This window comes from Cheilinus undulatus, linkage group 18 (genome assembly GCF_018320785.1).
Source record: "Cheilinus undulatus linkage group 18, ASM1832078v1, whole genome shotgun sequence".
NCBI lineage: Eukaryota > Metazoa > Chordata > Actinopteri > Labriformes > Labridae > Cheilinus > Cheilinus undulatus.
Window position 1 is genome coordinate 12896058 of NC_054882.1, and position 72089 is coordinate 12968146.

The 72089-nt window shown below is 39.9% G+C and overlaps 1 protein-coding gene across 1 annotated transcript; it reads left to right on the top strand.

The window, feature by feature from the left end:
• Positions 1–3818: 3818 nt before the first annotated feature.
• On the top strand, positions 3819–48841 carry crip2 (cysteine-rich protein 2). The gene is made up of 8 exons (XM_041813220.1): positions 3819–3973; positions 30578–30672; positions 40281–40338; positions 41981–42112; positions 44094–44162; positions 44269–44363; positions 47234–47291; positions 47569–48841. Exons 1-8 carry the CDS (start codon positions 3931–3933, stop codon positions 47634–47636), a joined length of 618 nt encoding a protein of 205 aa, XP_041669154.1. The 5' UTR covers positions 3819–3930; the 3' UTR covers positions 47637–48841.
• The last annotated feature ends 23248 nt before the right edge of the window (positions 48842–72089 follow it).

A 72089-nucleotide genomic window follows, 5' to 3' on the forward strand; every position in this document is an offset into this window, starting at 1 on the left:
CTTTATCCTCGTTTCCCACCCTTGGTTCGACTTATTCTAAGTGTATAAAGTTAAGTACTTACATGCTATTAAGCCCCAAGGACCACCTCAGCCTTCCCTCCAACCCTTCTCTGTCTATTCCTGTCTTTTCTCGTGGGGCTGGATGCTTGATCTGCTCTGGGGAAACAGTGAGGATGAGTTAGGAGGGAAACTACTGGCCTGGATGGATATGTCCTCTTCAGTATACCTTGGATTATCAGTTTCCTAAAAGAAATGGTAAATAACTCAGAAATAAAACTGTCACTTTTCATTCATATATCTCTAACCTTAAAGTCTACAAAGTGAACATTTTGCTGAGTCTACAGTCTCTTTTTCTAGTCTCAGGTAAATGTGTTCTGGTACAAAGAAAGGGATAATATACTTCTCTTTTCATCTTTATCTCATGTGTTCATTGAGCCGAGGCTTTCAGAGAACACTGGCCCTTCAGTATCAATTTCCTACCTCCTCTTTGTTCCTGCTCTGTTGTATATTTGACCTTCTCTCCTCTCCTCTTCTCTCCTCTCAGCAGGTTTGACTCTGATTGTGCTCCACAGCAGAACGAGCAGCAAACCTGCAACCACAGCAAACAACTGGAGGTGAAGGGACGATGAACTCATGCCCTTTCTACTTTAACTGTACTTTTGGTAGGGAACTCTGTTAAATATCTCCCTGCTGACAGTTTAAGAGGAGTTTCCATCTAACTGTTGGGCTGATATTTTTTTTTTTTTTTTTTTTTTACTTTTAAGAGATAAGGAGGAACCGGTGCTAATCAGCCACGACACAGATGTGGGAAATACCAGGGTGCTTGTTCCTGGACCGGGATCTGCAAAGTGTCACAAGGCAGACAGTTCAGACAGCACCAATGTGTGAAGGAGATGACCTCAGTCACTCTGACACGGCCTAGCTAGAAAGAGACAGACACACTGCTGGAAGAACTGATAATGTGATGTCAGTTAGCCTTTTAATTAGTCATCACAAGTGTATGCAGCAACGGCTTGTGAGAAATTTAGAAGCTGTGTGTCTGCTACGCCCGTCTCCCTCAGCAGGCTTAATTTGTCACGAAGCCACGAAGCCTCCTTCACTGGAAAGCTGATCCAACCCAGCCACGTTTCTTCTCCTTCCTCCGTTGCCTATAACAAATTCCTACGAGTCACTCACTCTGAATGAGGGCATTGTGATTCGACCAAACACTGCGCCTACTCCTCTTGTGGAAAAACGGAAAAAAAGGAAGTAGGAGTGCATGTGCCACAGTGGACTGCCCAGCCACACAAACCAAAAGCTTTCCCGCCTGGTCTGGGATGGTTATGACAGACTACAGGCTGGCCCATAAGGATAGACGCTGCCTTCAGGTGCTGCATGTAAAACATAACCCTCAAGGACAACTACAGAGATTCTTAAGGCTAGAGTATTCCTGGATGATTTTAGGGTATAAAATCCAACTTTTTCTAGAGAGGATGAGGCAATGAAAATGACAAAAAGTTTAACTGAAAGTAAAAGCAGGACAGGCACCCAAATCCTGCATATTTTCACATTTAAGTAACCAGTCCAGTCGCTGCTTGAGAAGTGAATTCTTTGTGAAAATAATTTTAAAAATATGATGTAGCCTTCCAAAACAAAATGTAAGTGGAGTTTAGGCTGATTTCATGCTTAAAAACTTTAATTTAATTTGGTGAAAACTTGCATCTTAAGGAAGCACAGCCATTACTCATCTTCATTTATGCTCAAGCCACATACTGTAAATAGGCACAGCCACTGTAAAATCAGTCTGTTTGATGCTTTTAATTTTAGGGCATTGCTGTTTGTTTCATTTGTTTATCACGCTAGATAGCAAAAGTGGCCATACTTAGAAAATAATAAAGACACCCATAAGGGTTTATCCAAAGCTCAGTGACTCAAATAAGCTAATGTGGTATGACGCAGACAGCTAGCAGGACCAATCATTCACTCAAATAACCAGGGGTGAGAGGTAACTACATTTACTCAAATTACTGTAAGTGAGTAGCTTTTTATGTACTTGGGGGAAGTATTGTACCAGATAGCCTAATATTTTAAAAAGTGTCAAACCCCCCCCCCCCAAAAAAAACAAAACAAAAACCAAAACAAAACAAAACAAACAAAAAACAACAACTCTTTCCTCTTTCACCTCTTTCCTGGCTTGGTTTTATTTGAGCAGGACAAATATAGGATCCCAGTCTTCATGGGGAATTACCCCGCCCCCTAATGCTACAACAATATAAAATCACAGAGCAGTTCATCTCAGCACAGTCTGTTGTTAACTGATGTCGCTACTTTCATTGAAAGTTAACAGTCAGCTACATGCAGTGTTTTGTTCACTGTGAGGTAAATTTCCCAAATTGATTACAGATCATTGAAAATATCATAACAGAGAGATTTGTGCCAGAAAACAGTAAATTTAATCCCCAACTCGTCGCTCTACTCTGACACAGAGCCAGGCAGCTGTGCTCTGAAGCAGAAGCATTTTTCAAATCTGAGAGGATCGTATTTTTTGTGAGTGAGCGTGGCTTCAGCTCATTCAACTGACACGCCCACACCATCCTAGAGGAGATTTAACTGCCTCATTTTCATTATTTTGAAGCTATATTTTATAAACTTGGAGATGTTTTTCATGACTGAAAGTTGGCCTAGTGGTTCATAAAATAGTAGTCTGTCATAGCACAAACCTAATATAAAGATCTTTTGTTGCTCACTTTAGAGGGACTTTAATGTCTCATTTCAGTTTAAAAAATCTCACAGACAGCTCAGTGGAGAAGTCAAAAGTCATCTAAAACTTGTCTTATCAACCATTCACAGTCTTACCGTTCTCTTATTTCCCTTTCAATCCATAGCAAGTTACTTTTTCCATGGTTAAGTTCATGCCGCAAACTTTGAACTACCTATAAAAGCAGGTCTGCATCTAAACAGGTAGTCAGTTACACATAGCTTAAAATGATAGAAAAGAAAAAAAGTTTAAAATGCAAAAGAGTGGTATTTTTGTATGCAAAAAAAAGAGATGTGATTGACAGAAATGCATCACAGAAAACCTGAGATTAACTGTTGTCAAAGTTTTGAACAGCTAGCTTTTTCAAGTTAAAGTTTAAAAAATAAAGAAAAAGTTTAAATTTAGCTTCTTAGGTTGAGTTTAAAGTCGCCACCTAAGGCATGTTTTTGACCGTTTGCCTCCTTTTTTCAGCCTTGTAGCTGGCTTAAAATACTCATATGTTCAACGTAACGGTAACAACTTCTATAAAAAATCTCTAGAAAAACAGAAATAAATTAAACACGTAATTGAAGTATTTTTTATAAGACAAACTACTTACTAGCTAGCAACTAGCTGAAGGTGTGCTCCTAACTTGAGAGCTTATGTTGCTCCTAGCCCTTGTTCCTGTTGTAGGCACAATAATGAACAATAACGCTACAAATTTAGTGTGGACAACATAAACTGTATCATTCAAATAAATGTATACATTTTAGCCAGTTTTGTACGGAAAAAAATAGAAAGAAACTGATTTAAACAGCAAGATAATCAATAAACACTACATAAGCATGGGTAAACTTTCAGTTTTAAATGCTACAAACTCATATATTTATTTTTAGCGTGTTGCCCATGTTTTTGAACCTCTTTAAACCCCAAATATCAGCAATTTATATAATATTTCAGTCCTTCTAGTGTCGTTTTTTAATCTCACCAACGGCCGTTGAGCGTCGACATTTCCCACAGTACTGAAGGAGGCACGCGGACGGGCATCGTGGCGGGGGGCGGGGCTATGCTAATGAGCAGCCGTTGACTGAATAGATGCTCCCAGCTCCGGGACACTTGCTGTGGAAAGAGGAGACAAGCAACAAGGACGTAGACGGAGAAAGTGCACGGACAAGAAACCAGATCACTTTCACTCGACCCACAACGTCGTAACGATGGCTTCAAAGTGCCCCAAGTGTGAAAAGACGGTGTATTTTGGTGAGTAGCTCCCGCTTTATTCGCTCCCACATTTTTAACACTACTTTTAGGACATGATGGATTTCTCCCGCGCTAGCGTAAAGATGCTACTGACAGGGTATTGATTAATTTGGGACAGCTTGTCCCACTTTTAAGAGGCTGAAGCTCATTAAAATTCAAATAACATGCATCGTTTGCCTGCTTGGTTACACAGGAGTTAATGCCCATTCATTGGGAAAGGCATACGTTTAACAGAACTGTGGTTTAGTCTCATCTATGACCATTGTTTACATCTTCTGAGAGCCTGCTTTTCAGAGGGTCTGCATCTGCACGCACGTATAATTTGTCTGTCTTTTGAATAACATCTAAAGCATATTGTAGACTATTTAAGCCTGTTTTTGACAGCTTGTCAGTAATACCGAATCCTTTAATGTCAATATTGCTTTAGTGCTTGGGTAAACCTGTCATACATTCCCTTCAGGAATTTCTCCCATAAGTACATTTCACAGAGTTACTAAGATTAGGCTTTTCTGTTTTTAAGGGGCAGAGGTGCTGGCTGTGTAAATGATTCACAGAGACGAACTTTGGGGGAACAAAATCTGCAGAGGCAATGCAAATAGAAGCAGATATTTCAACAGATGTTATTTTTAAATGGTTGTAAAGCATACCCCTTCTCTGAGATCCCCACAGAACTAGATGAATGATTTATCTGCTTTTGACACTGATCTGTGCCATTTTAATTTGTTGTGTTTGGTTGTATTCCAAGCTCTGCAGTTGGCTTTTGAGCATATCTGATTCAAGCCCTCGCCAAGAGTGCAGAAGTGCCATATGCTGAGATTGCCCACACGGCAACATCATGCTGCGTCAGTGGGATGAAAACCTGTAAACATGCATCTCTTGCATCCCTTGTAAACAAAGATGGGAGAACAAATCTCCCACTTGAGTCATACTCACCCTTTATATTTACTATGACTGATGTTTACAGTGAAAGATATGCACACAGTGGAGACCGAAGCAGAGGATTAAAGGAGCTCAAGTCCTGAAGATAAACAAAAATTAACATTGCTGCTTTGAATCCGGAGATAACACATGACATACATACAGACTGGTTTATATTTTGGGAACTTTTCCACAGCCCTGTACCCGTGTAATTTTGTGTTTATGTTTGGCTGCATGCTGGGAACAAAAAAAGTGTTCTTCCTCCCTGCACTTCACAGCACACATCAGAGCTGTCACGGGGGTCAGAATCAATTATGTGAGTGGATGGAAGTCCTCTTACGTAACAGGAGTGGCAGCAAACCTCACAGCTGCTGCTCATCCTATGTTTTCCCTCAGAGCCACTGGAATGGAATAATACCTACACAAATAACATTTATTTCCCTCCAACTCAGATTATTTATGCATCTCTGAGTATTCATTTGTGCAGTTGCCTTAATTCACTGCATGCAAGTGAGTCACAGCTCCTGTGTGATTAATGTTATTTTTATGTAACGTGCTGAGCATCATCCTGGCGGGGTTATTTTTGGTTGGGGTGTGTCTATGTAGGGTGGTTAGCGCCCAGGGCTGAGGCCACTTTAAGGATGATGTATAGTTAAAAGGAGCCAGGATGGGTGGATGCAGCTCAGAACAGGGAGGATGGAGAACATGAGGGGAGGCGGATGACAAAATTGAGGTTTCAGTTATTGCGTGTGAGGCTGGGAGTGTGTAACAACAAGACTTAGGAGAGGTAGCGCTGCAGGAATTCAGTGATTAATCTTTGGCCTAATAGAAGACAATAAAGAGCCAACTTTTTTGGTCTTTAGTTAAAATGTTGAGAAACATTTAAAACATTTTCTTGCTTTTGAGTGCTAAATGTGAGGATCAGAGATGTTCAGATACAATTTCCTCCATAATTAGACTTCAGTTGAAGCTGATACCAAATACTCTATTAGGATTTTTTTTCTGCATAAAGCAGGGGCGTCCAAACTTTTTCCACTGGGGGCCACACGCAGAAACATGTAAGGATGGTGGGGCCACTTTTATATACAGTGCTTAACAAATTTATTAGACCACCACCCAAAGTAAGGTTGATGCCACAGCTGCCCTCAATTAACAGCATTGGTAATTACCAAAAATCATTTTTTATGTTTCTGCAATGGTTAATACACCAATATGTAGAAGCTCTTTAACCCAAATGATATTTTTAATGCTAAAATATAATTGTTATCCATTGATTTTCAAATGTACTGAGTTACAAAAAACTGAAAAAATAGTAAAGCACATTATTATTTCTTTATTAATATTTCAAATTATAGTTATTTATTTGCATTCCTGAACAGAAAAATTAGTTTTAGTGGTTGAATGTTAAGCTTGATTCATTTCTGACTTCTCAGAGAAGCCCAGGGAGCCGGCTCAAATTTGGGTGAAAAAAGAAAAGGTGAATTCAGTTTGAAATTCCTCATTCTTGTTCAAAATGGTAAAAGGTCGAGAGCTCCCTGAAAATGAAAGAGTCCGCATTAAAGCACTTTATGATGCTGGATGGTCTCTGAGACAAATATGACAGGTGGTCTAATAAATTTGTTAAGCACTGTATCTCACCTTAATATTAAAGTAAGTAAAACAACCCAGTGTTGGTTCAGATATGCTCAGTGATTGGTATGCTTTAATGGCTAGTTGATGGCTGACAAGACAAATGGCCTATCATTTTAAGGATTTTGGGGAGGCCAGTCAGATTTCAGGGGGCCTTAGTCAGCTCTGGCTACCATTGGCCCCACCCCTGGAACATCATTGGTGCTGCTATTTGCTACTGTAATCCATTCAGGCATTTTAAATCAAGACACTATTCATAGTGTCATCTCAATTTAGTCCTGAAAAAACAGCCATGAATCATCATCAAATGTTTGTTTACATTTAGCATGGTAGCACTGCCTCATGCTGAAACTAAGAAGAATAATACAGTGTAGCACACACTTCATGCTGTATTGAAGGCTATATTTAATTTAATTTAAAGAATTGGGGGGGGGGGGGGGGGGGTAGAGAATACCATGATGGTGACCACCACCTTACTTACTACTTATCTTCCAAGTGCATCCCTGCATGACTTTGACATCCCTAACTGTAGAACAGCATACGTGTTGATGGCTCATTTGTTAATATCTTTAAAAAGAACTGTATTTTTTTCACTTAAACAATTATTAGAATTCCTTAATTTGCTATATAAAATAATTTTTGGTTGGGCCAGTATGCACACAATACATTCACATGTATATGTAATGTAAGAAAAGTTTTCCTACTGTCCAAATTACAGCCTATTCCTTATTCCTTTGCTCCGTCAATTTCACTTTCTTTTAGTATACAGTTTTACACTGAGCACTTTATTTTAAAGGTAGAGAAAATTGTAGTGTGGTGCTTTGCAATTCCAAGCCTTTGACAGCGGTGGGCCAAATCATCCTGTAAGACATACCAAGTACCTGTCAGTCATTTGCCAGTTCCTTGTCCATGTCTACTGGAGCAACAGAAAGGAAACGGAACTGGTAGTCGGGGAAAAAATGTCACATTTAGCTGCGCTGTGCAGAATCACTCGCTGGCTGTTAGGGCATGCTTTTACAGTACACTTTCTGTGAGCACTGAGCTGTTGTTGTTTGTGATTGTTCTGTGATAATTCAGCTGAAAACTGTTGATTTGTTGGAGGAAACCATGGTCATATCAGATTGATTTTATTACACATAACTTTCCGGACACAGATGTTTGAATGGAAAACAAGTCTTGTGAAAAGTGGTACTTTTCATTGAAATTTAAAACAGTAATGAAGAGTTTAGATTTTGGACTGTTGGTAGAGGAGAGCTATCTGAAAAAAACAAGTGTTTCCCATGTACTGTATAAGACATGGATGTTGTCTCAGTGAGGTAACTCTTTGGTTTCTGAAGTGCACTGTTGAAGTCCAGTGGTGGTCCCTATTTTGGAAATGCGGTCTCAGAACTAACTTTTCTTCAACTTAGCAATGGGCCAGAATGTGAAGCCATGGCGGACCCTTTGCCTCCTTCCAAACAGCTTCCTCTCAGTCAGATCAGCACTATTATTAGTTATCTGGAGAGTTTCCCCTATCATTATATTGGGGGGGCACCCTGCCCCCCTTGAAAGTTGAGTTGATTGTATTTAATTCTATTTTCTATACAGCGCCAGATCATGACAGAAGTCATTTAAGGATACCTTTCCTATAGAGCAGGTCTCTACCTTGTCCCTTCATTGAACTAAATAGCCATATGTTATTTATCTTGTTAACAGGAATGCATGTATTTCTGAGTCCTGGTTTTCTGCTTGCTCCTGCTGAATCTATGAGCAGAGGTGAGCTGACCCACATGCTGACTGATCAGAGAGCCCCGCCTCCTCCTCCCCGTGTCAGAGCTGAGGTCATGTGTGTGCTGGGATGCTTTGACTCAGTATCATGAGAGAGAGTTCTCCAATGCAACTAGTTTATCCACTAAACGAGCGCTGAATTATGGCACTAGATTTCAGCAATTGCACACAATTCATTACATTCTCGCAACAAATCTGGCACTTGCATTTCAGGAAAATCCTGCAATTCTCCATATATCATGCTGCAAACTGACAAACCGGTTTGAAATGTGGATAAAATTAGCAACAGTGGGGCTCATATCTGCACCAACTCCCTCTTGATCTTCTCACCACAGCAGGCAGAAATACACATGGCCCCTGACAGGTGTGTGGGGGAAGGTGTGCCTTGAATATTGGAGGGAATCAGTTCCTTTACTGACTAAGACTGAGCGGCCCCTCCGCGGGTCACCTGGCGATCATTATATCATTTTAACATTCATTCATCAGGGATCAATAAACTGGTGGACGACTGTTTTTGTCTTTTTATTCTGCGTGCATGTTTCTCATAGCGCCTGACGATATTGGTGATATCAATGATCATTAAATATGCTCTTAAATAAACCTTGTCCACATGCAGATTACAACAGAAACTCTTCAACCTTTATAAACATAAAAGTATCTTGGCAAAAGATCACACAGGCATAGAGACAACAGGAGGAGATGGAGACATGCAATGTGGGTGGATAATGATAGTGAAGAGAGAGAAAATGAGTAGATAAAGACAGTGGGGACAAACAAATTTCATCATAAATCACATTTACCAAAATACATAATCTTACTTATTATAAATAAACTATGTTACAATAAAATATGTCTTAAATTATTATAAGGTTATTTATTTGTTAAATCTTTCAGATGTCACTCATTTGCATATGCCTTTTTGACAGCATAGGTAAACTTTATACTTAATATTGGTATGATACAGTCCTAAAATTCCTCCTGATGTGACAGGCAGACAAGAAGTTAATTGCATAAATAAATGATTATAGGTAGATAGAATGAATAGTAGATTATTTCAGTTTTCTGTCTAGTATGATAGTATGAAAGCACAAACAGGCAGTTGTGAGAGGAGACCAGACACGGCCATTTATAGACTTGTTATTGGACAGCTGTCATTAAAAGAAACACATGAAGACCATGATTCCTTTACGTGTTTGTGTCAGTGTCCATCCGCCCCCCTAGGGGAAACACTGATCTGTAACTAGAAAGCCTGCTTTACACTTGAGCGTCCAGTCTTCTCTTTGGAGGCTTGCTCTGTTGTGAGCACCATAATTCTGCATGGGTGTGTCCATGTAGCTCTGCAATAATCAACCCAAACGCTTCTCAGCAGTATAGATTTTATGCCAGTTCCTGGTCCCACCTCCGCACATCCTGCTTGATTGTGTACAAGAAACCACAACAACTGAAATCGACAGTTTTCTGTTGGAGTTACTAGATACTGAGCATCAGTCTATTATATTAAAGAAAAAATAGAGAAGAGCTAAGAGGAGATGGAGAATACGGCAACTGAAAGAGACATCTGGATGAGGAAGTGCATGTTAGATGCAGGCAAGTAGATTTGGCTGTTTGCACCACCATCTTTAGCCATTTATCTCACTTCAGGACAGCAGACACTGGTGTGTCTTGAAGTGAGTCTAAGTGTGGTGTGGAAATTTGTACACCCACCATACATTATTACTTTAGCCATACACAAAAATAGATGCTGTAATAAGTATTAAATAGGCTCCTCTGCAGGGATATGAATACGGTGTGCCTTGAGGTTTTGGCTCAATGTTAGGTTTGCCTTAGGCTAGAATGTTTGAAAACCACTGCTCTAGGATACACACAATACGCCTGTTAGCAACTTAGCTCAGTGGACCAATCACAGAGCTTGCCGTTAGCGTCATTTTGACATTAGAGTATGTTGGTTACATGCAAAGGCCTTTGCTTAGAGTTCAGAGTAATGCAGACCTGTGACCTATGCTATGGTGTAGCTTCAACACTGAAGAACAAATCGGGTTTTACATTTCATATAATCAACATGGAAGTGGTTCAGATATTCTTGGAACTAGGCTGTAAACATGGTTCTTTCTTTGATAAGCATTTAAAACTTTCCCTTTTTTCACTTAGTTTTTTTACATTTGAAGTTGCCACTTGGTGTTTCCACCATTTTTTTTGACACATAAGGGCAAAGAAATTAATTAAGAAGTCTCTTGCTCTTACGCCCCTCCACAGGTGGAAGTCGGTGCTCTTAGAGAGGACTAGTAACATACTAGTACAAAATATGTTTTCATAGATACCTTTTCACTAGCAATTCCAAGAAAAAACTACAGTGCACGAGTCCCTTTGATGAAATTCAATCAGGTGTAGAGGACTGACATTTCAACATGCATTGCGTCTTCCTCCAGTAAAGAAATGACTGGGGGAAGACGCAGTATGATGTCAGTCCTCTGCACCTGATGAAATTGCATAAAAGTGACTTGTGTTTCTTCTCTGGTTTTGCTTGTGATTAAAACATCCTTCAAAGAAATCAATTGTTCAGCGATCTAACTGTTGGTGAATTAGCTGTGGAAAGGTCAGAGTGGGAGTACAGTGAGTCCTGTGCTGCTGCCTACATCCAGAAACTCTGGCATGATTTCATAGCAGAATGATCTCTGCAGCTCCACCTACATAAATCCACCTCTCAGCTTTAAGAAACCTTCTGCTGAGGTGGTTTTCAGGTCTGCAGAACAGATAAAATCTGTGGATTTTGGATGTAAAGTGAAAAAAATTCCCTTGCTTCTGATCTACACCAGGACATGTGTTATTGATAGAGAAAATAGTCTATTTCCCGTCCCATTTCGCTCCTGCTTCTGCTTCTTGTGGCGACAGTTGTTACTTGGCGGTGTGCTATTTGGAGCAGTGATTGGCCCACCCTGCATCTGCTGCTCCAGCTGGTGGTGCCCAATATTGGATTTAGCACGAAAGGCTTTTAAACACTTGACTTTGCTGCTCTCTACTTCTGTATGAAAAAAGAAGCATTTCCAAGGGCGACAGTGAGCCACAGTCTGGGAATGAGATTCTTTTGGGTAACGTTTTTTTGTTATTTTCCGTAAGTTTCTTTAATGGACAGCTGTTTTGTGGCGGTTATGGTTCAGTTTCACCACAAATGCGTACTGTAAGGCTGCTGTTTTCTTTGCTTGTGGCGTTTTTACAACCTGAGCTGTGGAAGGAAAGTGTAGCCGATATCAAAAGGAATGTGAACATGTTACTCTTTTAATAGTAGGTTAAGTTGAATTCAAACACCCAAAAGCACATTGCGGCCTTACATCTGTTACTTCCTGCTGTGTGGAGATGCTTAGAATACACCCGGGATGATCGGCTGACCTGAGCAGGCCTCAGTGGAAATCTAACGTTAGCATGTGCATGCAGAAAGCAACAACAGCACAGCTCAGCAAACCTTCCAGCTCCAACGCAGCTGACAGACCAGCCACAGCTCCTGCACAGCACGCCAAATTGCAGCGATGCATCTTTGTGCAGCAAAGTGAATAAGCAACAACTTAATGGGAACTAATGGTGCTCTGCAGTGAGTTTCTCCTTTCTTTCATTCAGCAGTTCCTCTCTTTCCTTCTCCTCAATCACTCGCTCTCTTCCCTCAGGCCACTCTTCTTCTGATTCCCGTGTTTTTTAACCACAAGGACTGGAGGGAAATGGGGTGAGATGGCTCGTCTTTTATTCCAGCAGGGACTCCCAAAGTGCCTCATGCATTATAATGAGAAACGACGTCTCTATTCAAACAAAAGCTCTTTCTGTCTCTGTGCACGTTTGTCCTTCCCTAGACAGAATAACTCCATCCTCTTAGCCCAGCGATGCGTTTCCCACACACCTCTCTCTTACCCCCCAAACATCCTCAACACAAAACCCGTATTTTCTTTACCCCACTCTTCTGTCAACGCTAGAGTACCCAGTTTTCCACTTGGCTGCCCGATGGGCTGTGTGAATGTGCCTTGTCAGTTATGTAACATCATTTCTTGAGTCGATGCCTCTGCTCGCTGCCATTGCATAACCTGCCAGCTACTGTGTGCCACTCAATGAGGGTCCTTTTTCTCTGCCTTTTTGAGGCACAAATATGATCCCTTAATGGAGATGGCATTAAGCTTGGTGCTGAAAGGAAGGCCGTCTCCCTTTTTTCCCAAAACACAGGTGAAACTAGTCTACCTTGCACAGAATGACCTGTTACATAATGCTAAGAGGTATGAAGGAACAAAGCTAATGGCCAATTTGAATGACTAACACTTTGAAGCTGTAATTTCTAATATTTTCAGCATTTTTCATTTATTTTGCAACATTTGCCTCATACAGGTGCACGGCTCTGCAGCAACCAAGTCACATTTCCAATAACATTTTCCTGGAATCATACTCCACAAGAGCAGCAGATTCAATGAGGAAACAGAAAAGCATGACATAAAATGATCTCAGAGGGTTTTGGAATGAAATAATTTAAAATCCCACGCACAAAAAAGGACAGGAAGCAACGCTTGGATGTACAGGATGTGATGTGGAAGACAAAATCCCAGACATGCACGCATTTCATGTGAAGAAGCACTAAACATCAGTCAAGTATTACCAAGCAGTCTTAACGTTCTTAACTCGGTTTTCTTTTTTATTGAAGCAGTATGACATGATGAATCCTCATGGCACATGCTTGTCTCTCTATTTCTTGTCTTTCAAGGGAAGTCATTCGAGGTTTGCCCTTTCAAAGTAAAGGTTACAATTACTGTAAGATCCAGTGTATAAGAAGCACTTTTTAATGCATTTTTCTTTTCATCTAAAAGGTTGAATACACTCTGCTTACTGGTGCACTCAATACCAGTATAAATGCTGAAACATGCACCCAGTGCAGCTGCCACATCACACATTGCACACTACCTGATGCTGTTGAAAACTAGCATTCATTCTATTGTAAGTGGCTGCTTTGTTATTGAAGGTGTGCTAGGATACATAGCAATGCAGACTGGGCAGGTGGTGCCAATTTTTAACAGCTTTTCCCCCTCATTTGGTCATAATCCTGCACCGAAAGAAAGACATGCTACTGCTTGGTAAATAAAACTTTAAAAGTGCTAGTCAGTTTAAAACGACTCATCATTTAAAGGTAATGACATTTCAGTGGAGACAGACACTTTAACTCCTGGGCCGTGGATCTGTACTTCACAACTATACATAGTTGTGGACTAAGTATAGTTGGCTTTCTTGAATGTGATGAAATTTGTCATGCAGGAAGGAAACTTAAACCTCTTTTCCCTCTGTGAGACCCCCTAAATTAGACCGCATCATATACAGGGGTGGCTTGTCTTCTTGATTTAACTGTAAAATTAATAAGCATCCTGTTTTAAAGGAAAATCTCATACCAAGAAAAGGGGTATAAAGTTGTCTAGAGTCTGCAGGTTTTACTCACATATAATGATATTCAGCAGAGTAACATGGACATTAACCTGCAAAGAGGATCCAAAGCTGGTGGTACTAATGCTGCTAGCACTAGCCACATTTTACAAACCAACTTTGCACTGTTACAGTATGAAGTAGGGATGCACAATAGGTACTGTGGTATTGGCATGATATCAATATCAGCAGGTATTAACATTTCTGCAGATATTTGCAGCTGATATTTTGGCTATAAAGTCTACCTATATCGGCCATAGAAACAAATAAGATAGTGTAGTTTAAGGCTGAACCAGCAGAGCTATGGCAGCTGAAGTCTTTTTCTTTATTCACCATTAGTCCTTACACTTTGAAGTGTTAGAAGGACTGAAGTTTTTTCATTTGTTCCTCCTCTAACTTTAAAATTTGTGTTTTAAGGACTGAAATTTAAGGTCTGAACTACATTTAAACATTGGCATTGCCTTAAATTTATTTGTAAATATCTGTGTTTTGGATATCGGCAAAATTCCAATATTGTGCATCCCTAGTATGAAGTTGGTCTGCAGAATGTTTCGACTTGTCTTAAGACTAGGCTGCTAAACACTGTTATAGTTTGTTGTAACTGGATGTGAAACTACTCGCTTCCCTAGTAATAATAATTCTGGAAATGGTGGGAGGTGGTTTTAATCCCTTTCCCTTTTTTTAAGGTGCACTTACATTGGATGTATGAAGTTCCCATGCCTCGTCTGTGTTTAGGTTAACACCATTCACACCTGATAAAGCCTGGCAGATATGGCTAACAGCAAATACAAGGACAAAACTTCCTGTTTGAACTTTCCCCCATGTTATTTTTGATGGATTTGGAAAGAAGATGGGTCAACAGACAAATACATCATTTGGGAACTGGGAAGATGTAAAATACTCAGGTAAAACGCAGTACACCTGCTGGGGAACCAAAAGGGAACAAGAGTAAGCGTTCCGCTATCATGATCCTTTTGAAGCTTTGACAAGTTTTTATCTTTAAGCTCCTGTGTCTTACTTCTGGCTTATGTTGATTTTGTCACCCCCTGCTCACTAAGCCATAACCTAATTTCTTTTTGCTGATCTAAAAAAAAATCTCTCTTCTGTCTTTTACCAGTCAAAAGTATCACCCACTGTGAATCTCTGCAGTGGAAACTGTTAACAAAAGGCTGTTTCAGCTGTAAGGCCGGTTTCACATAAGGGACCTGGGCCTGGATCCAAGTACGCTTGACCCCCAAAGTCTGGGTCATTTGATCAGTGTGAACACAAGCGTACTGTATTTGGGCACCGTGCCCTGGTCTGCTTGTAGAGGTGGTCTTGTGCATGTTTTATGTGGATGCAAAGATGTCAGTGCAACCATGTCCAAGCACAGGCTACTCTGAAAATCTCCTGTCTCTTCAAAAACCATTGCATTCACATATCGTGGACCCATTTTAATGCTCTGATCTGAACAGTAGATGTGGAGGGAACATGATCATTGCTGGTGTCTGCAAATTAGAAAGAATCCATGGCAGCCTGCAGGATGGACTCCACTGTCTGCACAGAGAAGACAGTCCGGTACCTCTACCTTTTTATTGATGGAATTGCAAACCAACTACATGCATGCAGACACCTAAAGTATGAGGCAGAATGCATGCACAAGTGTGCTCAAGCATGGAGTGATGTGAAAGCAGATCAGCAGGGGAGAGAGGAGGGTGAGCAATCATGCTCGGATATAGTACAAAACAGTTGTACCTTATGTGAAAGCTCCATAACACACTTATACGACGCTAGGTATCAGCTGCCTTTCATGATTCATTTGAAAGAACATTATAAGCCTTATAGTGCTTGTCGAGAATTAGGTTTTTCTGGATCTACTACATACTTTAGGTCCAACTGATGCAGTCTTATTGAGGAGAATCTGCAATGAAACTTGGAATCTGTACAACCAGGCTCAAGAGGAAGTGAAACTTGATTTAGTGAAGGCCGAATATGTCGTTTACATTACATGCAATGTACTTGATGTGCAAAAGAAGCTTTCAGAAGCACCTTTCAGGCATGAATACAGGACAATTTCTATGCACTTTCAGGACCTCAAGGTTCTGACATTGTCTGAGTAATCATGAGAAACTTTCATTTCAACTCTCACAACCTTAAATATGAAGTAGCACATGCCAAAGGAGGGAAAATGGTCTCCCTTAATCACAGCTTTCTTTGTTGGTATCATTCCAACATGTACATGGACCTCATTCACATGCAGGCTCATCTTCACTTCTTGCTGACTCCTCCCTACGCATCAGGCAGGAAAAAGTCCGCCTAAGTAGAGGTGGATGGATGTAGATGTTTGCAGTCAAACATAAAGCCCAGCTTGACAAGTCAGCACAGATTATGACTACATTTTTTTAATTTAGAAACTTCCAAGTTTTGCCTCTGAAAGGGAACTTCTTTACTTAACCATGATCTCATGTACACATGGTCAGTTTTGTTTTCCCCCCTGACGAGACTCAGATGATTTCACTTAGAGTTGTCTGTGCGTTTGTACATTTTATGCCTCTGTCATATGATGTCTACCCCTCCAGGTCTGATTATCCAATTACTACTGGCTTCTTCTGAAGGTGCTATGCTAGTGTTACAGTCCTTCTTCCTCTTTTGAAGACACGGTCCACTTCTCTGGAAGTAGTCATGCAGAATAGATCATTTTGAAGTCCCTCGTAGCCGGGACACGGTGTCCTGATCATTTAGGGATGAGGTGCATTGTGGGGTTCACAGAGGGCGAGCATGTCGCTGAGGCAAGGACTGTAGAGCAGCAGCGAGCACTCTGCCTGCGGCTCCTCTGACCAGCGTAGACAGGATGCGAGTTAACTGCAGCCCATTTACGTCAGCTGGGCAGATTCACGAGGCCGCGCTCTTTTATTCACAGAGGGAGAAACGGGGGGAGAGAGACAGAGAGCCCAGGGAGGAAACCTCGCCTTGGCTGAGGCGACAGACGACCTCCAGAGCAAAGTTTTGCCTCTGGGTTGCATCAGCCACAGCCAGAGAAGGATCCCAATTCATGTTTCCTAGTTCCTCTTCAGGCATTAGACTCCACCCTGCACAGTCACTGTAGCAGCAGAGAAACATGACAGTGAACCAATCAAATCTAATGCTTAACGCACCACTGCCAGGGTCAGATCACTTTTATTGTCCCTAAGAGCCAGCTGAGGATGACCTTTTTAAAAGTCTATTATCACTGATGATATGCCGTTCTTTAAAATCTGGGCCTATGAATCTCTGACAGTCATTTAAATATCAGAATACACAATAGATGACAAGATGTGGAATGGTTAGGCAGGAATGCTAAGGTTTGTCTGTTTCAAGTTTCCTAAAATCTCTTTTTGCTCCACTTTCCATTTTATGTTTTTATAAAAGAATCAAAACAGTTGCTCACACATAAAAGACATCAATTATAAAGTAAAATTGTGTTCTGCATTGAGGAAAGGAAAATGTTCCAACATTTAAAAGTGAAAGCCCAATGATAAATATATAAAAATAAGCTGCATGTTTAAAGTTAGCAATAGGAACTTGAAATTGCAGAGAGAACTGTCTGTCTGTAGTTAAACACCTCACACGCAATTTTTGGAAATAAGAGAATAAGAAAGGGTTGCATGGAAGTGCGGTGGTTAGCATTAATGCCCCACAGCATTACAGGTTCCTGTCTTTTTTTTTCCTGGTTGGATGGGGCTTTTCTGTCTTGATCTCTACCCCATGCATGTGTGGGTTTTCTCCACATATCCTTTTCATTTCACAGCCCACAAAATATGCTGGTGGCTCTAAATTGACCATCAATGTGAGTGTGCATGGTTGTTTATATGTCAGTGCGGTGAATGATTGTCGACCAGATCGCCCCCAGCCCCTGCATCCTTGAATAGGACAAGTCGTATAGATGGATGGATGGAAAAACAAAAAATTTCAAGAATGATTTGATTTTTGTTGCTGTGGTATTGTAACAGGCATCAGTGTTATTTTGTTTTAAAAAAAGAATCAATAATTTAAAAAAAAAATGTATTATGACAACCCTACTTTGGTACGACTCATAAAGCCTTGCTTTGCATTATACATTAAGGATGTACAATATATATATATATATGTTTTTTTTAAAGATTTATTTTTGGGCTTTTTAGTGCCTTTGTTTGACAGAGGAGGGTAGTGGATAGAGTCGTAATTGGGACAAGAGTGGGGAGAGACATGCGGCAAAGGACCACAGGCCGGATTCGAACCCGGGCTTCCTGCGTACATGGGTCACGCCTTAGACTGCTAGGCTACAGGCCATCTGTGCGTCCAGGGATGCACAATATTATCTGCGTGGTATCAGTATCAACAGATATTATCTTGAAAAGCTAACTGTCAGTATCGGCAGATATGAACATTTTCACTGCTATTTATAACTAATATATTGGCTGTGAATATGGGCCTAAATCCACTGTAAACTGCAATCCACTTTGCGGCAGTAAATTTTTTTTTATTAGTAGTTAATAATTGGCACTTATTGCTGTTATTTCTATTGATGGTGTGGCTGTGATGGGATCCCCCTCTCTTTCCACAAGCCTATGTGTAGAGTATTAAGCAGGAACAGCACATGTTCCTGCTCTTATTATGCTGATAAGGAAAGCATAAGGCAGAGACAGACAGCAAAAACCCCAGAGCTGAGCAGGCATCAGTGACAGCAGAATGACACTGATAAAATCAGAAGCAGAATAAAGGAGGAACTGGGGTGGAGGAGGGTTGCAAGAGCAGCTTGCAGAGCGCAGCCAGGCTAGAGCAGTTTAAATAAGGCAGCATCTAATACCGTGCTCAGAGTGAATCAGCTGGTCGTCAGCTGATGAGGGCTTGCATGGCAGAGCTTGACTCCGTGGCCCTAACGCTATACACTCGATTTTTTTTATACCATTGCAACAAAGCAGATGTCTGTGTACCCAGTGTTGGGTAATTTTTTTTCTTCTTTTAGGATCAAAAATCGCAGCGCAACTCCTTTACTCTGTCACATATACTTTGGCAAAGTTTGAATACTGTAAATGTCTGTACTTTCAGATGCTGTCTTTCACAACCATAAGAGAGAAAGTTTCATTGAAGAAGTGCAATTGAGAAAGTATCCAAGTATTGACGCCCTTAGTTTGTACAAAGAGCAATCGTTGCACATGAAAATAAAAGATCCATTATGTAATTTGGCGTAATGATGGGGATTTTTAATGAAGCTTTGTCTCTGCTGTCAGTAACACTTAATGCTGCACTTCCATTTGTGATCAGTGAGCGTTCTTAATGCTCGGCTTCCTCCTTAGCTCAGAGTTACTTCCCTGGGTGAGGCTGACTGCCCCTGTGTGCCCGGTTGAATGGCCATTGTCTGTGAGTGAAGTAAAAGGTCACAAGTCCTTGAGGGTGTTTGTACTCCTGAGATCCAAATCATTAGAGGATGCAGAGAAGGAAACACAGGCACCTTGTTTTTTCCTCTCTTACAGACTTTTTACGATTCTCTAGAGATTTGAGCCCGCTCTTTTTCTTTCTTTCTTTTCTCCTTCATTTCGTCCCCACCTCGCCTTTTGGGCCTTCAGTCAGTCAGGTGTTTGAAGATTATTAGGACGTGCTGTTATCTCTGCTGTGACTGAAAACACCCGCACAGACTCAGCTGTCAAAGCTAGACCGAGGGAACGAGAACAAGCACTGAGAGAGGGCAGTGTGTTTCTGAGCGTGTGTTTTGGACGGGTGTATCGTAGAAAGAGCTGAACAGATGGGTCCACATATTAGCAGAGGGTGTAACAGAGCAGAATGCAGCCAACTGTGATTTAGAGATATTTACAATAACATGGATTACATCAGAACATTATGAAGTTGTTTACGAGCTTTGGATTTGATCCACTTAACATCAGCGTCATCGCTGACAAACTGATTGAGAATGTAAGCGCAAATTGTGCATTTTTACAAAGATCAGGGTCTTTAAGGATAATTCCTCTCTTCTGCTTCATTAAAGCGTGCTACATTGATGCATACTCCTCTTTAAGGTGTTAAACAAGCACAAACTTCAGCCTTTACACTTGTTCCTAACTTTATCTCCTCTGCAGCACGCTGAACGCCATCCATGGCGTACTCCTCTTTGCACCCTGATTGAATTAGTGAGAGATAAGAGAGGCGATTTCACAGTCCTAACCATTGATGGGACATTCCTGCTGCTTTGCATCCTGGGAATTCAGCTGTATTTGTTGTTCATTGCTTGTTTATCTGCTCTGACTTCTGAGGCTTTAATTGAAACAGAGGAGATGGATTTCCTCCTGACTCGGCATGAGTCTCTGACCATCGCTGCTTCCCTGTGCTGGGCCACAGCTGCCCCGTCACTGCCGATAATGAAGCGGCCTCAATTAAGAGATTTGGAGAAACGGCCCGTTAGTGTTTTCCCTCTGGAGGCCCCTTGTTAGACCTCTGATTTTACAGAGTGTTCTTGGCCCGTTTGTTTTAGCCTGCTCCCATGCTGCTCCTCTTTCAGGAGCATGATTGGTTTCCCTCTTAATATGATCTGAAGTAATTGAATCAAGCTCCAATATAAACTAAATAAATCAAGTTAGAGCCTGCATGAAGTTCTCTGATGTATCTTCATCCTTTTGCAAGCAGAACTGATACTCTGAGCGACTGGAAAATCACGAGTCATCCCTTTTACCCATTGCATTAGATGTCTTATGATTCTTATTTCTTAGGAATAAAATTACATTTCTGACCATCAAAGACTGAAACCAAACATATTCAAAGGTTTTGTGTCATCTACTGATAGATTTGTACCTTATGTTGATCAAAATGTTCTTAGAAACAATCAGAAAAGAGGAATGAAAAAGCAAATTGAGGAAAAAAGGCGCTTTTTTTATCATCAGGGAAAACACAACACTAAACTGCATTTATGTGATGTTGCCTCTTGATTCCTAATGCTCTGATCTGTTTGTAATGCTTTGTTTTCGTTGGGCGTCAAATCAATTTAGCTGCATTAAAACCTGTTTGGTAAATGGCATTGGCTCCACCATGCTGATGTGGGTGTGGTGCAGCAGCTCAGGTTGTGTTTCTGCATGTCAGGTTGGTGGAGTGAACACTTTCTGTAGCCACATTTACATAAACCCATGCTTATGTTTCTTCATATCTTTGATTCATTAACAGCAGTTTTCCTGTGACTGACGTGCAGAAACAGACCTCTTCATAATCACAACAACACTCCAAAGCATGTTGAGCCTCGCCTCCCTCCCTCTGATTAATGTTCAGCAACATCAGTGAAAGCCAGCTCTGGTAAACACCGAGGCTAAATGAGTGAGAAGAGGAGTCAGCAGCAGTGATGTAAACCATATTGACAATGCAATCAGAGAACACGAGCAGACTGAAGAGCTTAGAGCTGGAATTTACAAATGAAGTTAAGCTGCTTACTCTGGTGCAGGTATCATATGGTTATGATCTTGACTTCTGACCTGGCTGGAGCTCAGTGTTAGAGCAGTTACACGGTCTGTCAGTCAGAAATTAAAATGAATAAGGGCTTTTATTTTGTCCTTTGCTTCCTGTACAGAAAATTGCATTTCACTTCTAAATGAAAAGTGTTAAATCCTTACGATCTTCTTCATCCCTGCAGCAGTGAAAAAGGCATTTATATTTAACATGAAAGAAAATCCAGTGGAAACTACATGGTTAAGGAAATGCTGACTTCTTTTCCTCCATTGGCTGACATCAGAGCATTTAAATGTGAAGCTTTTAAAGCTTCAATCCTACTTTCATCCCTTAGATATTCTCTAACCATTCCAACTACTGAGTGCCTGACTAATAATTTAACTGCTGACATTACTCAAAGTTAAAACTTAATTTTTAAATGCTTTACAGAGTAACAAGTGCATTTGTAATTGCTTTGAGCTATTACACTTTAACCGACACTTCAGACCTTTTGAGAGCGTCGAGCTTTCAAAAATATGAAAAATGCCCCAGTTTGCTCACCCCATTCAGTCAGTAGGATCGGGTGGAATCGTATCCCAGGGTATTTAGAAACAGTCACAGGACTGCTTTAATTTTGCCCATATTAATAATGAATGCCTTCAGAGTGTGTCTGTTTCCAGCAGCAGCACTAACAGTGTTTAAGGATGCTGGAAAAGTGATGAGAAAACTCCTGTAGGGCTATTCTGTCAAATCAATAAACTATCATAAAAGCATGCCCTATTTACATGGGCTCATAAATTATGTAATGACACCATCCTGTGATCCTAAAGTCGTACTGTAACGAGCACTGCCTGACATAATGTGATCTACTGTAATGCAGTATTTAAAAACGCCTCTTCTTTCTGGGAGGAAATCAGAAATTTAACCAAATGCTTTAAACTCAACTCCCAGCAGGACAGAGTTTACTGATGTGGCACATGCACTGAGCTGTCTCTAGGTTTAAATCAAATCACTAAACACATTTCATCACCCTGTCAGACTGAGCAGCATACCCAGCCTCTGACATAAAGCTCATGGATGTTAACACAACTAACAGAAGACATAAGTTACAGATGAAGTTTATGAACAGTTAAAATTACCTCTAGCAATCCTGTAATATCCTTGCACAGCAGATCGATTGACCAGACTCAATGTCTGTTCTCAGGTAAATCTTGCAAAGTTCCTGCCTGAAATAATTGTGCCAGGTCTGTGAAGGGACCTAGGAAAACAAGATGTCAGCTGTGAGGTTCACAAGGTTTAGTTGTACCAGAAGCCGGTTTATTCAATGGCTGCTGCCGATATAGCAGTAAGCTCTGATGTAGCTTAAATCTAGCTGTAGTTTTGTCAGAACTGGATAGTTCTTTATTAAAACAAAAGCAAAGAGAAAGATGAGAAAGTTGTTTTTTCACTTTTCTCGACTGGCTTTGGTATGAATTTTATCCACCAACAAGCTCTTAGTCGCCTGTTGAGCACAGGCTAGTACTGGAGCTGTGCAAGTCTACTACCCCATTTTGTCCTGTTGCTCTGACTGGCCCGTAATTATATGACAGACAAACGTTCGTCCAATCACCTTCAGAGATTTTTTTGAAAATCCTGCACTTTACAAACGCTTTCTATGGGAGGTTTCCTGGAGAAATATGAAATATATGTCATGCAATGGAGATTTGTAGAGTTGGTTAAAGATGCATTTTCTAAAATAATTGAATGAAACGTGCAGAGGCGTGCACTCTACTCACTGGGAATAACCTTCATGAATTGCTTCTTCACCAATCTGATTTTCAGTAACATTGTGGAAATACTATAAGTGATGCATGATATTGTTGGTATGATATTAATCTGCAGATATGAATATGAATATTCACCATTCCTGACACTTCTGTCTGTTTTAGAGACTGATTGTTAATGAAGTTCATCCTCCATCTTTAAATTGTGTCTTTTAATGAAATTGTTTGCTCTGCATCTAAATATTGGTGTTGATATTAGTAGCAGCAAAAATAATTTGTAAACATCAGCATATTGGCAGAAATCCAGTATCGTGCACTCTAATATACTAATACCCTAAATACTGTGTACCATGGGGTATAAATTCCAAATTTTGGAAGGTTTTAACACTATCAATAAATGGATGCAGCCCAGTCCTATCCACCAGAATGTTTTTTTTTTTTTTTTTTTTCCTAGAGATTCATTTTTGGGTCTTTATACCTTTTATTATATAGTTGGAAACAAGAGAGTGTTATAAATATTAATATTGTACAAATGAAGATTGAATATAGTCTTGAACAGTCAAACCTGTTTTGCTGTAACCCCGCTGTAAAAGGTTAAGCTCAGCCATAAAAATCTGTATTAAATTTAAAAACACTAAGTGCTTTTTGTTTTACTTTAGACCTATGGCAGTAATCTTGGGCATTACTAAGCTCATGATGGAGCAGAGGCATCTTAGTAAATTTGTGTATGGAGAGGCCGCCTTTTTGGTAAAACATTTTCAAATAGAGCCATAAGCCTTGGAATTAAAAAAGCTAAATCCCTGAAAAATATGGTCACATAAAAAAATATCAGAAGGTTTAGATTATGCTGTAGGTCTGAAGGATGGTGGACACAAGGCAAGGGTCATGTAGAGAACTAAATCTGCTTTTTTTCATAAAGGTTGATACTTTGAGGGTTGTTTAACATCCTTGTAGCATTTTTTAAAAACATGTTTAAACTCAGAAAGATCTGGGATAAAAGAGTGATGTGTAAAAGGACACTGATGGCAGCTGATTATATAAATGGAACCAGTTTACACATTTACCAAAATTAATTTAACTTTATCTCTAACTCTTAAAGTGACAGTGCACTTGATTTTTACTTTCAGATTCTATTGGTGCTTTCATTTTTCACAGTTAAAGGTACAGTGTGGAGAATTTTCACACTGTAATTTCTACATTAATCAAGGAAAAAACTAAAAATCTCTTTTCCCTGTCAGACAGTTTCATTGTAGAAACAGGTTATTGTTGGTTTGGAAATGCTGGATGTTGCATAAGGAAGCATGAATCAGACTGGAAGCTGCTGTTCTGTTGCTGTACCGTGCTCATGTTTTTTGCTTACTTGTGGCAGGCTGCAGTTACCCCCCTGACATAAGCTGCGGGTCTGATTCTCCAAGCTCCTCAAGTACTGAGTGACTCCTGCCCCTTCCCTGACCTCTGTCTCTTTGTCGCCCCCTGTAGGTGTGTCCAGGTAGAGTAGAAACCAGATGTGCTGCTCAGCTCCATCCACCTCTGCAGCTTACGTCTAGTTTGAATTGAGCGCTATATTCAATGAAAACTACTCCCTCCACATGGTATTTTCACTAAACATTGAACCACCTTTTTGGTTTCTTAGATGATTTTCACACAATGAAGAAAAGAAGCTGTTTAAAGTGGCCGTCCCCGGGAGTGGTCCCAGGATGCTTTGTGAGCAGCTTGCAGCCCAAACAAGAAAGTCTTTTTTTTTTTTTTAATCTTTTCATGCCTTATTGATAGAGAAGGACCGCAGACAGAGTTAGAAACAGGGATGAGAGATCTGGGGAGGGACATGCGGGAAAGTGCCACAGGCTGGATTTGAACTTGGGTGGACTGCATACACAGGATACGCCTTAAACCACTACGCCACCTGTGCCCTGGGAGGGCTGTTTTCAGCTTTTTTTCTTCATTATGGGAAATTCATCTATGAAGTAAAAACAGTGTTTTGGTTAAAAAAAAAAAAAAATGCATTTTTTAAAATTCAACAGATTCTTACATTCAAAATAAGAAGCAGTGGAGATGGGCAGAGCTGAGCAGTACGTCTCTATTCTTCTTTTTTTGTTACTGTTTTGATTGAGAGCCCCCTGGTGGTGAAATTTTACATACTTGCATTTAAGTCCTATAAACAGCTAAAGTTGAAAATACTCATTTTTGAGTTTTCATGGTAACAGATTTCCAAACTTTGACATGGTTCTATAGTAAAAATGTGAAGCTATCGACGCTTCTTTTAATATCAAGGCAGCAAAAATAAAAGTCCCTGGCGCCAAATGCTGGATAATCTCTTGTTTTCTAATTGGACTCACTCCTTTCCTATGCACCTGTCTGAGGAACCAGATGCTGGTTTTTTGCAAGTATTTGTACCTTTCAACACTATTAATGAATGAACAGAAAATGTCTAAATTAAATTTTTTGTTTTAAAAAAGAATTGAAAACTTTAATAACCTTAACTCTTACTCCTCAGGATGACCAGATACTAATACCGGTATTGGGTATTTGTGCTGATACCAAGGCTGAGAACCTCTACTAATACTCATAAAACATTGCAGACACTGTACTTGATATCATTTTAAAGCATGATTTTAGCCTCTCAAAGAGAATGAGAGCTATGTATTAATTAAGTGCTTTGAACGAGTACTTGAACTTGGTCTGTAAAAAGGTATTAAGGCCTTTAATTCTCAAACTAACACCTGAAACAGTTTCATCTATAAAGAGTGCCATAATAAAGATATGACCGTCAGGTGAAGCACACTTAAGCACTTAAACAGAGATCTCCACAGCGGTCCCACCGTTTACATCCCCACACAGACGACTCCTTTGTTGTCTGCTCTTTCAGCGAGAGGAAATTGCAGAGTGTCGCGAGAGAAAACAGATTAACTAAAAGGATTTGGCACATCCTCAGCAATGTTGACAATGTAGAAGTGGATTTCCGGTGAGTCCCTCCTGTGAATGGGGGGCTTGTTTGTTTACACGAGTGGGCGCGTTTACCCTGGGGTTGCTGCTGTAATGAGGTACAGCGAGGATTGGTGGCACTTCAGCAGCATTATTCGTGCCCACACGTTAGCTATTTTTGGAGACGGGGTACTGTGGGTTGGGAAATTATGTAAGTTTTGTTTTTCTGTTTGTTGTTTTGTTTGTTTTTATGATAAATGTGAAAATAAATGTGAATTTTCTGTTTTTACTGCAGAGGACAGGGCTGTATATGGGATAACAGGGATAGAAGCTTGAATATGGGAGGCAAACATCTGGTCTAGAAGCAGATCCCCATCATCCTCCCCCACTATATAACTCAAACAACACATAATATCAACAGACAGGCTCAACCCTCTTACAATAACAGCAGTCCTTTAAAACAGCAAGCCGTCACACAGGGGACTTTGTCACTGGAACGAGGAGCAAGGCTGTGACGTCTGTTTTCATTCAAACCTGTCTGGAGGTGTGTAGATGAGTCAGTGACATGAACACATCCTAAATATGCCACATAGAGGGAACACTGGGAGTATTTAACACTTGAAAGGTTTCAGGAAGTTTATAGGTAACTTCAGATTTAGAGGGAAATAAATCACACACTTAAACTCAAGAGGAGGCACCTTAAACCTCTGCTGGTTCCATTTATAACCTCTTTAAACAGTGAAAGCGTTTCTCTCTGACTTTAAAGGAACTTACTGAAACTCATTCAAGTTTGATTATTTTGCTGAAAGCTGCATGTAATATTTTATCAGTTTAAAGCATTGAAAGGACATAAAGTGTTAAAAATTTATCAACGACCCCTAACTGATAGCATTGAACAAACAGCATAGCTTAGCACTATTTTAACCTTGAAAACAGTGATAAAGTTGTCCAGAGGCTGTTTCAGATCATACCCACACATAACTGAGACACATCAAATATCCAATTCCACTCAAATGCTAATAAATAATAACAGAATACACCTGGTTTCCTGTCTTTAAAAGGAGTAAATACTGTATGATAAAACAAACAGCACTGTGCAGAAAGTGACTCATGAGAACCTGGAGCTGAAGTGTCAGAGAATTTTAAACTGTGCCCCTTAATAGCTGAAGTGTAACTCAGTTATGCATCTTATACAGACAACACATACCAGTCTAATTAATTAATTTCCTTTAACTGTGGTGCTGTTGTCTGGAGGTTTGGGTCCATCATCTGATTGAAGTGCAGATTATTGATTAAGAGAGTGATATACTGCAGGCTTTCCCCTCTGAATAACTGTGTCTCTAAGAGTGATTGAACATTTCCGGGATTCTTTTAGTCAGCATTCCTCTGTTCTGAAGTGTTAGTGGGAGGTCTCCTCCTCCTTTACACCCTTCTCCATCCTCAGCTATTCTCTAAGGCCTTGTTTGTACTTAGTTTTAATGATGTAGCTGACTGGGAGGACTGGCATTCAGACTGACTGGAGAGGAAACTCAAACCTCAGGACAAATAGAATTTTGCTTACTTACATTAATCGATGAATAACTTAACTATAATATTAATTAAAGATAATAGATGATAATAATAATAACTATAACAGAAACATTTAAGTTATTTTGGGCGAGGATTAAAACAAACACACAAATGAGTTACAAAAAAGGGCTAAAAAACAGTGAGAAAATCTGTCTAATCATGCGTCAGTGCAAACTAATACCTTTGACAAGGCTAAAAACAAGCTAATTATAAATACGAATTGATTATTGCAAAATTGATGTATTGTGATTTTTTTTTTTTTTATCAAGGGCCACATATCAGATTGTATCATGTCCTATCAAATCATACTGAATCATATCATATTGCGTTGTTTTTGTATCCTATCGCATCATAATGAATTGGCTGAATTGTATGATATTGCATCGTATTGAATAATAGTGAATTGTACTGAATAGTATCTTATCAAATCTAATGAATCATATCATATCTCTTCATATTACATTGTATTGTGGTAATGTTTTAAATGGAATCAACTCTTACTGAATAGTTTATGTCATATTGCACTGAATTGTATCAAATTAGGGCCGGACGATTTGGGAAAATAATCTAATTGTGATGTTTTTCCCCCCAACATTGTGATTTGATATGTGATTATTCCTTAAGTTTCTCATCTAATGTGTTTTTTCCAACAAACACGAGCATGAAATTATTCTTTATTGAAACCAACAATCCAATATTAGAATAAACAAGGGCTCAGTTTAAAAAAAACAATCTAATTCTGATTATTTTGACTCATATTGCAAATTGGATATGATTTGTTGTACTGAAAGGAATGTTCTTTTTTTTGTCATTCTCATATTTTTAAAAAAAAGTGCAAAAATGAAGAAGGGAAGATTTTTTTGTAGACCATTCTAAAAAAAATGGCTCCTGAATGATTGGGTGATATAAAATGTGTAACAACTCTGCTTCAAAATTTTTTTTAAACTGGTATTTTGACACAAATTTCAAGTTACAAACGTATGGCACCTTATGAGATTTGAAAATTGTAACAAGCCATATTGCAAGTTAATCTAATTTGCAATTAATTGCCCGGCCCATATCAAATTGTAGGAAATTGTATCCAATCATATGGAATCATATAGAATAGTAAGTTATCTTCCAATCACCCTGACTCGTACACATAACTTTATCAATGTTACTGACATTAAATCAAATATTACTTCATAACATCAATAATGGAACTTGTTAGGTCAAACAAAAGCTTAAAAATGTGACTATATAGACAAGCACTATCAAAAGCAACACTAGAATATGTAACTAACATCGCTTAGTCCAGGACTTTCCATAAACACCAGGTGTCAGCCAAACAGCTGACTAGTCATTAAATTACTTTTTTCCCATTGTTGACTTAAAAAAATAGTTTATTTACCGGTTGCATCTCTTTTTAGTTTCCTTTAAATTTCAGATTAGTTACAACAATGTTAAAGTAATCTTAGATTACCAATGTATCTTTAAAGATAAAACTAATATCCTTATTGTGATGTAATCTATAACTTTATATACTGTTTATGTGAATGTTATGTGTAGTATGTGACATTGTTTTGACTATGATCATTAAGAAATAAAACCTTTTCTTTGATGGTTTGACTCCACATTTTTAAAAATGATAAAAAATATCAGATTAGATGTTGCTACAATGACTGCTTCATGTATGAAGTAGTTACACTTTTTTTATTTAGTAGATAATAACTCTGTTTCCTCTTCCATAATTGAACTCCTACCACAAGATGTTGCTTAAATATTCCTCAGATGGCAGAGAATTAAGTTTCAGCTGCTTAACTGTTCTGATGAAGGACCCCAGACAGCTTGTTATGCTTTCCTGTGTTTAGGTGGGATGATCTCTCAGACCTCCTAGCTGGCTGTTTTCCCCACAGAGTGCCTGCATGTCTGTGGACACCTTGATGTTAGAGTACAACACATAATTTATCTGTATATTATTCATTTCAGTGATACATCTATGAGCTACAGCATGAATAAGAATCATGTCTACTATTTTACTCTATATATCCTGATTTATTGTTTCATTTTATTGTCTTTCCATTGTAAACTCATAAAGCTGTACAGCCTTCAGTCTATGTTAGCTGTTCTAAATATACTTTAAAAATAAACTTGATTTAATTAACTTTCCATCTTGAATTGTGCAATCTCTGTAGTTATTTTTAACAAAGGAAGTTGTAAATCCACATTCTCCTTCTATTACGTCTGCATTAGTCATATTTTTATCGCTCTCTTCTGGTATTTCCTCTTGTTTTGCCCATATCAAAGGCTGAATCTTACATCTCTGAAAGATTTAATGTGCTTCCTCATATACTGCTAACGCGGGATCATGACAAGAGTTTTCAGGTTGTGGTGCACATGGGAAAGCAGCTGAAACCAGGAAATGTGGGAGGAAGTCTCTGTCTGCATACATGCTCTATACGTGTGTGATGTGTTGGTGTTTTTCACTGAGGGTATGTAGGAAACTGACCCCAGTTTCCGTCTGTTTGTGCCCTGCCTTGATAAGAGAAGGTGTTTCCTTCTCTGCCTGTGTGACTCCTTAGGGCCCATTGTGTGAGAGCAGCAGGGATTTATTATTGGAAAGGGTATAATTAGGGTCCCTGGCTTGTCTGGAGGGGGCGGTCGGTCTGGGAGAGCGGAAAAAAAGGGGGACGGAAATGGGGCTGAAGGGTTGTCTGCAGCAGGATGGGTATACTGTACGCTGGGGGAGGGGTGTGTTAGTGTGTATTTGGAGGGTTTACACAAAGGATTTGGGTTAGATATGGGCGACCTCCCACTGCTCCAGCTGGACTGGGACTCACGCCACTTTCTGTCCATCCTGAAATGACATCATTACAGCATCCTGTGTGGTGCACAGGCATTCCCAGTATCCCCCCCACCACCACCGCCACTACAACAGCCCCGCCCCCTCAGAAAACAATCGCTGGGCTGGCAAGATGACAGGGTTTCCCTCAGGGCACAGAGACACAGCACAGGCTGATCTTTATTCTGGAGAATGAAGCAATAAGCGACGTCATCCTTTCTGAGATGACTGATTGAAGGACACATTATAACTGATACAAAGCCTGAATCATTAGAGGGACAGAATAAAGGCTCTTGTTCACATTTATATGTGTAAATGCTGCTTTATGTAAGTGTTTGTGCTCAACCTCTGTTTCTGTCTTTTGTCTTTCGTGTGCAGCTGAAAAGGTGTCATCGCTTGGGAAGGACTGGCACAAGTTGTGTCTCAAATGCGACCGCTGCAACAAGCTGCTGAATGCCGGAGGCCATGCTGAGGTCAGTAAGACTGCTACAAGAATAGAACATCCAATCACACGCAGTTTTAACCTTTTTCATGTATGCACTCCCAAAGTATGAAGCAGCACTGTCATCGAACAACAATCACACCTGTCACTTGCCCCGTTTGGATATAAAACATCACCTCCATCACTTCCTCCTGCTTTCTAACATCTGATTGCCTCAAATTCATACAGAAGTTTTACTGTTAGGCTGGCAGGAAAATATATGAAAGTTGTAAAAAAAATGTTGGCTGTGTGTATTCACACATGCTGCTCACCCAGAAGAAATTTGGAAATTTTAAGGAAGTTTTGTGCAATTGTGAAAGCTTATATGAGGAGTTTCACGCAACCTAAAAAGCCTTTCTGTCCCAATTTTACCCCAAAACATTTACAGTGAATTCTTCATCAGAAAAGAAGTGGTTTCTTCAAATATAGAAACCGCTTCTAGGATGAGATGCTGTGTCCACAAGAGTCACCGCTATCCACATCAAATTAAACTTTTTTGCAGCTGCTTCAGGTAGTTTTGTTTTCCATCTCTTAACTTCTTCTAGTCAAGTCGAAATTCAGCAACGCGTGTTTTAAACAACCTAAGTTGACCAGAGTGCTGCACAGGCTTAAGACAATGTTAATGAATGCAATAAAACACCATAAAAACAGCAATAATAAACAGTAGAAATTAGAGCAGAAATGTCAAGATGTAGATGCTCAACTTTTATTAAAAGCCAGTTCAAACAGCTGAGTCTTTAGACAGGACGTACATTTTTCATTCGATTGAGCCATTGCAGCCACTGCAAACGTTCTGTCACCTCGGGTTTTCAGCCTGCACTTCAGAACATCTGAGATTGTCTGATGTGTTACTGGAGCATGATGGTGCAAAAACTCAGACAAGGACTGTGGGGCTAGCCCATGCAATGCTTAAAAAAACAGTAAAAGACTGGATCCTGAAGCTGACAGGAAGCCAGTGGAGGGAAGCTAAAACTGGGGTGATCACTTCCTCTCTTCTACAGATGATGAAGCAAGACTGATCAATGGTAGTATACAATTAATTACAATAATCCAAGCAAAAAATTATAAACATGTGAAAAACCCTTTTCAAACTTTATAGAGGGGATATAGGGCTGTACCTTCCCAAGGAATCACACCTGGACAATTGAATTCTTCTATATATCATATTTCAGTACTTTAAACCCTACTCCCGTATTGTAACTAGGGCTGTTTAATAATTTATTTTTAAAAACGCTATTGAATGCTAATGTTTGACATTTAATTGGCTGTCATTTTTTTCTTCATAGCATACTCAAAATAATTTGTTTTGCATTTCAAGAAAAAAATAATAATAATGAGAGGTAATTTTAAAGTGTCTTGATTTGTGAATCAAATGTTTGCAAAGAGATGTATTTATGATATTGGTCTTTAGATTTAGAATTTGAATAAGTGCTGCACAGCTGGACCAGCGTGGTATAAAGCCATGACTTAAAGATAGGAGACAGCTTTGAAGTGCTTATTAAACAGTGTTTAACACTGTTATGGGGCTTTTCCACTTTGGCTTTTGGCCACGCCGATCCAAACCAAGCCATGCTGATTTACTTTTCCATCACCAGTTTGGCCATGCTGAGTGGTTCTGCTCTGAGTGGCCCAAGCACACCCGCCCCGCCTCTAAGCAAGCCGCAGTGATGTCACAGCGGTTCATCATCATACAGGGACACCTCACACACATGTTCATGTAGCAACCGCTGCACCAAACTTTGAAATACCCGCAGGATTACCAATAGAAGAAGAAATTGAAGTAGAAACAACTAAACAATGCTTCTCCTTCTTCTGGTAGGACAAAACAATGCTTACTGAAGCACAGCTTTTTAACATCATGGACTCAAAACACTGCGTCATCATCTCTAGACACGCCCTCAAACAGGTAGCTCAGTTGTAGGCTGAAAGCAACCCTACCACACAGGGCTGTCGTGAAACGGAGCACAGCTAAGCTGTAATGTAATGGAAAAGCCCCATTATACATTAATAAGCATGCAGGAGTGCATGTACAAAATGACTCACTCAGATCCAGTGATCCCAGCTTAATGGGACTGCATCTACACATTTCAGTTGCTTTGTCTGTGGAAGTAACCCAGTTGTTATGCTTTTACTTTGTAATTTATACTGTCATGAAGTATGAGTGCTTTACTTCATTTTGGATGAATACCATTTATTTTGAAAGAAAACTTATGTAAATAATTACATTAGCTAAAGTATGGAAAAGGGAACTTGCTGTGGATAGAAAAGTAACAAGAATAGCCTAAAGGAAGAGTATAAAGGGGAAATGTTTGATGTGAAAGGGGGTAGTGTGGCGTATAATTAGAGATTTTTAAGTGAATTGAGACACTCTCAGGTACAGCGGTGTTTTTATTTTCCATGCAGCTGCAGCCAAACCATGGTAGCTTAACTATGGTGCATCTAAAACATCGATTTGTGATTTAAAAGTGTAATCAGACTTTTGACTTTTATAAACAAGTTGTAGCATCAAACTATGATTAACTCTGATTCAGTCTTACACCATATAACCAAAGACGTGTTAGAAATGGAAAATATCAAAATACACTTTGGAAATTACAGGCCTGAGTATTTATATTCCAATGATTTGCGGTATTCATGATTAATGCTTCATAGCAAGTACAGCCATTCTGCAAAGTCTGTGCTAATTTTCTCCTGCAGCTTGATTTTGAGATGAAATTAAAATAGTTTTAATTTGTTTACTATTTTATTAATTTGCTTAGTCTATATAATATGAGAAAACGATGAAAAAGCACTCACAGTTTCTACAGCAACTCCTTTTAATGTTTCCTATTAGCCAACCAAGAGTCCCAAACCTGAAGAGGTTTGTCTGACGGTGATTTACAGCTTTGACTTTTTGCTTGAATGTGCAGCAGCAGCTCAGACACATCTCTAGATGGCTCTAGGTCTGCCTTTAACAGTGTGACTTAATGGTGAAATTCCAGCCGTAGAACCACAGCTACAGTATGTTGAAACTCTGAATCTAGGGCACTGATATGGACTATTTGTAGCCTGCGTAGCTTTGTGCATTGAGCAGGTCACTACCATTGCCTGGGGTAGCAGGAGTCGACTTCCTACTGTGACCATTCATGCTGTCATTATATGCACTCAGTGATGCAACGAAGCACTACGGCTAAAAGTGTCCAACAAATGGCTCGTGTTCTGCTTTCTAAATCGACTCCATGGGCTTTTCTCTGTTCAAATATAGGAAGTTATTCTGATTTTCCTCAGGGTTAAAGGCCAAAAAGTTAAGGCCATTTTTAATAGTTCATTGACTGCAGTTGTCAAATCTAACAGGGGGAAACCAGAGCCCCCTGGTCATTATTGACGTATTGACTGGTCTGCACTGTGGATCCTGTATGACAAATGTTTAAAATTCATGTCTGCTTAGCTTGTTTCAGTCCACCTGTTCATCATTCTCTCAAACAGAATTTCTCTAGAACAACAGGAGGGAATTTCCTCCTCACTACGCTAAAACATCCACTAAGGATTGATTTATTTCAGTACTGCTAAAGGTCACCTTAATCTGTCATGAAGCCTTTCTCCATATAAATGGTTTATTCCGGTCTCTAATAGCACTATGGTGAAGTTAAGAGTACTCAGGAGTGATATCTTTGCTTATTAGGTTCGTGGAAAAAAAACTCTTTGTCCATTCATGACGTTCCCACTCCCTGTAAAGGCAATATCTCAGAAACGCTCGGAGGGAATTTCATTAAATCTGGTTTATTTAAATTTAGTTATTCATCCTAGAAAACATACCCATGTGCTATCAATTAAGGGACAATATCCCCTCGGTCTTCCCCTGCTGTATTCACTGCAGTGTCATGAAAATGTTCTGACAAACACATGTCTGCAGAGGAACATGACGACTGTGGTGCACCGTGTACTCTTGAAGGCTTATTTCTGACATTCTTATGTATAAGTGATTTGTTTTTTAAGTTACTGCACAATCTTACTGCTCATGCCAGAGCACACACAGGAGCCATCACAGATTCTACAGCGATCTCTCTTTCTTCTCACAGTTAAACTGTTTACTGTTTTTTTCCATGATTTTTTGTCTTTATCATTGTACTCATGACAAGTATAATGTTAGGCTGTATTCCTGCATGATTCTAATTCTTTACTGATTGCCTTTTAAACAGATGCTACACAGCATCACGATCATTGTGGGCTAAGGATGTTCCTAAGCATCAATTTCCGTATTCAGCTAAATGCCCATTTAAATTTTCTTTAACTGACTAGTCTAAAGAGGAGAAAACCCTTAGAAAACAGTCAAATTCATCACTGGGTCATTGTGTCAGCAGGTGTGATGTGAGCCTGATTTACTCTCTACAGCGTTGCTAACATCAAAAGCTAGCACCGCCAGCCTTTGTTCCTCTTTGCGTATAATAATAACGCATAATTGTGTAACATTAGGACACATGAAGCAAATACTCAGAAATATTTCTTGAGAAAACCACTGGGCGGAGTGACACAGTGTAGCAGCCATGCCTGGAGTGTAGTTCCGGCTTTGCATTTAGCTTTAAAACATCTCCGTCTCTTGATGTTCCATGATTATTTCGTAGCGTGGTGAATGTACAGGTCACAACTTGTCCACGAGAGCGTTTTGGAGTTGTTGGATTGTGTATTTGATGAGTTTGATGAAGGAAAGCCAGAATACCACCTGCTTACATTGAGTTGGCACAGAAGGTCCAAACTCGGCAGCGGCCGATCTAAAAACAGCTTGCACCGACAACTAAAGGTAACGAACCTATTACTAAGACTATAGGAATCATGGCAATGGACAAATTTGCCAAAATGTTGAAGTATCCCTTTAAAAAACTGTCATACCGCACTGTTCCTACTACACGCTAACCACTAAGCTACTGCTGAGCTTCCCATATTTATGTCCCGTGAAGTGCTGTGGAGCACTCAGACACGAAGGCAGTAGCTGTTAACCGAGGCTTCAGTGGCCTCTATTGGCGAGAGGTTCTTATAGTTTGTCAGAGCATTAAAGACTGGGATTTCAAATTTTAGGTAACTAGTTTAACCGACCCTTAAATCTTTCACCGGCTAATTTGATAAACAAATTTAACCGTTTAACCTCGTGCATCCCTATATGGGGCATCAATTTCCTGGCACTTAAGAACAAAAAAATGCTATATTGTTAGCTCAGTGTTGTTATAACTAAGGCGTGTGCGAAACACAATATTTTTCCCCACAAAAAATGTAGCTAATGCTACTCCCATTTCTCATGTATTGGCTAGTATAGCCTTTACACGTCTTGTGGGCCTGCACAGGTTTGAGAAGGACTGGAGTGTGTGTTATCAGGCTGAGGTTTCCATGGGAAAATGATATTTTAAAAAGGGCAGATTTAGTCATCTCCAAAATCCACAGCATCATTTTATGTAATGATATATTCTATTTTAAGAAAATATCGGTCAGCACTCTTGAAATGTGGTGAATTTTTGTTTGAACTAGACAGCACACAGCAGGCGATAAGTTCACAACAGGTTACAATGTGACTTGGCGGGAAACCCTGTTTATAATTTGGCCAACGCTGACTCCAGAACCACATCTGCATGTCAGAACCACAAGCAGCTGCTTTAAGTGTTAGTCAGTCTCAGTCTTAAAGTAGATAAAATTAGATTTCCGTTAAAGGACGGTTCCAAAAATGCTTAAAATCTAAATTTGAAGAAGTTGCAGTCTGCGCATCTCTAGCCACAGTTAGGGTTAACTATCTGGATCTGTTTCTGTTTTAAAGGTTTGTATGACCATGCCTCTACACTGGAAGCTGTTTTTTTCTGACTGTTTTTTTAGAGATATGATGTTCTGTCCTTTCATTTCCATCTAGTGTTTTGCTGCAGGAAATTGCTGAGTCCTTGTCTTTTTTTTCCTGCCTTGTTCTGATGCTGGTTGTGTCTGTCAGTTTGCTGGATTTTAACCCCCCCCCCCCCCTTAGGGTAACAGGAAGAGTCGCCTTTCTTCCCCTCTCTGTTACATAATCACACTGCAGTCTATCAAGATTCCCCCTGACTGTGCATGCATGCGTGCTGCTCACTATCTAGCACCTTCACCCCAGGGATTTTCTTATCAAGCTTCTTTTTCTTTCGCCTTTCATGACCCGGCCAGCAATGCGACTCTCACCCCCCGATTCTATCTGAATATCACCTTTCTGCGTCTCCGGCTCTCGATACAAAGAGGATGTGATCTCAGCGTCTTTGTACACAGAAGCAAATTTCCCCTCAGACCTCAAAGGATGCTGCTCTGGTGTTTAATCTCTGCATGATTACAGTAATGTAGTGGCACAGTCTCTCAGGCCCAGCATCCTCTTCATCCTCTGTGTCCATGCACAACATCCACATCCCGCCTCAGGCTTCAGCGCCATGACAAGTTTAGTCGGCAAAGCTCTCTCCTCCTCATGGAAACAGGAGGCAGAAATGTAATTTCTATAAAAAAAGATTTATAAAGAGAGTGTGGTTTGTTGGGGGGCTGTTTGATGTCATTGCAGGCCTGGTATGCAGAAGGTCTTGACCCTAAGAGCAGATCTGACTTCATGTTTCTTTAAAAGGATTGGGACACATGAAGCCCTCCGTGAACTGTTATGGCTGCTGATCTTAAAGAGACAAACTTTGGAGTTAGATTTGACCCAAAAGATCATGATGGTGTTAACATAAAACAAAAGATTAGCCCAGTTTTTCCTTTGTCTCAGTATCTGACCAATCAGACAAACACGGGCACATCCATTAAACTTGATGTCCAGAAGTAAATTCCACCAAATTTCAGTTATTTTTCACACTTTAAGGACTCTTCTTTTCATCCATGATGGCTCAGCATCCTGAATTTGCTTCAAAGCAAGATGATGTAGCAGGCATTTAGAGAGCAGCTCATAAATGCTGTGCAGATCTCTGTATCCAAGATGAAAATGTTGACTCTCCTTCTCTAAATCAGTTGAGAAATCTTGTTGATTCAAAAACTTGTGTGAATTTTTCTTGTTTCATTGGAATTTCATACCTAGCACAGGTAACTCAAGCCTAATTTTTCACTTCTACATCCTGAAACAAGATGTTAATTCAGTAAATGTAGCGTGTAAGACAACAACAATTCCAAAAAAGTTGGGGCACTTTGTAAATTAAAACAAAACAAAAAAAGTCAATGATTTTCACCTTAATAAACACATTTTTAATTCACAATAGAACATAAATAACATATTAGATGTTGTAATGGACATTTTATCGTTTCAGGAAAAATATTAGCTCATTTTGAATTTGATGGCAGCAATACATCTCAAAAAAGTAGGGACAGGGCAACATAAGGCTGGAAAAGTAAGTGGTACTAATGAAGAACAGCTGGAAAAGCATTTGGACACTGAGTAAGTTAATTGTCAACAGGTTAGTAACATGACTGGATATAAAAAGAGCCTTTAATAGAGGTAGAGTCTCTCAGAAGTAAAGATGAGCAGAAGTTTACCATTCAGCTTTAAAAACCGTATCTCAAATTCTGGGACAATTTCAGAAAAATGTTTTTCATGTAAAATAGTGAAAAATAGTGAAAAATCCCACCATCTACAGTCCATAATATCATCAAAAGATTCAGAGAATCCAAAAAAAATCTCTGTGAGCAAAGGTCAAGACTGAAGGGCCCTCAGGGGCCACTGCTTTAAAAACAGGCAAGATTCTGTTCTGGAAATCACTGCATGGGCTCAGGAACACTTCCAGAAATCATTTTCTGTCAACACAGTTAGCCGTGCCATCCACAAATGACATTTAAAGCTGGATCATGGCGAGAATAAGCCATATGTGACCAGAATCTAGAAACACCGCCATCTTCTCTGAACCAAATATCATTTAAAATGGACTGAGGCTACATGGAAAACTGTTCTGTGGTCAGCTGAAGCAGAATTTGAAATTCTATTTAGAAACCAAAGACACTGTGTCCTTCAGACTAAAGAGGAGAGGGACCATCCAGCTTGTTATCCTGGCACAGTTCTAAAGCCTGCATCTCTGATTGTATGGGGTTGCGTTAGTGCCTATGGTGTGGGCAGCTTACACATCTAGAAAGGCACTATAAATGCTAAGAAAGGTTTTAGAGCAGTAGAAGAGTCCGGGTCCTGAACTGGTGTGCCTGCAGTCCAGACCTTTTTACCATTAGTATCTAGAATCCTACATCAGACAAGAATGGAGCAACATTCCTCCCCCAGCAACTGGTCTCCTCACTTCTCAGACGTTTACACTGTTGTTAAAAGAAAAGGAGATGCTACACAATGGTAAACGTGGCCCCGTCCTTACTTTTTTGAGGCATGTGGTGCTGCCATAAAATTCAAAATGAGCTCATATTTTTTATTAAAATGGTGAAATGTCTCAGTTTCAAGTTTTGATATGTTGTTTCTGTTCTATTGTGAATCAAATATGGATTTATGAGATTTGACAATTATTGACTTCTGTTTTTATTTACATCTCATGAAGCGTCCCAACTTTTATGGACACATGGTAAGATTTGAGTTTTTGCAGTGTATCTTAACTAGCTAGCTGCTTAAATATGTAGTGACAGCTGTAAATAAAAGATGTTACAGCACTGAAACAAACAAATAAGTGTTAGAGGAGATGAATCTCTGCCCTGGTCTCTGAGAAGCTTGAACAGAAGTTGAAGTAATGGTGCATAGAGCTTAGGAAGACAGCCGTTGGTTATGGGGGCAGATGAGAAAAGAAAAAATAAGACGAGAAGATGGAGAAGTCAGATTTCAGCGTGAAGTTGTGGGAAGTGAACTGGTGGGAAGAGAGTGGGCTGAGCAGCGATGGATAATCCATTTTTAGGGTCCTGTTGCCTCTTGGGCCGCAGAGATAATGTACAGCCGACTGTTCACAGGACATTCAGTTCACTCCACAAAGAACCTCTGTGTGTCCTGAGAAAGCCATCACTGCTTAGTCACAGCTTGGCGTCGGCGCCTGGACCTTCACAGATCTCATACATGTCAAACAGGGAGTGTGAAGGGACTGCTTTAACAGTAGCTGATCCTGTCTCAGTTGATGTATTATTAAAGGTGAAGAATCCTCTCCGTATCCTGAGCTCATGTGGCCACACCAGAGGGATTGTGGGTACTTTTTCTCCTTGCCTCCCAGGGTCTGGCATCCTGCCCCTTCTCTTCTATGGGCATCGGGCTCTGGACCAGTGGACACCCTGGCCCTCACTCCAATCCTAAAGCTGGTCACATGCTCCTGAAAACAGCGCCACATTCCCAGCATGCATCAGTAACAGGCCATCTTTGACTGAGACCGGTTTCTCTGAACCTTAAGAAGCAGACCGTCATGTACGACGCAGCGAGTTGTGACAGAGTCAAGTTTCCTGGATACAGCGGTGTCATTATTATGTGTCAGGATGGAAAAAAGACATCCTGTTTCCCTTTTAGGATTTAATCTTTTTTAATGACCATAAACACAAAATACATGAAGTCATAAAAATGTGTGGGGAATATGACTTCAGTCCACATGTCTCAGTTTATGTCATCAGTTCTAAAAAATAAACCTCCATGCCCAGTGAGTCAGAGTGTTTTGTCTGTATCTCATAGTGTTTTTGTCTCTCCCACAGCACGATGGAAGGCCCTACTGCCACAAACCGTGCTATGCTGCCCTCTTTGGGCCAAAAGGTAGAATGCACACCATCATATTCAGCACTTTAAAATCACATCAGAAATTACTCCACAGCTGGCTATTAATGTCTCTTAACCCAATGTTTTTGATTCCCCTCTTTAGATTTTAATTGAAAATTATGGTTTAGTTCATTCATTGTTTTGTTTTTTTTAAACTTAAAAAAGAAAACCACATCTTCTTAAAGGGAGTCCTGCATCTTATGACAGTTGACCTAATTACATTACCATTAAAAAATAGATTAACATGAAGGCTGCCATTGTTGTCTACATTAAAGTCATTTCTTTCTTGTTGCCCTCTTGTTCACCAAACTTGAACTGGGTTAAAATGAAGAGATTTTACTGATTATGCTCCATAGAAGAAGGAACAATGCAGCAATATGACATCACCAAATGACTCAGCCTACATGAGAATCTATTTCTAAAATGTTCTCAAAAATAGAACTTAGTGCGTTTCCTATAAGCCACCCATGCTAGACATTAATGTTGATTAAATAAAGGCAAAATATCTTAATACGCAGGGTTCCTGTCAAAACTTTTGCCAGGTTAAATGAAGGAAACAGAAATATTTTAAATATCCATGCCTTAAAATGACTTTTATTCTTTATACATACACACAATAATATTTTAACTATTTAATACAAAGCTAAAAAGAAAAATTCAGTAAAAGCTGCTATGAATTTTATTTTAATAATATCTTTATTTTTTGCATTTTGTCTGTCATTAAATGACTCAGTTCTTTAACAGTTTTATTATTAATTGAACATTTATTTACTGAAGAAAATCTCAGCATCTGTTTACTTATTGAAATACAAAGTTTAACTTTATTCTATATTTTTTAAATAAAAAATTTGGTTTGTGCTTTTTAGCTTTTTTTATATTGATAATTATATTCATTTATGGTTTGTTATAGTATGAATTTATTATATGTTCAATTGATTTATAAAGATATTTAGTTGGTCATTTCCTATGGTTTGTGATTTAATTTTTCTAATATTTAGTTTGTCTTTTTCATTTGTTTTATTCTTATATTAAAATATTACTTGGTCAAGTTAATCTCTAAAATATATTTAATTTTGTTTTATATATTTTTAAATGTTTTTATTTATTTAGATTATTTAATTTATTTATTCTTTTTCTTCATCTTAAAAAAATACTTAGTGTTTTTTTATTAATTTATTTGATTTTTTTTATTTTATTCACCATTTTTCATTCATGTAAAAAAATAGTGTAAAATAAAAAAAAAAAACAAAAAAACATGGTGCCGTCCATTTTCTGATTTGTTGAAATATTTTGTGTTCATCTTTTTTTATTTTTTCATTAGTCGATCAAATATTTAATTTCTTGTTGTGTTGCAGCTCTTGTTTAATTCATTCACAGATATTTAAGTGCAGATCTTAATTCCATTTTATTGTTACAATGTCACAATCATGACAATGTTACTATGTAATGACATTTCCTCCTGCTTTCTGTAGTTAAAGCATCTTTTCACTGTTGATTTAAGCATTTCATTTGCACAGATTTTATTCAATTTTCTATTTATTCACCATCAAGTAATTCCCCCCACTTTTGCAGTTATTATAAGCTTTTATTTTTTATTAAAGTATGAAGATTGTAATATAACCCTCTTCCTCTTTCTCAGGTGTGAACATTGGAGGAGCCGGCTCTTACGTTTACGACACTCCAGTCAACAACAACCCGTCTAACACCAGCGTGGATTCAGCGCCCAAAACTGAGGAGAAGAAAACTTTTGTGCCCAAGGCCCCATCCAAAGGTGACTGAGAAACCACAGAGTAGTCAAACTGAATGTGTTGGGTATTGTTCAGTGTTGTGTGGGGAAAAAAGAGCTTTACATGATTGGAACATTTGTGCAGAAAGATCTGACTTTGTCATTGGCTGTCAGTTTGAGGGAAAATGCTGCTTAATCAGATCATTGATACAGAAATCTGCTGGGACTTTCGGAGGATTTTCTCAGTCGTGTCAGACGGAGCGTGTCCTGGGAAGTCCCAGTCAGCAGGAACAGATTAGTTTTTGTGACTTTATCTACACTGTGCACTTTATTTGGTGGTTCTCACTCATTTTGGCTGTTAGAGCCAGCAAAGTCAGTTATTACAGATTTTGTTTCTGGAACTAAATTAATTTTTTTAGCTAAATTTTTAAAGGCTCACCAGATGACCTGGAGCATTCTGAAACCTTCACAGCTCAGGCTCTTTATTTAGTCAGCTGAAAAAGAGGGAAGTAGACAAAGGTTTGCAGGATATTAGTAAAACTTAGAATGATCATAGCATTGAAGTAAATGGACCAAAGCTTGACCAAGAGTGGATCTGAAAACGATAGGGCAATGAATGTGATGGTTTGACATAAAACTTAAATCTTACCAGTGTCCTTGGTTTCTGGTGCCACCTACTGTTCACAGCAGTGCACAACATGTACCCAAAACATCCACTCACTCTCATCATTGGCTACCTGTAGTGGTGCTTCTTCTCCATGTGGTTCTGGCTTCACTGGTGTTAAATCTACAGAGATGCAAGTTTAACAGATTTCATTTGTTAAAGAAAAAAAACAGTACAAAGAATATGATGATATGAAATATGATGCATGAGTTTTAGGCATGTTTGGGCCAAAAATTAAGGGTTCAGTAAGGCATAGATGTGGTGAGTAAGCCCGCCCGAGGACGCCGTCAGGAGGGAAGGAGGATTGAAACAGCCCAGGTTAAAGCTTTTCAGTGAGATTTGTGCTTAAATTTAGGTAATGTGTACAAAACTCCTTTAATTTAAATTCCCTCATGATTCTTTGTGCATCACTGTATGCTTAAACTCCTTTGAGGGACAGTGGGGGACCCTGGACTTTGACACTGTTCTTTAGGGCATCACAGGCCTCTGGTAGTGCTGTCCTAAGGTCTTGAAAACCACAGGTGGTCTCCAGGTGTATTACCAGGTGTGAAAAGAGATGCTGACAAGCTTGACCTTGCCTGCCGAGCGATACAGGCGTCCACGTATCAAGCTTGACTGTAGCGCCCCCTCCAACCCCTGTTGTGGCACACATGATGAATCCTTAGTGCTCTACATGCCTAAACGTATGCATATAGTGAATTAATAGAAATAATTTTAATGTAGGAGCACATGTTGTTTTTTCACAGGTGGAGGATGCAAAAAAAGCATAAACAAGCAGTCGATCATGTTTGTTTGGTTGTTGGAGGCTACTGTTGTGATCAAAAGTCAATTAATTGTGCAGCTCTGTTTCTCAGGGATATCCTCAAAGCACCAATTCTACATCAGGCAAAAAATCTTTTAAATACATTTTTGGTTGGGTCTTGAAAAGGTCTTTAAAAGATTAACTTCTATTTTGAAAGAGTGTCAAGCAGCCTTGTTTGATAGTATTTTGTTTAACTGCTTTTAATCATCTCTGAACAAACCTCAGTGCTTTCTAAAATACACAGACCAAGAACAAGGTCCACTGTCATATGAAGGTCCCTCATTGTTTGTGTCCAGCGTCACAGCTGCCCTATGATGACCCTCTCCACATCCAAAAGGCACTTACAAATTATATACTGTTAGGAAAAATTCAGTTTTTCTTGTAACAAAACTGAGTAGAGTCTAGCCAAGTCAAGCCGGTACCATTAATGGAAACATACCCTTGGCTTATATTCAGACTTCTAAAGCTCCAGATCTCACGCCTAAGTTAAAGAACAGTGCTCTTTTCTCAGCCCTTTCTCTGCCTTTCCTAACATAAATGTGTCTGTGATGTGTTGACAGCTGGCAGCATCACCACTTTCTCCGGCGAGGCCAACCTCTGTCCCCGATGCAACAAGAAAGTGTATTTTGGTAAGAAGCGCCTCACTCCCATGTTAAAGGTGTGAACCTGCTAAGTGGTTGCCATGGTGTCTCACAGGTGTGTTTTATATGTGTGTGTGTGTGTTTGGCGCCATAGCTGAGAAGGTGACATCACTGGGGAAAGACTGGCATCGACCCTGTCTGCGCTGTGAGCGCTGCAGCAAGACTCTGGCTCCTGGAAGCCACGCAGAGGTGAGAGGAGGAGGAAGTACTGAGGAGAAGAGCGGTCTGATTTTATGACTGACTCTACCTTTTAAAGACTCTCATTCCTCATTATGAAAGACAGTTTTTCAATAAAGCATAGTAATGCTGATCATGCCTCATTCATCCTAAATCTATGCAATGCATTGACCTACATTTACTACTACTTATTATCTTTCTCCAAAGTACTGACTCTACAGCAGTGATGATGATTACTGCTTACAGCTCACTGAAATCTAAAATCCATCAGCTCTGAATATTAGAATATCACAAGCATCAGTCTAAAAAGGGTTTATAATGCAGAAATGTTGACCTTCTGTTAAATTCTGCTCACTCAGTTCTTGGTCTTAGCTCCTTTTTAATACATTTTTGCATCCATGCTCATGTCATGGAGCCAATCAGTCTGTGGTCCTGCTGGGGTGTTAAGAAGCCCAGGTTTTGGCTTCACTTTGGCAAGTGAAAAGGAAATCAGTATCTCCATAAAGCTTCTCAGCAGATGGAAGCATAAAGGACTCTAAAATCTCCTGGTAGATAGCTGGCAGCATTGACTGTGGAGACTGGAAACACCAGACTTCAAGACCTGAAGGATTGTGGACCTCTCTGATCCTCCTTCAGACTCTGGGACCTTTATTTACAAATTAAATTCAAAACCTTCATCCTCTGAAAACTGGACTTTGGACAAGTGAGACCACGGCAGTCCAGATCTTTTTCTCCTTAGCCCAGGTGAGAATCAGGTGTGGCTCCACACTAAGAACACCACATTTGTAGTCCATGTCCTGGACCAGTCTGTGTGGTGGCTCTTGATCCACTGGCTCCAGTCTCAGTCCAGTCCTTGTGAAGCTCCCCTAAGTTCATAAAACTGCTTTTTTGACAATCCTCTGAAGGCTGAACTTGTCACTGTTGTGTTCAGTACACTTTCTCTAAATCTGCTTTGATGCCACCTCTGAGAGCAGCCTGTTCTTTCAGCATCAGGCTTCTGGGGCTTACCCTCCTTATGAAGGGTGTCAGTGATTGTCTTCTGGACATTTGTCATGTCAGCAGTCTTCCCCATGATTGTGGTTGTGTGTACTGAGCCAGAGTGAGAGAATGAAGGCTCAGGAAACCTTTGCAAGCTAGACTTTTCCACAATATTCTAATGTTTAGAGATAGTGAATTTTTGGTTTTTATGAGCTGTCATAACCTTACAAAGCAGATGGATATGTCCGTTTCTGTGTTTCTCACTGGCGAATCTATCTTGCAAAGCTCCCATCTGAACCATTTGGGCCAAGAGAGAGTGACAGGACCAATCAGTGTCAAGGGGCAGTACTTTCAGGTGCGGTGGAGTCGTGATGTAAGCAAGCAGCAACAAGAAGCTGGTGCAACTGTGGTGGAAGACGTGGATGCTGCTAAAGCACCAGTTTTATCAGAACTTGATGAAATTTCTTTGTGAAAAGAACAAAGAACAGCATCGAGTGGTTTTTCTTTTCAAAAATGCCAAAAGGCGTATACTGACATGTCTACCCTACATGGTTTGCAGCGATATGTAGTTCTCTGTAGAGTTTACTCCTCCGGCAGGGTCGCAGGGGCACAGCTCGGTAGCAGCTACGTCACGTGTTTTGTTGCTCTGATTGGCCCGTAAAGATGTGACAGACAGAACGTTCATCCAGTCACCCTCCGAGTTTTTTTTTCAAATGCCCTTTCCCAAACGCTGCATATAAGTGGTTTACTAGATGGTTGTGTGAACCACATCCATCTGGCGTGCCAGGTTAGAGCTGTAAGCCATAATCATTAAGATTAAAACTACGATTTGGAAAACAATCTAGTTGCAATTTTTTTAACCCAATATTGCAATTGGGATTTAATATGTGTTTTTTTTTTCTTAAGTTTCTCATCTCATGCACTTCACAAAAAAAAAAAAACAAGCAATAATTCTCCTATACTTTAACCAATACAATATTAGATTAACCTAGGGCAGAACAATTTTTAAAAAATATCTAATTATGATGTTTATTTTTTTCACTCATTTTGCAAATATGATATGAGCTGTTGTATCAAAAGGAAATATTATTTTTTAAAATGTTTTTTATATAATTCTCTAATTTAATAAGAAAAACATGAAGAAAACAGGATTTTTTTACACTGTTCCAAAAATATGGCACTAGAATGATGGTATGGTGTGTAATAGATAACATTTCTGCTGCAAAAAAAATATTCTAAAGTGGTATTTTGACACAGATCTCAGGTCTAGGAAATGTTGCACCTTCTGTGATTTGAAAATTGCAGCAGGCCATATTGCGATTTAATCTAATTTGCGATTAATTGCCCAGCCCTAATTAAAACAAAAAAGTCTTAGGAATGTCTCACTTTGTATGAGATGGGACTAGAATTTATGTAAGTTATTCTCAAAGTAATTCATGGGATTAAAAATGACCTTTTCCATGACATTCTATTTTTTTAGGTGAACTTGTGTTCATTTACATAAATTTTAATTTTTTATAAGAAACCAAAGAAGGCCAGAGAACTAGAATTTACAATGCTGTACTTAAACACTGTGTAAAAGTGACTTTTTCAAGTTTCCAATAAAAAATAATAATATTAAAAAATCAAGGTAAGTACAAAACTAAATATTTGAGTACTGTTACATCCCTATCCAGGGCAGTAATAATTCTTAAATGGAAAAGCTATTATATAATCAGTATGAACAAAAAGAAATCACAGAGGCCATGCACAGAAATGCATCAGAGAAAATACCATTTTTAAGACAATGATTTACAAAACAACTTTCCGACTTCTTTAGCTCCAAAACTAACGTGTTCTTACTTCTGTGTGAACAGAAAAGTAGTTCTTTATGTTTCTAATGTTTGTATTTTTCATTGTTCCAGCATGACGGCCAGCCCTACTGCCACAAACCATGCTATGCCGTCCTCTTTGGGCCCAAAGGTAACCGCTAGGGGGTGCTGTCAACCCACCGATTATCAGCTACACTTGAAACAGAATGTCTTTGTCTGTGAACTTGATCCATGCTGCACACGCTGCACTTGACGGTTATTACCCAAGAGTCATTTCATCTTAACAACACATAACCAAACAGCAGCTTTTGTAGCCTGTACAGGAAGTATTTTGCAACCTCTCCTGCTCATTTTGAACCCCTTCTCTGTTTTTAACCCTTTCCTCTCCTCTGACACCCCGCTGCTTCTTTCCCATGTTGGTCTTCCAGGCGTGAACACTGGTGGTGTGGGCAGCTACATCTATGAGAAGGAGCCCAATGCAGTGACCCAGCCCTGAACCTTTGACTCCCTCCCTTCAGCCTCATCCCTCCGCTCAACACTGACCACATCAACCGCAGTATTAGTGGTAGTCTTTCTCTATCTCTCCCCCTCACCTGTGCAATCATACCTGAGAAAACCAGCCTAATGATTCCGGATGCTTCTCTCCTTCATTCCCACCAGCTTCTAGCACCATGAGGAGTAAAATAACCCTGAACATGTGTTTGGTGTACTTCCTTAAACACATTCCCCACATTAGCTCCATGCTAATCATCACCATTCAACTAAAGTCAACCATTTTTGCCATGTTTATAAATGTACCTGAACACATTAGATGTCACCACAACTGAATAAAAATGTGTTACATTTCTATATGCACCCTGAAAAAAGGAGGAAAAGTCATTCTCAGGTGTGGAAAGGTGCATTCTGGTTCTACCTTGCTAACAATAAAGGAGGGATTTCTACTGCAGGTATGCTCAGGAGCATTTGCCAATAAAATGTGTGTTATAAAAATGCCATATTTAAAGGCTGGCTGCCTGCTGACATTTCTTCCATGTATGAAAAGTTGTCCAAACATATTGTAAAGAAGGAGGGGAAGTGACTCTCAGGTGACTGTTACATGATTTCTCAGCACATCCTTGAGGCTGTATTTAATCTGCATGACTTCATTTTACAAATGTAAATATTATCATGTCAAAAATCTGGATATTAAGGTATAATTTGCTAATAAATAACAGAAACTACACATTTTTTAAGTGGGGAAAGTTTTGGGGAAGGGAGGGCTGTAATTGGGGGAGAACATGGTGTATTTATGACTAATCGAAGGCCTTTACATTTCATTAGACATTGTACTACTACCCTTTAAGGGATGATTATGGCAGAGGTGAACCTTGGCAATATAAGCTGTATAAATCTCTACGATCAAGATTTTTATGGATATTTTCAAAGAAATAACCCTGCTGTTATTTTCCAAGAGATGGCACGCTATTTGAAGTATTATATTTTAGCAGAAACAGTAGCTTAGCTCACTGCAGACAAGTCATTCTGTCAGAATGTGCATCCTAGTATTATTATGATTATTGTAAGACTGTTATTGTGTTTGTTTATGACCTGTTGTACATCGTAGGGCTTTGTAGACACTGTGGGGCTCACTGTTTGTAGAACTGCACTTCAGCCCTGCTGCATTCGTCTTTTTAATCCCAATAAAATATTTCAGAAACTCTTCCTCCGTCTTTTTTTTCTGTTTCTATGTTGCACGCTTTCTCAGACTGAATCACCATACTTATAACTAATGCAGCATGTTTTATGACGCAGAGAAGCACCGTTATGTAATCACAGCTGCATGAGGGAAATAAAGTTATACGAGGTGTTTTTTCTCATTCAAGTCAGATGTTTAACAACTGTCTCAAACCTGCAGATAATCTGCTTGTTATTGTTGAGAAAATCCAAGGGAGAGATAAATATGCTCTGCAGAAAATCACAACTACAGTTTTGACACATAAATAGCTGTGCTGCTTCAAAGAGCATAAAGACTTTTTTTTTTTTATAAATCCCCTTCTTCTTCTATCTTTGTTTAACCTTTTCATTTTGCTTCATGCATGTTTTTGCTCTATCGCTGTAACATTAATACACGTTGGCTGACAGCTTGCATCCCTGACCGTTCCACAAACAGAGGCAGCAATGACATTGTATTTAAATCCATGTACTTTCATATGGAGTTGGCCCCCTTTTGCAGCTGTAACAGCCTCAACTCTTCTTGGAAGGCTTTGCACAAGATTTTAGAGTGTTTCTGTGGGAATTTGCACCTATTCATTCAGGCCAGGCACTATTGTTGGACCAGAAGGCCTAGCTCACAATTTCTGTTCCAGTTCATCCCAAAGGTGCTGGATGGGGTTGCAACCAGTCAAGTCCATGTCTTTATAGTCCTTTCTTTGTGCACTGGGGCCCTGTCATGTTGGAATAGAAAAGGGCTTTCCCCAAACTGTTACTACACACTTTGAAACATAGCATTGAGCAAAATGTCTAAAAAACAGCCCCATACCATTATCCCTCCTCCACCAAACTTTACAGTCAGGCAGGTAACGTTCTCCCAGCATCCTCCAAACCCCACTCTCATCCAAGATGCAACACAAGAAGCATCTTGTGTTAATTTGCTTTTAAGAAGGACTTTTTTTATTAAAAAAAAAAAAAAAAAGAGTAAAATCATTGTTGTAATGCTTCAGTGAATCATTCGGTGATAGCTGAGGCTGCGGAATTTATGTTTTTGGATTTGGGGAGGCAATAATTCAAGAACATTTTGAGGGATTTTCTTCAAACTTTGCATAAGTGTCCCCGCTGACTCGAGGATAAACTGAGTAGAATTTAGAGGTCAAAGGTCAAAGTCCACTCCCTGGCCCTCATGGCCACCCCTTGCTCTGTGGATCACACCACTAGAGACCACCACTGTACTTTCACTACCCTCAGAGAGACATTAAACCACCAGGGGGCAGCACTGTTGTTTTATTTGGCATTTTACTTTTAATCTCTGCTACGTCCATCCATCTCCTGCAGACAGGGCAAACAGTAGCTGTTACAATGCTGACATGTCTTTTAAATGGGATTATCTAGCATTGTTTGAGGTTAAGAGTGACACTCTGAGGTTCCAGACAGCTAAAGAAACAATAGCCATGTGTCTAAGACAACTGCAGGCGGTTAGCTTTGTTCATGTAACTCTGACTCACTTTACTTTTCTGCTCAAACATAGAGAGTGCCAGCAGGAAGACACTTTCAGCCTTGCATCACCTTAAAAAAATGTCTGACTGTCTGACAGGTACAGCAGCATTGTTCATTCATACACAGGCTTCAGTGTTTCACAGCTTTTCATCTGTAGATCATAAAATCCAGAAATAAATCCCTCTTTTAGTCTCTACAAATATCACAGAGGAAACATCTCTGACCGCTGTACTCTGGCCACTCCAAGGACGTGTTTGTTGTTGCCTGGAAACCAAACAGATGTCAGTGTGGATCACATCACATGGACGCCTACAGTGAACTCTTCATTGTTTTCACATCAGTCCTGACGGGTCCAAACACACCTGTGACTGTGATGGAGGAGCCACATGGAAGCATGTGCTGCAGATTAGATCAGTCACACAGAGAGAGCAGAGTCAGCACATAGACAATGTTTGATATCAGGGATAAAAGCTTCAGTCTGGACCTCATAGCTATAAAGTTATATTACAGGATTACTCAGATTAAAATGAGACTCATTACCTTAATGTGTTATACTGAGAATAGTAAGGTGCTGAAGTACTTCCTTTTTTACTTTCCAAAGTAAAACCCTTCTGTGGCTCACTTCTTGGCTGTTATATTGTCTAGACCAATGGTTCTCAACTTGTGGTTCGGGACCCAAAAGAGGGTTGCAGAGCTGTTTTCAGTGGATCGCAAATTCTCCTGAGAGTCTTTTAGGTTCTTTTATGCCATCCTTTAAGTTTTTGATGACAGACAGGAAATAAAAAATTACTCTGCAGAATGTGTTTCCTTAACGTATTTAAGAATATTGAAATATTCTGGAAGATTTTCTCTGATTCACACTTTTTCAAGCTTTTCTAACAAAAATATGTGCCCCTGGCCTGTCCTCAATCCCCTCAAGAATCAGAAAAATCCCCTCCTCCCTCTTTCTCCAACTTTCAGAAAATGTGTGCTGAAACAAGCCGTTCTCAGATTTTCCCCGCATGACATCATGTGGGGAGTTAGCTCCGCCCCCATGTGTGGTTGGCCCTCCCCGCTTGGAGGAGAGTTCCGCCCCTCATCTCCTGCTTTTCCTCTCAGCTGAGAGGAGAGCCACATCCATTAAGCCACATCCATTTCCTGAGAGGGGCGGAGTCAGGGGCGGAGTCGGACAGCTCAGTCACATTTAAAGACAGAAACAGCTAGTTCTGAGCAGGGCTGAAACAGAGGGGTTTTTAGACATGCAACAATCCAACACTGGAGTGTTTTTTCAGTAACAAACTTCACAGGCATGTTTCGGGGACCTCTGACACCAATATAAACTTGTCTTAAAGGTTTAAATATGTGACCTTTAAGAGAAACTTAGGGTCATTTTCCTCAAAAGCTAGGGATTTTTTCTAAATGTATTAAGCAAGTTTTCTTTTGGAATTTCCCCAGAGCATTTTTTTACTCCTCCAGGACTTTTTCTCTAAATCTAAGAACATTTCACAAGTAACAAGGAACTTTGAGAACTTTTCCCAGACACCTTTAGAAATCAGTAATTTACCAGCAGTTTTCATTGGAAATGGTAGGGAATTTTTGTGAATTTTTCTGGAAAGCGTTTGGATTTTATTTGATTGTTTTTACAGGGGACAGTGCCAGGCTACACTGCGCTGTGCCCCGAATGGTCCTGGCACTGTGGCGTGCTCAGAGATGGAGCAGGGCCCTGTCATCATTCAGGGACATGTTTAAGTAGCAATCGTTGCATCAGACTATGAAATACCTGCTGGATTCCCAGAAGAAGAAACTTTCAAGTAGAAACAACAGGTGCCTCCTCTTCTTCTGGCGTAACAAAACAATGCTTGTGGAAGCGCAGCTATTATAAAGTAATCGACTCAAAATGCCACGTCCTGAGTTCTAGAGGTGAACTGATAGTGTGCACACTGCCACCTACTGTCTGGGCCTGTGTACATCCACATGTGTGCTCTATGAGACTGTGAGAATGGGGGCGGGGGGCAATAATTGTTCCTAATGTGACACAAAGCGCCAATCTAGAGGAGGAAAATCCTTTTACACTCACAGTCACCCCAGGTAGAAATGGTTTATTCGGGCCTAAAGTTACAGACAGCTTATGCCTGGAGCATGTTTTAGCTTCTCAGAGTCCAGGAACAGTCCTCCTTCTCTGGGGAAACATTCCAGCGTTAAGATGAGGGAGATTTTGAATCAAAGGTGTCAGATATGGAACCATCTTCTCTTTATGTAAGCTCTTTCATAACTGCTTTTCCAATAAGAAGACATCCATCCCTCTCTGTGTCTCTTTCCCTCCTCACTGAGGAGAGAGACTTTGCCTCACTTCATAAAACAATATTTCCAGCATGTACAGTTATTCCCTAAATAGAACTCACATTCGCGGGTTGTGAACGTTTCCATGGAGTCAAACTCTTTACCAGATGTCTGAGGCTCTAGTAAAGTGACCGCAGCAGACAGATTGAACAGAGAGAGAGCAGGGGTCACTTTAATGGAACCAGGATCGGTCTCTGGGGAGGCCTCTGTCACTTTCACTGGTATGATAGACTTTATAAAGAAGTCACTTCCTGTTCCCAGACGGTGTTTGGATTTAGGGCGTCTGTATCTTTATAACGTCAAGATTAAGAGCAAACAGCTGAGGAACATTTAGATGTCTCCTTCTATCTAACTCCTGAAGACTTTCAAATATACTTCTCAACATGCCAAAAGACTAAATATGCAATGTTTAAAGTTCAATGTGAAAGTCTAAAGTGGAAAATGTACCCTGGTGTTACAAGCCCTACTTCCAAAAAAGTTAGGACACCTTGTTAAATGTAAGTAAAGGCAGAATAGAGTAATATGAAAATCTGTTTCAACTTATATTGAATTGATCACAGCAGTAAGACTAGATATTTAATGTCTAAAGTGATAAAAATGGACTGTTTTATAAAGACAAATTCTGAATTTGTCCCATGCCAAAAAAGTTGGGACATAAGCATGTTTCCACTGTGTTACATCACCTTTTCCTTCTGTAAGCAACTGGGGATTGAAGACATGGGTTAGGGTCTCAGCACTGAAAGTGCAATGCATCGAAGTTTCTCACTAGAGTTGCTCCACAGAACAGGGTTTCTCTTGTTGTGTTTTGCAATTCATAATTCTCCATGCATTTGCAGTGAGAGAAAGGTCTAGTCTTCATGCAGGCAGTATCTGCACTCCTTTATTGAGAAGCAATGCTGTTGTAACTCCTGCAGAATGTGACGTAGCATTGTTTTGCTGAAATAAGCAGAAAGGTCCCTGAAAAAGACCGGAATCACCTGATGGACATGTTGCGCCAAAACCTTTATGTATTTCTTAGTTCTGATGGTGCATTCACAGATGAGTAAGTTACCTATGCCACGGGCACTAATACACCCCCACTCCATCACAGATGAGTAAGTTACCTATGCCACGGGCACTAATACACCCCCACTCCATCACAGATGCTGGCTTTTAAACTTTGCATTGATGACAATCCAGATGATCCTTTTTTCTTTTTTTAAAGATTTATTTTTTTGGGCTTTTTTACTTTTTTGATAGGATGGCTGAAGAGAGGCAGGAAACATGGCAGGGAGTGAGGGAAGACATGCATCAAGCATGCACCAAGTGTGGGAACAGATCGTGCAACCAGTGCATTGAGGACTTCAGCCTCAGCACATGGGTGCCTGCATTACCAACTGAGCTTAACTGGCACCCGGGTCCTTTTCTTCTTTAGCTGGGAGGAATCTACAAACATTATTTCCAAACCCAATCTGAAATATGGACTTGTCAGACCCCAGCCCACTTCTTCCCTTCAGTCCAGTCCATCTCAGATGAGCATCTTAGATGAGAATGATGATGCTGGTTTTCGATGTAGTCTCTCCTGAGGGATCGAAGGGCACAGACATTCAGCTTTTCCTCTTACATGCAGAGATTTCTCCAGATTGTCCCGACTTTAATGGTCTTTGAACATTGCCCGTGCTTCAACATAAATGACAGCCTGTTCTCAGAAGTTCATTGTCAGTCTGACTCTGACGCTGTAAAACAGCTGTTCAGATATCTCTGAACTCTAAATCTCCCCTGTTAGCTTCGCTCCAGCTCTGGGCAGGTGGGGCATGGACTGCCAGGGAATCCCTGTTCTGTTTCTAAATGAATTATTGAGGCGCCTCCTGGTAATTCGATTACACTTTTTGGGACGCTTATTGATCTGCAGTGATAATGGGGACTTAAGTTGTGATTTTTCCAATTGCCTCTGCTCTGGCTCAGAGTCTGATTCAAAGGGAGGTTTCCTCTTTAATAACATAAATCACATATGTGGCGTCACAAGCCTGCATTTCATATAAGTCTGGTTTAACAGTGAAGTTATATGAGATCCTGCCTATTAGGAAAAGGCGTCAGGGGATTTAAAAGCATTTTCCTCCTCGTCACAGACACAAAGATGTTTTTATCCTATAATGAGCTCCAATGGTTTTTCAGAACCAACAGATGTCTCAACTTAAAATCACATATTTATCAGTCCAAGGTTGCAGATACCTGCATCTAGAGTCAGTGATGTAGCTAAGGAGAATTAGATGGTAATCAACCGATTCATTTTTATTTAGATTGTAATTCACTTTAACTGGGAAAGCCTTTTTAAGATGAAGAGACTACAGCACAGGCAACTATAAACACAAACCAACCAATCCAAGGTGACAGACAAGAAAGTTATGGTCAATACATCGATAACTTGATGTATCTTCCTCCAACGCCTTTAATCTACTTATAAAAACCTGTAAAAGCATAAGCAGGCACCACCCACGCCATCACAGATGTGTAAGTTACCCATGCCACAGACACTTACACACCCCCACTCCATCACGGAGGCAAGAGGCCGCAAAGGTAAGCCTTGTGTGACTGAGGCACAGAGTAAAGACTTCAGCTTCCAACACTTTTCACATGAATTAAAAAGCACAAGTTAAAGGAAGCAGGTTAAGAAGAGCCATGTAAATAAAGACTGGAATCTGTCAAAATATTAGCAGAGCATTTATCCACTGATAAGTGAGCATTTTCCAACAGTGGTTAAGGACAAATCTTCATTTTAAGAGGCAGAAACCTGGAGCAAGATTAGAGTCACTGGTGGACAACCATCAACCACCACAAAATGAATGGATAGAGACAAACAGGCCAGGGATTATAGCAGATTAAAGCTAATTAATGTCAGAAAAATGAAAATATTAGCAATAAAACAGTAATACTGATAATAAAAACAACAAGGTTGTTGGTCATACAAGAGGGGATATCAGCAGCAGATGTGAGAGTCTTATCCTAAAACATCCAGATAGCCTCTCCTCTTACTTTTACATCCTCTTTCCCTGCCTGATCACCCGATGATCCTCACTTTCAGATGAAATGAGGACAACACTGCAAAACATCTCAGAACAAGACAGAGAAGTTGAACCCCAGGACCTCCCTGCTACCCCAACAGCCCAAACCCCCGCTCTCTTACCCCCCAACATGAACAATCACTTTGCACAGGTTTGCCGTCTGCTGTTTCACATCAGAGAGACACAAAACCCTGGCAGGCTGCCTCCGTCCGGGCCTCCAGCCAAGACCCCCTTCTCTCCTGTCTCCTACGTTCTGAAGCCTCTGTATCCCTCTCTCCCACCGGTCCCTACGGGCCAGCCCAGCCCACGGTGAAGGGATTTTTATCATGCCTCTGCTTAAATGAGCAGATATAACTCAAAGAGACCAGCTTGGTACTTCACAGAGGTGTGATCCTGTTAAATGACAGGGGTAAGTGTAGGTCAGATGTTGGGCTCCATTTGGTTAAGGTAGGATAAACATCATAGATGAGCTCATGATGCTAAAAAAAACGCTCTCTCTGAGGAAAGTCAATAAATAAAAACCTCTGAAAGAATGAGTAGGAGCAAAACTAGTGTTTCCATGTAGAATTCATCGATCGATATCATCATGAGCTGATTTCCTGTCTTTGTTTCCTCCACTGAGCATGTGCAAACTAGCGGACATTGTCTGAAATTGACATTAGTTAATGCTCTGTCCCATTTTAACTGGTACAGCTTGAGCCTTCAGTTTGATCAGGCTGAGTAGTGTCAGATCAGACATACATATGTGAGTTTTGGGTGTGCATCTTGACAGCTGATGCAGGATCAGATGAGGAGTAGACTTCTGAGGAGCTGGACTAGGAACCAACGAGGTGGCTTGGAGGAGGTATGCAGAAGACCTGCTGGGGATTTGAACTGGATGCTGATTAACTAAATGGAGGTAGCTGGGGTGGAGTAGGGTTGCAGCACCCACACTGAAACAACACTAAAAGAGATGGTGACAGATTTAAAACATGACAGGTGCATGATGATTGGTCAAATAAGGTTGCAACAGAATTTGATTTGCTGTGTACTTAAGAGAGTGAGCGCCCATAGTCAGCTGATCACCAGACAGGAAGAGAGAGAGAATGGAAGAAGGGAGAGATATGAACAAGCAGTGACGAATGAACCGGTAGAATCAGCCTTCCTGTTAGGGTGTCAAACTCAATCACAGCAGGGGCAGAAGTCTGAATTTAGGTTTGACCTGAGGGCCAACAGGGTCAAGATTTAACTGAAAACTATCAACCGTGTTTTCACAGGTAATGAATTTTGGGGGAAATTAAACAGTGATGATAAATGTTTATAAGATTTCTAAGAAAAAGTCAAAATGATAAAATATCACAGCATCAATAAATCTGAGATAGAAACTCAACTCTATAAGTCCTAAAGGTAAAAACACAAAATTTAAAGTCAAAAGAACATTTTTAAAAGGCAAATATATGAGAATGAGAAATAAAATCGTGAGTTTAAAGGTCAAGATATGAGATAAAATTCAAAATTGTGACTAAAAGGTCAAACTATGAGATAAAATTCTCGATTAGGAGTTAAGAAAGTTGGGAGTTTAAAAGGTCGAGATTTGATTCAAAATAAAAAATTGTGAACCTAAAAGATCACAATCTGAGGGAAAAGGTCAAAATTATGAATTTAAAAGGTCAAATTATGAAATAAAAAGTCAAAATCCTAAGTTTCAGTCATTTTCTTGGGATGCAAAATGAAAATATGAAATTAAAGCACAAAATAATTTCTTTCCCTCATTCCTAACTTTTATCTAATTATTTCTACTCTCTACTTTTCAGATTTTTATAACTTGACAAGGATTTTTTTTAAAATCTTCAGGGTTAAATTTACATTTTTATTCTAGAGGAAATCTGCAGACCTCATAGCAGCAGGCCAGTTCTAATTAAGATGGTCTTGCGGGCTGGGTAAAAATGAACAGCAGGTCCCATTTGGCCCCCGGGCCTTGAGTTTGACACCTGTGTCCTAGAACTTTCAATGAGGTCAATATTTGTGATATGACACTTTTGCACCATGAGCGAAGTTACCCACTCAGTTAGTCAGGTCCTGCCCTAAGAGAACAAATCTAACATCACATGAATAACGTTAACTGAGAATGTTAAGCCCACAGAGGTTGGCAGAAGTCCATTTTCATAAGCTATCAGTAATAAATGCTCACAAGAGTCTCTCTGAAACTGAGGCTGTTTGGCACTGCCAGCACAAAAACACCTGTAGCCTTCAAAATCTGCTTTTCAGATCTGGCTGAACTTGTTTGTATCTGGAACCTCTTTTCGTAAAGTCATCATGCAGGTGTTTTTTTCTGCCATATCTGAAGGAAATGTGCATCAGATCCCACTGTTGCTGCTAAAATTATTCTTTTGAATGTCGAGTGATGTCAGATGGCTTACATAATGTCCAGCCACACCTTTCAGCCGCACAGGAAGCAGCTGTTAGAGCGATCGCAGATCGGCCGGCTCCTAATCATCACGTCTATCCCACGTTTTTTCCCTCTTTTGTCACCTCTTCCTGTTTTTCTGCTCTTTGCTGCAGCTTTCCATTGTGCGTGTTTAAATTCGGATTATAGACCTGGAGAATTCACAGGAGGTCAGTTTGTGTTGGGGCCAAAGGTCAGCGCCAGAAGTATAACACCATATGGAAACACGTGGGCAACGTTGGCTGCCAGGCTTTCAAAGGGAACGTTGGCAGAGGATTGCAGTTTTCCCTCTGTTTTCTTTCTTTATTAAGCCAGCTGGAGGCTTAGGGGAGTAACTCTGAAGAACTTCTCTGGCAGTTTTCAGGGGGGCAGAGGGTGCATGGAGAGCTGTCTCATTTCAAAGATCGATGAATGCAGCTTTCTTTCCTTGGCCATGAGCATCCATCGTTGACCAACAGTTATGAGCCAGTTTTCATAAAGAGGACACAGACTTGACTTTAAATTGGTACAGGGGATTGTGTCAGCATTTTTGTGAACAGGAACTACTGTTTTTACCCAAAGCTTTCACACAAAATATCTCTTAACAGAAGGCACGGCCTATTGAGTGTGGAAATATTCCATTAAGTAAATCTAAAGTGAGCATGACTGAATGTCTGCGAGCCGTCATGACTAACTCCACCTAACTCTTATCTCTATTTGAGCCCAGATCTAAAAACAATGACCTAATCCTGCGCCTAGAGCCACTGTGCACACAGACATGCTTAGAAAACTGAACCACGAATGAAGCAAAGGTGCAAAGCTAATGCTGCTAATGTGCTAATGTCCTACCAGCACATGCATGGCACATTTAAAAAGTAATATGAGATATTTTAGGCGTAGATCCCAAATGAATGATTTAAGACAGCCACGCCTGCTGACATCACTGCACTTTCCCTCGTTGTCATGTCCAGTAAATAGGCAAAGCCTCTGTGCACAATGGACTGAGTGTGCCTGCTGCCATGTTCGGATGGAAAACAAGCGAGGAGGGAGGCTTGTTGTCACTCGTGGAGGAGGATGAGACGGCAGGAATGTCAATGAGGGGAGATGATAGGTGGCAGGAAGACAATAAAGACGGCGAGGGAGGAAATGTACCGAGGGTTGACAAGCTCTTAAACATGACAGCTTTTTTACGTGAGATGTACCTCACACTGATGACAAATAAAAGTAATTTCCCAGTGTTTAGCCTTGAAAGACTGTACCTTTTAGCTTTAGCGAGAGCTAAAGCTTAAAGACTTGTGTAAGTGAAAATGGAGCGTGCCTTTTTAGTAGTTTTCTGAAAGCTGACATTATTAAAATAGCTGCAGAATCAGAAGTTATGCATGCCCCCCTTTATGTCCGTCTAGCCTCAGATCCCTGAGACAGCAGATGGAAAAATCAACCAGACACTGACAGAAACTGAACTGTTCTAACTGCAGGGAAACAGCTGTTTCTCTGATATTAACCCACACACTCCTTCAGTGGTTTTGGAGCATTCCCACATAGTGAAAGTCCACCACAGGGACCCTCCGGGGCCTATCACTTGAGAAAACATTTTTCTGCTCTTATTTGCCTGGCGAGAGAAGCGAGGCCTGTTTGTGTTATGGGGAGGCGGTTGCCATGGATACCTAGGATTCTCAGACCAGCAACATTCCAAGTTATTTCGGACAGCTCTGATTTTTTTGGTGTGATTTGAAGAGCCTCTCTGCACGTCAAACAGAATGGCAGGAGGAAATTAAAAGATGACTTCATGATGTAGTTAGTGGTCACAGAGGTGGAACAGGAAGAAGAGCTGAGGTTGCTCTGAAGGGTCATACTTCTTAAACTTATAACAGGTCATTATTGTTGGAGTTTCACCGCCCTGTGGTAGTATAGGCTCGGTACCGTGGTGTAGTGTTGTGGTTCAAAAATCCCCTTCACAAAAGCTCTGTGATTGCATCCAGGATGAAATTTACCTCCGAAAACCACATGATTTTATAAACCAATCCAAGGCAGAGGTTTTTGCTTAGAAAATTACTCTGCAGGGTTTGGAAAATGTCCCGAGGAGGCTGCGGTGATTTCTGTGGCTGATCAGTTTCTCTATAAATGTTATAATAATATACATAAACTAGCTTTAAATGATGTTTATTTACCATGCTGTAGCTGGGAAGCAACAGGGCATCAGGCTGCTTTTGATTTATTTACATTTGCAGTGATTTTCAAACATTTTGTGCTCAAGGCACCATTTTCATATCCATGCAAAATCCTATCTTTAGTTGGTGTAAAGTTGTAGTATGATGCATGGTTGTTCAAATTCACATCACACACCTAGGCATGCCTTATTCAAACATTTGGGACACGCTAAATTATATAAATACATGCTAAAATGTACGTTTTTGCAGCCAGACTAACCTTATTCACAGTTGTCGATTCAAGCAATCTGCTGCAGCAAATCCAAACTTTTTTGTACCTTTTAAGGTCATTTTTACACCAAATTATCCAAAACATGCATAAAGGCAAAGGGAGAAAAAAAGTGCCACAGAAAATATTAAGTTGTCTTAGAGGATGTTCAATAGTTGGATATTTTGATGTCTTCTGATATTGAGCATTTTAAAGTGATATTATCATCACTGTAGTTATCTTAATTATTGATAGAATCCAAAAATACCATTGCAAACACCTGTAAAAATATCTTTGGCTGTTGTATAGTTTTATTAATCAGTAATGGTTGTGCAAATTCCCAAGGCACACCTTAAAAATCCTCATTTTGTCACAAACATCCTTTTATTTAAAGGTATATAGTGGGCTTTTATTCCTTCATTTTAGAGCCGAGGACAGTGGAGAGACATGCTGGAAAGGAGCTGCCGGTTGGAGTTTAACCCAGGCTACCCTTGTACATGAGGAGTGACCGAACCACCGGGCCTTCTGTGCCTTATGTAAACATGCCTGAATGTAAACAGTGATGTGCTATCAACAGAATAAACCTTGTGGGGTGAAAGACCGAGCCGTTCATTAATGAGCCTGTTCTACTAAATGACTCTTTATTGTGAGCCACTAGCTCCTGTTTGAGTGCCAGTTTCCTTTCCTCCATCCTTTAACCTTATTTAATCCACATTTATAAAGCCAAGCTGGTACCAAATGAAGAGCAACCAGCTCTACTGAGCAGAGACAAAAGATCTGGATCTCAAAAAGAGACAGAAGAACGAGAGAGACTGGGCTGAAATCAGCTGAGGAAACATGGGTAAGATCGGAGTTTAATGAGCCGAACCACGGCAGAACTGGACTGAACAAACTGGACCAATCTGTGGAAATAGACCATATGCAAATGTTGTGTGACAATGCTCGTCCAGGCATCGGACAGAAGCTTTTTTAATTCCTGCCTGCTGAAGTTTCTCTGTGAGCTTTTGAAACAGCTTTAACACAGCCTTTTGGTAGCATTTCTCTTTGCAGAAATCACTTCTTGCCCCCCACCTGTTCTCCACTGCTGCATGATGCCATCTGCATGGATCCTATTAAACATGGACATAGCCTCAGGAGTTATTTTGAAGCCCATAAAAGGCAGTTGCCATATTGAAAATGCTGCCAAGGTAAAATCAGAGAGGAGTAGTTATGAAAAACTCTCTCCCTGTATACTGTGAACTGATAAAGACATGTACCATTGATTATTTTTACAGGTTATCAAAGATTAGTTCATAGTTACTTGTGTGAAATAACAGAACTTTCTAGTGCAATTCAAGGACAAAGACGAACTACAGTAGATCCTTTTTCATGTTAGCCTCTGTTAGCATAACATCTACATCCACTTTAAAACATTTTCTAGTTTCTAATCATTGTAACATCCATCTCCCACTGAGACAGACATTACACACTCAGGGCCGTACTAACCTATCACATATGGACCACATCTTCCATGGCAATTATCAAATCTACAGCACAGATCAGGGGCTGTCTTTATCCAATCATAATAGTCAGAGGAGAGAGAGGTTCTCCTGAGGTGAACCTCTCTGATCTGGGTCCTGTCACACCACTAACTAACAGCCGGAGTCTTGACAACCAAATAAACACCGGTGTAAATGCACAGACGCGTTTTGTTGTGGAGCTCCTAATGCAAACCTGCAGTCCTGTATGTTTCAGATTACTTCATTATATCCCACAGTGCATGCTTTCTCTGGATTTACGTGTCTTTTTCTGAGATGAACAGAACTACAGCCAACACAGAGAGGATGGCCACCCGCCAGAGTTGTGGAAATAAATATGAACACAAAGTGTACACAACTGGATCCAGTTTTCATGAGACCAGAGTCCTCGTATGTCTGGTGTTAATATTCCTCTGGACCTTCATAACCACTGTTGGTGTTCTTCTGCATGCCTGTTAATGATGACGTTAGTCTAAAGGCTATTAAAACAGACTGTGAGTGTGTATTTGTTCACATCCTTTACCAGACATTAACTTTTTTCTTAAAGACACATGTACTGCCACTTCAAAAGTAAAACCTTTAACGCTTCAACACTGTAAAAGGTCACTGGGACACTTGACCTTTAAAATAGAAAAGTTCACCTCTGACTCCATGAGTAGGTGGGTTTGTGCCTCACCTGAAAGAAAAAAACCCTCAGAGGGTCCTTTAACTATGGAACACACATGAATAAAGGTTTTAGCTAAGCTGACCTTTGACCTTGAGAATGTCTTCAGTAAAATCTTGAGTCAAAGGGGATATTCATGCAAATCTCTGAATGTTGTTCAGTGCTGACAGACAGTGGAATAATGTTGGATCTTTATAGTATGCTCTAGACCTGTTGTCTTTTTCAAGTGTCTCAGACAACTTTAGTATGACCTGCACCAAACAAGCAAAGATTAACTGATAGATCGAGAGCATCTTTGACCTTTAACCTAGCACTTTCACCATCCTATCAGATCATCTTTGATTTAGAGCAGACTAAAAATCCCTCATAATGTTCTGGAGATATTTCATTCACATGAGTAGACTACAGACATTTGATAGTTCCTCCGCTCTGACTGTCGCTGATGCTGAGTCATAAAACCTGGAAACACAGAGATTAAAGTTTATGGATTTGGAATTTGATGGTGCACATGGGACAAAGAAACATAAAACTCCCAGTGTTTCCATTATTCTATTATATAACACAGCTGTTACCTTACATTACTGAGGCTAACTCTCCACAGACAAACACTGAAGCATCTTTATGAGTGTTTATGGAAACACAGACTTCCACTCTGGATGATGAATGGATCTCTGACTGAGATTTAACATCTCTGGCACTTTAAATATATTATCCAAAGAAAAGGTAGAAGGGTTTTCCAACAGTTTATAGGAAGAAATATCACACAGTTTTTTAAATTTCCATTCATTCTGAGAAGTCCAGATCTACTACACAACACAAATGTTCCATAATCTTACAGTCAGTCTGTTAAACCTGCATGTATTTCACAAAAATCACATGGGAGAGAGGGAGCCAGCAGAAAAAAAGACGATTAGTCACGTCAAACGAGAATGTAGGAAATCTCGTTCCTTCAGGGTAAAGTTTGATTGAGTTAAGTGGCGATAATGGCTTTAATTGTTGGCGTTACTGCCGATACAGCTGGTTCATTAACCTCTGAATACATCCATACTGCTTCACCAGTGTTAACAAGAAAACAACAGATCCACAAATGTAGGAACACATCCTACTGCTAAGAATTTAGATCTGTAACACCATGCTCCCAATAAAGCATGGCATACCTTTTATTATTGTAAAAGCAGTTATTAAACAACCATGAAGTTATTAGATTTACAGTCTGTCAGCATCTCTGCTGCCTCTCTTTAACATGACTGATGAGGAGAGAGAGCAGGGCTGTGTAATTTTAGATGGTTCTGTGAATCATTAGGCTTGTGATTGATTAAAGAGGGATTTATGCAGCATTTACTGTATAAAAATATAACTATTTATAGCTCTTTTGGTCAATGATTGCTCACAGTAATCAGGATTTAAGAGCAGTTTCGGCTTCGATGGAAACCAACCGTGGCACTCTGAAAAGAATCAAAAGAAAACCGCTGTGTGATGAAAATTACCCGTTTGGAGGACGGACTCAGACTTTGCAAAAGACATTTCCAGACCTGCTGTCCTTCTCTAACTGTGTGGTAACTCCTCCTGAAAGTTTTGGGGAAACTTTGATTCATTCTTGAAGGCACAGTTTATTTAACCTAGCGTAGAGACTGGAAGAAAAAAGAACAAACTCAGAAGTGAATGGCTGATAGCAAACAATACTCTAAACTGTCTTAATCTCTATTTTTTACAGGATGAGAACTTTACAAGCTGAAGGAAGGGCTGTGTAGTTAGTGTGAACATGAAGCTGAGAACAACAAACCCAGAGAATTGTATTATGTGTTTTCTATGGATGTCATTATGCGTTTGTATTGGATTTATTTGATCTATTTCCTGTATTAATATTCAGAATTTTAAATATTAAGTAGTAATGTCTGGATCAGATTTGTTTGCAGCCAATCACTAATCACCAATCAGTTGTAGGTGAAATCATGTTGATTTATTTGCTAAATTAGCTGGTGTAGTGGTAGATCAGTCAGCTTACACTGGTAGAGCACTAAGACTTTCCATAGGTGGAAGAACAACCTGATAAAGGAAGCACAGAAATGATTTGGGTCCAGTTAACCCTTAGAGTTCACATAGTATGGATCCGTGCCACAGGCACACCCCTTGTAAATTGCTTGGTAACTTTCAAACCATAAGTCATAAGCACTTACGTTGCCATTTTCCTCTGAAAGCGCTCTGTTGTGTCTTTCTAATGCTGCTATCCACGCGTTCATAGCTCTTACACAAAGTTTTCTAGAGAGCCTGGATCTTGGCTGACTTTCCAGGGTTTTTAAAGATTAAATCAATACCAGTTACTCAGATACTGGACATCTTTTTATTCATTTATAATCAGTTTTTTGATCGTTCCTGCAGTCAAACAGTTAGCCCACTGCCATAATGTCTGTTTGTATCCCAGAATGCATTGGGACTGGGCTTTGACAACCAATGGGAAGCTGTTTCGTCGTCATGTCATGCTTTGCTGAACATTGCATGTGCACAGACTCACAAACTGAAGGAGAGAGCCTGAATGACTCATGATAGAGAGAAAGAGCTACAGAGAGGCTGGGATGTGGCACTCAGAGTCACTGCACTTTAAATAATGGCTCAAACTCCCAAAAGCAAAAGGACTTTTTGTTTGTAAAAATGTGAATATTTTGAAGATTTTTTCTCACAGAATTATTATTATAATCCTTTAGTCCCAAAGAGATGGAACAAGTTTGTGCAAAAAAAAAAATCCCTTTGCCATTAATGTTTTGATATATAAAAATCTTTGAATTTTAATTTCCAAATATTTTTTTTCTGTTGTCTTTATAGTCCCATATTACATAGAGATATTACTGCAGCAAAAATATTCTTAAAGCCCAGGTTGTCCTGAAGAAAATGATGTTCAGAGCTTGACGGTGCACCATAGGATTGATATTTGACAAGCTTTTAAGACAAAAAGTACAGGAGAGACACAACGGGGAAAAAATTGCTGTGAGCTCTAAGGGTAATTTCACTGAGTCTATTCAACAGAGCAAAAACCTCTATACAAGTATCCTACAACAAGGACAACTTAAATACACAACGGGATGGTTTGTGTATTACCGCCGTTCATTTATTCAAATTAATCTTTACAAATATTAAAGGAGCTGAGCCTCAGTGATCAGTGATTGTCATTTAAGCTTCATATTGAGCAACTTGTAAAGAAATTAAATCTTCGACTGGATTTTGACCTCAAAAATAGGTCTTGTTTTATTTTGCTGCAAAGAAAAGAATTGTTTCTGCCACTTTTGCCTCTGATTGATAATGGTGCTATTTCATATATGCATGCATCTCCTCCATTAATTCTTTAGATACTTGCTGTGTAATTTGCTTGGAAAATATCAAGTATATTCATGTAATTGAAGGGGATGATCGGGGGGAAATTGCTTTGATTTTTCTTATTTTGTTTTTTCTTTTCTTTTCTTTTCTTTTCTTTTTTTTTTTTTTTTGCATGTTCAAGGGAATTTGAGAAATGCATTTGTATTTTTTTTCATGGACTTTTGTTTGGGAATTAATCTGTAAATGTTCTGAAAATTACGAAGATATTTTAAGGGGAATTTGTTTTGATATTTGGGGAATTTTACAAGGAGTTTTGGGAGGACTATTTTTTTTTTTTTTTTTTTTTTTTGAATATTTAGGCTTTATGATAAAGATTTCCTGAAAGACTATTTAGATATATTTTTACTTTCTATGGGATATTTTAGAAATATGTTTAAGGATTTTCCCAGAGATTTTAGGTACTTTCTTTAAAAATTTAGGAAATTTGTTTGGGATTTAGAAATGATATTTTTTAAGTTATTCCTGTTCAAAGACTAGGGTGATGCTTTTACTCTTACTTCCTCAACATAAGTGGGAGAAACTAAAAGTCCTTTCCAAAGAAAAGCTCAGGTCTCATGAGGTTACTAAGCCTCTATAATATCAGTGCAGTATTACCCTGATGATCAGATCAGTGACTCCCACCTCAGATTTTTCTGATTCTTGGGAGGATTGTGGACCAGCCAGGGGCACATACTTTTGCTAGAAAAGCCTTAAAAAGTGTATTTTGCATAATATGTGACCTTCTCCATGGATAATCCAGAGGAAAAGATGTGAGTTTAATCTCCTCATCTAATTCTAGCTAGGATAAACATTCTTTAGTAAATAGTTTTCCAAAAATATCAGCCTTTTCTCCAAAAATCAGAGGTGAAATTAAGCAAATTTCCTCCAAATATGGCAGAAAAAGTCCAGAAAACAGCAGAACTTCTGCAGCTATGAACCAGAATCCTGCTGTCTCTTTATAAATAGTTAAACAGTTTCGGTAAAAAGAAAAAAAACGAGTGTTCTCCTGAAGTTTATCACCAAAGCCCATTCTGGCACCAGGACGAATTTCTAACATAAAAATGGTTTCCAAATGTAGCTGAAGATGTACTTATAGGCCAACTTTGAGCTAAGATAAAGCATGAAGGAGCCGCCCAGCATGTGCTTTCCTACTGGTAAAGATTATTTAAAGAAACCATAAAAAAGAAGAGAAAGTAGGCTTGTCTTTGCTCAGCAGGAAACACTATTAGACTCATGAGCGTGCCAAGTCTACAAAGAGGTGAGACCAGACCCCCTGAGCTCTGACATACAGTAAGGGTCTACATCCACCATGCTTCCATTAATGTGTTTCCATCTATATTTTAAAAGTATATAAATCCCTCCAAAGGCCCCATGCAGCTTTAACAGGCCCAGTGTGATGAATTTAAGCAGCATGGGTTGACTTCATGGCCCCACCACGGCTCTAATGAGCACAAATCTGACAGCTTCAGAGATTCAGAGGGGAAGTCAGGACTAACTGAGACTCTGTCAACAGGTGCTAAATTATAGAGCCATGGTCTGGAGAGATTTGACACCTCTTAGTGAAAAGAGGTTTGATGTATTGTTTCAATGGAGGTTTATAGAAGGAGGCTTGTCTGCTGGTTAAAATGAATGGGACACACCTCGACTGCTGTAGGGAAGGAAACCTGATTTACTGATGACGAAGCAGAAGATGTTGCAGCAACAATGAGGGGACTGTGTCTGTGAGTACTCTCTGAGGTTTGGAAGGAAGCCCATTAGGGTCAAAGAGAGAGTAAATATTTAACCAACATTGTTTGACATGTTTCTGCTGTCTGTTTTAAGTTTGATGATAAAGGTGGAAATCTCTGAAAGCACTGGTGTTTATCCTGGTGGTGTTAAAGTGGCAACATGAATATTATTGCATTGCTTGTCACTAGCATTTTAAACATTGGCACATATTTACCTAGTTAGCCTTAATTACATTTCATTTTAAACATATTTAGAGCATTTTTATAATTAATTTGAAGTTATTTGAAGCTTTAGGCCCAATGATCTCCTCTGTTTAAGCTCCACTTTTGGTCTCCACATAATCCTGAATAAGAAATTAGCCTCTTTATTTGCTAAATAGTCAATTTTTTACCGATTGCATTCGCTATAAACCCAATTTGCCTCTGAGGCTATGACCATGATCCCAGAAAAGTCTGGCCTGATAACTGAAGGCTCTACCATCCAGAGATCAGTCTGGTAACTCCCTGAGTGTGAGCTGATCAGTGACGGTCCAGGTGTGTGTGGCTGATTGTGGATGATTGGGACCAGGTGTGGCCTCTCCTTCAGGCCTCTTCCATTCATATAAAACGTTTCTGTAACTGTGGAAACTGAAGTCATGCTCTTTTGAATGAAACTGTTTGATCCAGCATGTTTTCTGATGGTTATTTCTCAGTAAATGAGTTAAAGCAGAGATTTTAAAGGTGAATTTAAGGTGGCTGGATAACACTGTGGTTCCTCAACTGTCAAAGAAACAGGTAAAAAAGGGAGTATGGGACCAGTAACTGTCTGTTAACATGCAAACTATCATGATAGTGAAATGACCGTGGAGCTCCTCCTCAGGCTGCATAGAAGAGAGTGAAATATGACTTTTCTCTTCATTCAGAAAACAAATGATGTGAGGAAGGCTACAGCACAACCAATTCACAAATATTTGCAACAGATCTTAGAGCGTAAACGGGACTCCTGAGAAAACTGAAGATATATACTTCAAGCAAAACCAGATGTTGATGATGAAGAGGCACTCCTGGGTAAAATATTTTATCTGAAGCAGTAAAGCAGCAGGATGCTTGTTTTTTCAGCACACATCCAATTTTAACTCAGTCTGGATTTAGTCTGGATTTGGTGGAAAAACACTGACACTGACAATAGGCCACCCCAACCAATGCTCACAAGCAGAAACAGTTCCAGTGGGCCCAGAAATACATGAAGACTAATTTTCAAACAGTCTTGTTTACAGATGAGTGCCGTGCAACCCTGGATGGTCCAGATGGAGGAATAGTGGATGGTTGGTGGATGGTCACCATGTCCCAACAAGGCTGCAATGTCAGAAAGGAGGTGGCAGAGTCATGTTCTGGGCCGTAATCATTGGGAGAGAGCTGGTAGGCCCCTTAGGGTCCCTGAAGGTGTGAAAATGACCTCGGCAAAATATGTAGTTTCTGAGTGACCACTTCCTTCCATGGTACAAAAAGAAGAACCGCGCCTTCCGTAGAAAAATTGTCTTCGTGCATGACAATGCACCATCTCATGCTGCAAAGAATACCTCTGTGTCATTGGCTGCTATGGGCATGAAAGGAGAGAAACTCATGGTGTGGCCCCCATCCTCTCCTGACCTCAACCCTACTGAGAATCTTTGGAGCATCCTCAGGCTAAAGATCTATGAGGGTGAGAGGCAGTTCACATCAAAACAGCAGTTCTTGCAAAGAAATTCAAGCAGAAACTCTGGCTAACTTGGCCTGTTAAGATGTTTTTGATTGAAATAGCTTTTGATTTCAGTAAATAAGACCCCCTAACGCTACAAATTCAAAAAATGACCATTTTCAGTTCTTTACAACCTATAAAATATTCTGAAACTCTGTTGTGCTTAATAATATGGAACAGTACATTTTGGGTTTTTTTTTTCATTTTTGAAAAAAAAAAAATTATCAATTGGAGGTTTGTTCAATAAGATCTGAAAATGCTCTAATGGTTGATGACTTGAAAATTATAATGACTGTCATTTGCATTGACTGTTTAAGAAAATCAGAGAAAAATATCATTTGCATAATAGTTTGGAACTGGGTGTATAAGCCGGAGTACTCAGAACACAGGAACACAGGAACTTCTACAGGTGGAGACTGAAAGAAAGAGAGAGGAGAGAAACTTTAATGAAGACTAGTGAGCAGGAGAGATCCCCACTTACCTGGTGGTGTAGGTGAGGAAAGTGTGAGCCCACAAACATGGCTCTACTGTTGTCAGGAGTGGGATGTAGGCTTTGTCTACACAACAACATTCTGCTTTATTTTCTGCATTTTCAGGTTCTACATGCAGAGTGTTTTTAAAACCATTTTTGTGCACACAAGACTGCAGGAGTATACGTGCCAGGCCAGTAGTAGGCGGTGGGATTTGCAGTTAACCAAAACACATGCATGTGTAGAGACCCTTCCTTCCTCTGAGCATGAATACGGAGTAAACATTAAAGATGGTGAGCATCCGTGCATGTGCAAAAACCCTACTCACGCATGGCAACCATAATGTGCACATGTGTTTTCAGAACTTTTTTTGCCTGTCTACATAGAGGTGGAGACGGGGGTGTTCTGAAAACTTAAACCGTTTTCAGGCATTCAAAACATCGTTTTTGCAACAAAAATGCAACAACATTTTCACTCAAATACATTGTGCGCACAGGTCCATGCTTCAACACTTTTTCAGGACATTTCTGATGGAGCATAGCGGCTCACAGACACCTGCAGCCTGCATCACTCCCCACCCAGAGTTCCCTGTCTCACAAAACGCCGCTGTTTTACCGACTTTCTCCAACTTTCTGATGATAAATTGTAGCAATAGAGCCCAACCAGAGGAGCTAAAAGGCAATTTGTCATCCGGGTAAGTTTATGGCAGTGGCTTTATTCTTCTGATGTCTGATAATTAGACAAAATACAGGCAGGATGATGTGTTTAATTTATGAAAACACTGAGTCAGCTGTTTGAGTGGAAAACTGAGCTCATAACTAGTTTGTTGTTGTTTCCCATCGACGCCTATAGACCCAAACAGCTGATCAGATAAGCTGAGGCGGAAGAGCACGGAGCCGAGGCTTGTATTGCGAAATAGTGCCAAACACAAAGGCTCTCTGGGGGAAGAATAAAACACTTCAAAAGTTTTTGATGTAACGTACTGTTGAGCCAGCATTGTTTTTTGGCTTATCTTTATCAAAACTCTCTAAATAATGTGGAGAAACTACACCTGTCTGCAGTGCTGTGTAGTCTAGCTTCCACCTGTTTAAAGGGGCAACACTCACTAAAACCTCTGGAGGATAAAGCCTCTATCACCAAGTACCTCATACAACCCAACCTCATAAATATTGAAATGTCCCTTTAAGGATCACATTGCCATGAAGTAACTGTCTCTGAACTTTTCATATATAGCACACTCAGAAACACCCATCCTCCTCATTTCCTGTTATTGAGGAACTCACCGTTGCCATGGCAGCTGACACAAACTCCCTCACAAACAATTAGGAGTTGCTAAGGAAATTGCTGCATACCGCTGTGTTTATTTGTTTGACCTTTCTCTTTCCTCTGAATAGTTGAGCTGGTGCCAGCTCCCAGCTTTAAATGAGCATTAATGGTGGTGGTTTACCGTCGCACAGTGGGATCAGACGCTGATTTGAATTCTTACGATCTGACTGGTTTGGATCGTTTCTTCCTGATAGTGCTCAGATTGGACTTTCCCCCCTCAGAAGTTCCCATGAAGAACCAGATTCTTGACCTTCTCTTATCCAGACCAGCCGTGTTTGTACACCCACCTCTGTGTGCAAGAACATTACAGTGTTTGTTCGGATTGAGAAGCTACTATTGAAAGATGTCCAAGTCAAACATGGACTCAACTTGTCTGCTGCCATTCTTGACTTCTTGCACAGAGGCTCTGGAATATTCGGTTGACAGTTTGCAACCATGAGGAGAAAAGGAGAGCCAAAGTCCATAAAACCTGATCACAAACTCACAGATAAAATTCTGCTGGCTCAAATGTTGGACACACTTTATCTGCTCTGTAAAACAGAATATAGTGAGGATTAACTGACTGTGCAGCCTCTTTCTTACATGAGGCCATAGAGATCTGATTGCACAGGAGCAGTGGCCACTTAGTCTGTTCAAACAAGGCAGGTGTAACTCATCAGCTAGTGAGCAACCTGATGACGGAGGCCTGAAAGAGGACGTGATGCAAGACAAATTCTTTGCAAACATGTCAGTGAGTTTCGTTAGGGTGGAGCTGATGTCATTTGAGGCGAATATTTGTGAAGGAATGCAATGTTTTGTTGTGGATGGCTTCA

Excerpts from the sequence above, each read along its gene's own strand:
- crip2 (XM_041813220.1), top strand. The coding sequence starts at position 3,931 with ATGGCTTCAAAGTGCCCCAAGTGTGAAAAGACGGTGTATTTTG. Across the intron at positions 40,339-41,980 it reads TGCCCTCTTTGGGCCAAAAG|GTGTGAACATTGGAGGAGCC; the intron begins GTAGAATGCACA and ends CCTCTTTCTCAG. Across the intron at positions 44,364-47,233 it reads CTCCTGGAAGCCACGCAGAG|CATGACGGCCAGCCCTACTG; the intron begins GTGAGAGGAGGA and ends TCATTGTTCCAG.